Source organism: Castanea sativa, chromosome 8 (genome assembly GCF_040712315.1).
Source record: "Castanea sativa cultivar Marrone di Chiusa Pesio chromosome 8, ASM4071231v1".
NCBI lineage: Eukaryota > Viridiplantae > Streptophyta > Magnoliopsida > Fagales > Fagaceae > Castanea > Castanea sativa.
In genome coordinates, this window is record NC_134020.1 from 2,265,763 (window position 1) to 2,337,851 (window position 72,089).

Below are 72,089 nucleotides of genomic sequence, written 5' to 3' on the forward strand. Positions count from 1 at the left end.
AGATGCTTGCTTAAGTCCATAAATGGGCCTTTTCAACTTGCATACCATATGCTCTTGGTTCTTTGCTATGAAACCTTCTAGTTGCAACATATAGATTTCTTCTTCAAGATTGCCAATAAGAAATGCAGTCTTGACGTCCATTTTCCAAATCTCATAATCGTAATGAGAAGTAATGGATAAGAGAATTCTAATAGATAAAAGCATGGCTACTGGCAAAAAAGTTTCATCATAGTCAATGCCTTCTTTTTGTGTATACCTTTTCGCTACTAGTATTGCTTTAAAGGTTTCAACCTTTCCATCTATCCCTCTCTTCCTTTTGTAAACCCATTTGCAACCAACAGGTTTAATGCCGTTAGGCGCCTCTACAAGATCCCAAACTTGATTGGAATACATCGAATCAAATTCAGATGTCATAGCTTGGACCCAATGGTGTGCATCTATATCATTTATTGCTTCATCATAAGTGTAGGGATCTAATTCAGCCTCTTTTGAGATAGCTTCATAAGTTTCTCCCAAACCTATAAATCTCACAAGAGGCCAAACAATTCTCCCATTATGACGAGGCATCTGTGTACTAGACATCTCATGAGTAGTATCTTGTGGTGTATCTAATACAACCACATCATCCCTAGCCTCATCCATTGGTTGTTTAACTACAGGTTTATTCATTTCAGCTAAGACAACTCTACTTCTAGGAGTAAAATTATTCATATAGTCATTTTCCAAGAATTTGGCATTTGTGCTAACAAACACTTTATTATCCTTATGACTATAGAATAAACCTTCAACTGTTCCTTTTGGATACCCTACAAAGAAAACCACTTCTGTTTTAGACTGTAACTTGTCAAACTTTCCTTTTAACACGTGCTGGACAACCCCAAATATGGAGATGTCTCATACTAGGCTTACGCCCATTCCACAACTCTACAGGTGTTTTAGGAACAGACTTTGAAGGTACTAAATTCAGAAGATATATTGCAGTACTTAAAGCATATCCCTAAAAGGAAATTGGTAGAGTTGAATAACTCATCATGGATCTAACCATATCTAAAAGAGTCTTATTCCTTCTTTCTACTACACCATTTTGTTATGGAGTTCCAAGAGTAGTCAACTGGGATATAATCCCATTTTCAGTCAAGTTATCCTTGAAGTTTCCAAGAAGATATTCGCCACCTCGATCAGATTGAATGGCTTTTATGCGTTTACCCAATTGATTCTCAACTTCAGCCCTAAACTCTTTGAACTTGTCAAAAGCTTTGGACTTCCGTTTCATTAGGTACACATAACCAAATCTAGAGTAATCATCAGTGAAGGTGAGGAAATACTCATAACCACCTCTTGCTTGGATTGACATAGAACCACATACATCTGAATGTACTAGTTCTAGCAAATCTTTAGCTCTTCTACCTTTTGCATTAAAAGGTCGTTTGGTCATTTTACCTTCCAAACAAGATTCACAAACTAGAAATTCATCAAAGTCCATGGGCCCTAAGAGTCCATCTTTAATAAGTCTTTAAATTCTGTTTGAATTAATATGACCCAAATGCAAGTGCCAAAGATATGCTTCACTAGTAGAAGGAAACTTTCTCTTTAATGATTTCACATGTGAATTATTATCTAATTCAGAATTGTATAATTCATGCTTATCAGGAGTTAAAATATAAAGACCATCCACAATATTGCCAGAACAGATAAACATTTTATCCTTCTTTATTACAACATTGTCTTTCAGGATAATACAATACCCATGTTTACCTAAATAAGTTGCAGAAATTAAATTCCTACGAATATTAGGTACAAATAGACAGTCTTCCAATATTAAAACCCTAGAACTAAAACACAAATTAAGCACTGCAACAGATACAACTGGAACTTTACTCCCCTCCCCTAAGGTAAGAAACAATTTTCCTTCATTCAGCTTTCTGGTCTCCTGGAACCCCTGCAAAGAATTGTAGATATGATTAGTACAACCTGAATCCACACACCAGGAATCCGTGGGATTCTGTACCAAACATATTTCAAGAAGAAAAGAACTTTTCATACCCTTGTTCTAGGAAGCTTTAAACTTTGGACAATTCCTCTTCCAATGTCCTTTCTCACCACAATGGAAACACTTTCCTTTTAGCTTCTTTCCTTTGTCAGCAACCCCTAAGGCAATTTGCTTACCTTTTTGCTTAGTAAAGTGCTTCTTATTTTTCTTCTTACCCTTGCCTTTCGACATAGGTTGAGAAGTAGAAGCTTCACCAACATTGGCTTCAACACTAGAAGTACCAAGGATGCCTTCCGCTACCACTAACTCATTCATTAATTCAGACAAAGAATAAACCTTTTTGTTCATATTATAATTCAGTTTAAATTTCTTGAATGATTCCGGTAATGACTGGAGTATCATATTCACTTGGGATTCTCCATCAATGTCGGCACCTAAAACCTCTAATGTATTCAGATTCGAGATTATTGTAAGACAATGCTCTCTCATTGAACTACCTTCAGCCATTTTGGTATTATAAATTTGCCTTATGGTTTCTTGCTTTGCTGAACGACCTTGCTCACCAAACATCTCCTTCAGACTATGCATAATGTCCGAAACTAGTTCTACATCCTACATTTGATGCTATAGAACATTTGAGATAGATGCTAGGATATAGCACTTGACCATTTCATTAGATTTCTGCCAACGATCATATCGCTATTTTTCCTCAAAAGGAGCATCTAATGAAGGAAAGTTAGGATATGGTTGAGTAAGCACATATTTATGCTCTTCAGCTGTTAGAATAATGTCCAAATTTCTTTTCCAGTCAACATAGTTGGATCCAGTCAGTTTGTTTTGATTAAGAATAGAAACAAGTGGGCTAAATGATGCCATGTTCAAATCTGAAAATAATAAACATGAATATAATAAGTAAACTAGACATTATCAATTTAGCATATAAACATATAGTATAGAACTTTAATAAAACCATAACATAATATATGCAACGACAACCTAATCCCATATTCAATATCCCTCAGCATAAAGTGAACATTAAATTCTATGATTGATTGAGAACTATTCTCATTATTAGTGCTATCATGATAACTCTTATCAAACACTAATAATATGTCGTTTTTAAATTTAGCCTCTAAGTAATAATATTAAGAACTTAGCATAGAGGATACTATAATACTTAGTCTAGTGTATACCATTTTCTAGAATCATGTGTAGCCATATTTCATCCCTTTAACAGGCTTATTTTGTAGTACCATGATAAAACACCCTTCGCATGGAATGCAAAGCTCGAAGCTAAGACAAGGTATTTGATCAAACCACTATAAACCAAGAAATCCAATCTTGTAGGACCATGAAATAAATACTCTCCGCATAGAATGCTAAGCTCGAGGCAAAGATAAAGCATATATTTCACACTACTATGAACCAACAATGGAGGCCGTGAGATCCAACCCTTGTATCTCTCTCCCACTAGATGTTTAAGATAAATGTTTTTAAATTTAAAACATGCATGAACTAATTACTCATTGCCTTGCTCTTTATATATATGTAAGAACACTTAGAAAAAAAATTCTGAATCCATAGTCCTCGATCGATCGAGGATGTACCTCGATCAATCGAGAAAAGTTCTGGTTGTTGAATCAATCCTTGACAGATTCTCGATCCATTGAGAAAACGTTCTACGAAGCTCGATCAATTCTTGACAGATCCTCGATCGATCGAGAGAACTTCTGTCAGCTCGATAGATGCTCGACAGATTCTCGATCAATCGAGCGTTGTGAATTTCGAATTTTTCAGAATTTTCCTCAGACAGTTTTTTAATGTTTTCATGTACAAAACAACCAACATACGATCATAATAAACATAAATTGATATCAAAACTGAATTACATTGATGCTATAGCCTTAAAGTTTAGTTTAACATACTTAAATTCAAAATTAAACAACATCATAACATCAATATCAGTTTTTATCAAACCATAATTTCAACAACCATGCAAAAAACTATTTTCTAACAACATGAAACTATTGTCAACAATTCTAAAACTCAAAACATGTTAAACAGATACGAAATGAAGACCGCTCTGATACCATTTGAAGGAAAAAATGCATGTTTAAACCGCATAGAAAACATACGCAGCGGAAAAAATAACGGATCTACTTTATTCATAAATGTTAACATGCACTATGTAAGTTTCAGAATTTAAGAACAAGAGAGTATACCTTGGAGCGGTGAATTTCAAAACCGAAGATCAGAAGTACTTGGGAACACTTTCAATCTTCACTCCAATTCCACTAACGCCCAAGATGTGTGGTGTCTCAATAAGTTCCAAAGGGAGAATGTCAAAGTATCTAACACTTACATACACCACTTCACAATGGTGTTCTTACAAAATTCTCTACAGAAAATTCTGTATGTTTCTCCCTTTGTATCTAACTAATTATCTAATTGGGCTGGCCTTTTGGGCCTTTCCAATTGGGCTTAAGGTGTGGCTTGAAGTGGGACCAAAAGGGACCAATAAGACACTAGCTCTAATGGGCCTTAGGCTATTCTGTCAACTCTTAACAAGTCCAAAGTTACCATTAACTATATTTAATACCACTATATAAATATAGTTGCACTCTAGGCCTTATTTATAATTTATATCTCAAGACTTTATTGTACATGCAACCCCTTCATAAAATATTCGTAGTGACACAAAGTCATGGATGTAGACTGCCACTTTGTAAATTACTACGTCTTATCCTTGAGTACCCGGTTTAATCCTTTAAGTTATTCATCATATATTTATGAAATCCAATTTCATAAATATATACTCTAGCAACAATTTACTAGAGTAGTTAGGCCTAGCATTCTGAATAACAAACCCATTAAACTTATCTCAAGGGAATATTTTGTATCTTCGTTAAGAGACTATGAATTTCATCTTAAGAATATATGTTCCATCAACACTAAATGTGGTTGCCCAACATACTGAGGTTTTGATCATATCTTTAGACCTCACTCCTGATATATCAGAGTAACCTACACCTCATGATCAGGTCCATTATTCTCTCAGGATTAAGAGTTCATGTAAATATAAGTGGTGAGTTTATTATTCATTTGACAGTCGTTAGAAGAATAATAAATCTTACACCGGTCTAGTTTAATATGTTTTAACTCTTAAAACATATCAAGATATCAACTAGAAATCTCCATTTCCATGATCAAGACAAATAATCTTACTTGATATGTTATAGTCTTCGCAGATGAAATGCCCAATTTCATCACCGACTACGAACTACAATTCTGAGTTTACAAAGAACTTGTGATTTATATCTTCTGTGACTTTTCACATAAATCACATACTATGCATCTCATGGACTATATGATAATGTCTCAATATTCATATTACCATTATTTTAGATAATAATAACACAACTTTATTAATCATAACATTAAGTCATATATAATGTCATACATAATAACATACATAGCGTGATACAAAAGAATTTAAGGGCACTAATCCTAACAAGCATCACCATTGCTAATGAATCAGGGGAGTAACGAGGATGCTTTGCTGATTTCTTTGCTGATGACTTATGAGGAGACATCTACAAAAAGAACAAGCACACAAACCATACACAAACATGGCACCAAACTTGATTAGATACAAGTTAGTCCATAAACTCGAACAAATTAAGAAAAATTGCCCTAAAATGGAAATAGACATGCAAACATATACACAAGAACATGTTAATAAGTGCTAAAGGTCTAAAAAGGCTTAACTAGCATAAGTAAATGCAAAACATGTCAAGTGATAGGGTGTGTGCATCAAGTTTGCTTGGGTGCTCATGTGAGATGCATGAGTAATGCATGAACAAGCACTCATGGGGCAAACTGTGTAAAACACACAACCAATGATCAAAACATGTAAATCTTAAAGTTCACACACTACACTTATATGTGAAACAATGCATTAACATATGTAAATCTTGCCTAAATACATGTTAAAATGCCACTAGGGGCCAATACAAACATAACCAAACACAATAGGACTTAGCCCAATAAAAAATTGAAAAGATTTGACAAGAATTGAAATTTTCCCAACCCCTTTCAAAATAATCCCAACCCTATAAAATTAAGAATCTAAGGCTTAATCTAAGGAATCAAAGTGTAAAAGATGTTAAAACATACCTTAGAGAAGTCTTAGAGTTGAAATCCAACGATTTGTGGTTTTGATTTAAGTGAAAAATGTGTTTTGGGTTGAGAGGCACGGAAAAGGCAAAAAGAAGTTTTTGAAAAACTGTCACTGTTTTCCATTTTAAAAATTGGAAAACCGCTTATTTTGCAAAATAGCTACTCGTGAAGTACTCGCGGGTTACTCGTGAAATGCCTCAAATGCACAAGGCAAGTTTCGTGAGAAGCTATTTCTCACAAAGGAGTTACTAGGGAGTTGCGAAACTCTGTGTAAAATTTTGGAAGAAATGAAAATTAGCTTCCTCATTTTCACAACTAAGCTTCAAGATAACTTACTCGTGACTTACTTGCGAAAATGCCTCTAAGGAAGTTTTTCAACCAAACAGATTTGGCTTTTTGGAAAAACTTTCAAAACACAAGTGATACAGAAAAACACTTTCAAAAACAAATAAAACACTCAAAAATCTTTTTGGGTTTGATCATAAGGAAATTGAGTATGCATAAATCACATTTGAACACGTATAATCACACAAATGAAATAGGTATTCATTAAATATTAGTCTTGTGTGTTGTGTATGTGAATCAAGTATGAACTAGTCCACAGTCTAGTATGAAGCTTCAATGATCAATTCAATCAAGTCATACAGAACTAGCATGAAGTCAAGTGATCTATCTCTCTAGTAGAAATGAACATATATGCCCCCCCCCCACCAAAGTGTTTACATTTGATTGAAAGCTTTTCATTTGGCTTTCATTTTTCATACTTTTTGATCTATACAACTCAACTTTTAAGCAGTGATGCCATGAATTTTTTTTTTTTTATATATTTCTTTGAGGAATAAGCCTTTGACTTTGGCATCATACATTTTGAATACAATTTGCTCTACCTTTTCCTAGTCAAACTAGTTTTTGAATCAAAGTTTTTTCAGTTCTTTCTCTTTTTAGAGATTGACGTTTGTAGAGCTTTTTGACAAAAAAATAAAATAAATGTGAGGAGATATATAGGCACAAGTCTACACAAGTATCAAGATTAAACAAGACTATTGACTAATCATCATGACAAGCATGAAGATTTATTTACTACAATCAAATGTATATTTCTAGACATCGCTCACACTTAAAAATATGTCCATACATAACAAGCTAAACTTGTAAATGCACTACACTATTAGTACAAAGGTACTAGGCCAAACTCAACATGTGACATACACAACACAAGCGATCAAACGTTTTGAGATTTTTTATTTTTTATGGGTTTTTTAATTTTTCAACACACTAAAAAATGAAACAATAAAGTAATATCAACAAACAAGGCAAACAAAACAAAGACCTATAAAAGAAATATGCTAGGATGGAAGCAATGACTCTAGAGAAATGCATATGCCATGATGCATGAAACTATGACCTTAAAACATTGGAAGTATTAATGCATGGGCATACTGAGTGATCTTGCATGAGTACCCTTCTTCACCCACACCACATAAGTGTTTTGGGTGAGGTTCTTATAATGAAATGTACGACCGACTTAACTCTCAAACCTCTGGATGAAGCTAGCTAGGCATAATGAAATGTTCTTCAACATCTCTATAATGTCTCCAATGAGTTAACCCTCATTTTCTCCTTTTGCTTGATTTCCCTTTGGCATTCTTCTTGAGTTTTCTTGACTACGTAGAGAACCAACCCTCTTGAGAGCTTGAAGCTTGAGGCAATTTGGCCTTGTATGCCCTCGTGCACCATAATGATGACAAAAATGCTTCACTTGAGGTCCTCTTTGACCCTTAGGCAGTGCCTTCCCTTTTGCCTTTAGTTTTGGACCAATGTCCTTCTTCACAATAGTGGGGATCTTAGCCTTGGGCTTCTCTACATTATTGGTCAACACGAACTTCACCTCATTTTTGGGTTTGCTACTTGAGCTTGCTTCACCGGTGTAGCCCAAATCGGTCTCGTTATTTGAAGGCTTTTGAGAGGAGAACACGCTGTCAAGTTTCTTGGTGGAGATGTGTTCCACTTTGACAGTTGCCTAAATTATTTCAAGCTCGAGAAACTTGATTTTGGAATAAACATTCCCTAAATCTTCCTTTTGCTCTTCAATTTCACACTTGGCATCCTTAAGTTGAACAAGAGTGGATTTGTGCTCTTCTTCAATTTTCTTCATCTTCTTAACAACACTCTTAGCAACCTTAGCATATTTGCCACAATCTTCAAGCAATGCATCATACACTTCTTAAAGATTCTTCCCACCCTCGTTGAGGTATGTATCCTCATCATCCGAAACATCAACTTCTTCGACTTTAGAGTGTAAACCAAGTTCATCAACCAAATCACTCAAATTATCTTTAGAATCAACTGTGGTAATCGCCATGAAAGTTGAATAGTGACCATCACTATCACATTCTCCTTCCACATCGAAGTTTGAGCTCTCCGAGTCACTAAGGGTAGTTGTTCGCACTGTACCTTTTCCTCTCAAATAGTTTGAACATTCTTTCTTTAGATGTCCATGGTCATTACACCCATAGCACACAATTCCTTGAATTGATGATGAGTCTTTCCCATCCTTCTTCTTAAAGTCTTTCTTATCAGTTTTGGAGGATGAGAATTTCCCTTTGCCAAATCACTTCTCATTGTCCTTCACTTTGAGAAAATTTTCAAAGTTCTTTGCAAGAAACGCCACCACTTTTTCAATGTCGTCTTTATCGGAAGAATCACTGGTTCTCTCATTTATGGTTTTGAGAGCAAGTGATTTTCTAGACTTATGAGAGGGTAGTCCAAGCTTATAAGTTTGAAGAGAGCCAACAAGCTCTTGAATCTTGATCTCATCCAAATCTTTGCTCTCCTAAATGGTGGTGACCTCAGCTTGGAAGCTTTCGAGTAAGGATCTCAAGATCTTCCTCACCATTTTGGCATCTTTAAACTTCTTACCAAGACTGAGCTTGGAAATGACCTCCTCGTTGAGTCTCCTATAAAATGAATCAAATAACTCATTGTCACTCATCTTCACTTCCTCAAATCAAGTAGTGAGCATTTGAAGCTTGGTGTCTTCAACCTTCTTGGTTCTGTCGTAGGTTCTCTCAAGAATGGTCCACGCCTCTTTGGCAATCTTCACATGACATATCTTGTGGAATTCATTAGTAGAAACACCACAAAAGATTGCATTAATAGCTTTGCTATTGGCGTTTGCCAAAGTAAGTGCAACCTTATCCCATTCAGCTTGAGCTATTGTGGATCTTACCCACCTATTCTCAACAGAATCCCAAACGGCCTCATCAATAGCACATAGAATAGCACACATACATACTTTCCAAAAAGCATAATTACTCCCATCAAAGTAAGGAGGTGCATTGATGGATTGAGTGATGGAAAAATACATGTTTGTATCGCATTCAAAACATACGTAGCGGAAAAATGACAGATCTACTTCATTCATAAATGTTAACATGCACTATGTAAGTTTCAGAATATAAGAACAAGAGAGTGTACCTCGGAGCAGTGAATTTCAAAATCCGAAGATGAGAAGCACTTGGGAACACTTTTAATCTTCACTCCAATTCCACTAACACCCAAGATGTGTGGTCTCTCAATTAGTTTTCAAGGGGAGAATGTCAAAGTGTCTAACATTTCTTACACACTACTTCACAATCGTGTTCTTACAATTCACTACAAAAAATTCTATATGTTTCTCCCTTTGTATCTAACTGATTATCTAATTAGGCTGGCCTTTTGGGTCTTTCCAATTGGGCTGGCATTTTGGGTCTTTCCAATTGGGCTTAAGTGTGTGGCTTGGAGTGGAACCAAAATGGACCAACAAGACACTAGCTCCAACGGACATTGGGCTTTTCTGTCAACTCTTGACAAGTCCAAAGTTACCATTAATTATATTTAATATCACTATATAAATATAATTGCACTCTAGGGCTTATTTATAAATTATATCCCAAGACTTTATTGTACATGCAACCCCTTCATAGAATATTCGTAGTAATACAAAGTCATAAATGTAGATTGTCACTTTGTAAATTACTACATCTTAATTCCTTGAGTACCCGGTTTAATCCTTTAAATTATTCATCATATATTTATGAAATCCAATTCCTTAAATATATACTTTGGTAACTCCTTACTAAAGTGGTTAGGTCTAACTCTCTGAACAACCAAACTCATTAAACTTATCTCAATGGAATATTTTATATCTCCGTTAAGAGACTATGAATTCCATCTTGAGAATATATGTTCCATCAACACTAAATGTGGCTGCCCAACATACTGAGGTTTTGATCGTTAATTTAGATCTCACTCCTGATATATCAAAGCAACCTACACCTCATGATCAAGTCCATTATTCTCTTAGGATTAAGAGTTCATGCAAACAGAAGTCGTGAGTTTATTATTCATTTGACAGTCGTCAGGAGAATAATAAATATCACAGCGGTCCAGTTCAATATGTCTTAACTCTTAAAACATATCAACATACCAACTAGAAATCTACATTTCCATGATCAAGACAAATCATCTTAGTTGATATGTTATAGTCTTCGCAGATGAAATGCCCAATTTTATCACCGACTAAGAACTAAATTCTGAATTTACAAAGAACTTGTGATTTATATCTTCTATGACTAGTATCTTGTGGTGTACTAGAATAAATCTTTTCATTTATGTTATAATTAAGTCTAAATTCCTTGAATGATTCAGGTAGTGACTGGAGTATCATATCCACTTGGGATTCTCCATCAATGTCGGCACCTAAAACTTCCAATGTATTCAGATTAGAGATCATTGTAAGACAATGCTCTCTCACTGAACTACCTTAAGCCATTTTGGTATTATAAATTTGCCTCATGGTTTCTTACCTTGCTGAACGGCCTTGCTCACCAAACATCTCCTTCGAACTTAGTATAATGTCCGAAGCTAGTTCTACATCTTGCATTTGATGTTGTAGAACATTTGAGATTGATGCTAGGATGTAGCACTTGGCCATCTCATTAGATTTCTGCCAACGATCATATCGCTGTTTTTCCTCAAGAGAAGCATCTAATGAAGCAAAGCTAGGACATGGTGGAGTAAGCACATATTTGTGATCTTCAGTAGTTAAAACAATGTCCAAATTTCTTTTCCAGTCAATATAGTTGGATCCAATCAGTTTTTTTTTTATTAAGAATAGAAACAAATGGGCTAAATGATGCCGTGATAAAATCTGAAAAAAATAAACATGAATATAATAAGGAAACTGGACATTATCAATTTAGCATATAAACATATAATATGGAACCTTAATAAAACCATAAAATAATATATGCAACGACAACCCAATCCCATGTTTAAAATTCCTTGGAAGCAAGTAAATTATAAACACTATGATTGATTGAGAACTATTCTCATTATTAGTGCTATCATGATAACTCTTATTAAACAATAATAATATGTCATTTTTCCTTTAGCCTCTAAGTAATAATGACATAGCTCCGAAGGGAGGTTTACATTAAACTTAGTCTAGTGTACACCATTGACTGAATTCTATGTGAGTCATTAAGTAACTCCACAGTAGCGTGGTCGTTCTTAATGGAAAAACACATATTATCCATCATTAAGAAGTTTAGTCTGTAGTACCATGAATTAAACACCCTCTAAAGGGAGCAAGATATATACGCCAATGCGATGTGCTTAATCACACTGCTATAAACCGACAATGGAGGCCATGAGATCCAACCCTTGTATCTCTCTCCCACTAGATATTTTAAATTAATGGTTTTTAAATATAAAACATGCATAATCTAATTACACACATCCTTGCACTTTATATAGGCAAAAAACACTTAGAGAAAATTCTGGATCCTCAGTCCTTGATCGATCGAGAATATACCTCAATCGATCGAGAAAAGTTTTGACTGCTTGATCGATCTTCAACAGATTCTCAATTGATCAAGAAAAATTCTTTGAAGCTTGATTAATGCTCGACAGATCCTTGATCGGTCGAGAAAACTGCTGCCAACTCGATCGATTCTCAACAGATTCTCGATCGATCAAGCTTCGCGAATTTTGAATTTTCCAAAATTTTTCTAAAACAGTTTTTTAACGTTTTCATAAACAAAACAACCATCATATGAACATAATGGACATAAATTGATATCATAACTGAATTTCATTGATGCTATAGCCTTAAAGTCCAGTTTAACATACTTAAACTCAAAATTAAACAAGATCATAACATCAATATCAGTTTTTATCAAACAATAATTTCAACAACCATGCAGAAAACTAATTTCTAACAACATGAAACTATTGTCTCTAATTCCAAAACTTAGAACATGTTAAATAGATACGAAATGAAGACCACTCTAATACCATTTGATGAAAAAATATATGTTTGTATCGCATACAAAACATACGCAGCGGAAAAATATCAGATCTACTTCATTCATAAATGTTAACATGCACTGTGTAAGTTTCAGAATATAAGAACAAGAGAGTGTACCTTGGAGTAGTGAATTTCAAAACCCGAAGATCAGAAGCACTTGGGAACACTTTCAATTTTCACTCCAATTCCACTAATGCCCAAGATGTGTGGTCTCTCAATCAGTTTTCAAAGGGAGAATGTTGAAGTGTCTAACACTTCACAATCGTGTTCTTACAATTCACTATAGAAAATTCTGTATATTTCTCCCTTTGTATCTAACTGATTATCTAATTGGGCTGGCCTTTTGGGCCTTTCCAATTGAGCTTAAGTGTGTGGCTTGGAGTGGGACCAAAAGGGACATATAAGACACTAGCTCCAATGGGCCTTGGGTTTTTCTCTTAACTCTTGACAAGTCCAAAGTTACCATTAATTATATTTAATATCACTAAATAAATATAATTGCACTCTAGGCCTTATTTATAAATTATATCCCAAGACTTTATTGTACATGCAACCCCTTCATAAAATATTCGTAGTAATACAAAGTCGTAAATGTAGATTGTCACTTTGTAAATTGCTACATCTTAATTCTTTGAGTACCCAGTTTAATCCTTTAAATTATTCATCATATATTTATGAAATCCAATTCTATAAATATATACTTTAGTAACTCCTTACTAAAGTGGTTAGGGCTAACTCTCTGAATAACCAAACCCGTTAAACTTATCTCAATGGAATATTTTGTATCTCCGTTAAGAGACTATGAATTCAATCTTGAGAATATATGTTCCATCAACACTAAATGTGGCTACCTAACATACTGAGGTTTTGATTATTAATTTAGATCTCACTCCTAATATATCAAAGAAACCTACACCTCACGATCAAGTACATTATTCTCTTAGGATTAAGAGTTCATGCAAATAAAAGTCGTAAGTTTATTATTCATTTAATCGTTAGGAGAATAGTAAATATCACAGCGGTCCAGTTTAATATGTCTTAACTCTTAAAATATATTAACATACCAACTAGAAATCTCTATTTCCATGATCAAGATAAATCATCTTAGTTGATATGTTATAGTCTTCACAGATGAAATGCCCAATTTCATCACCGACTAAGAACTAAAATTCTAAGTTTACAAAGAACTTGTGGTTTATATATTCTGTGACTAAATCACATACTATGCATCTTATGGACTATATGATAATGTCCCAATATTCACGTTACCATTATTTTAGATAATAATAAAACAACTTTATTAAACACAACATTAAGTCATACATAATAATATACATAGCGTCATACAATATGATTTAAGGGCACTAATCCGAACATTGAGATCTATCCATCTGAAATGGGGTCTTGGATCACACACGGATATTGAAATCCAACAAGTGTACCTGCTCTTATACCAATTGAAAGCTCAATTTAGTGTGAAAACACTAGAACTTGTTCAAACCCAAAATTAAAAATTGCGGTTAGGTTTCTTTTATTCTAACTTAAACAAAGTGTGAAACAAGAGTAAATATGCGCAATGAACCGATAACACTACTATAATCCATATCCGACCACTATGAACAATAAAAGTAAAGCTTATAGAGTAGGGAAGAGAGATGCAAACACAAGGTAACACCAAGACGTGTTATCGAAGAGGAAACCGAAGAACTCTACGAAAAACCTTTCTATGACCCTCCAAGCCGAAATCAATCCACTAGAGAATAAAGTTGGAGTACGCGAATAACAAAAGACCCTCCAAGCCTTGTCTATCACATGTACTTGAGCCCTCCAAGCTCCTGCTACTAACAAGCTTCTCAGAATCTTGTCTTCTCCAGCTTTTTGGATCCCATAATTCCACCCATTTGCATCCACCACTAAATGGCTCCTTCCAATGCTTTCTAGCAGCACCAAAACCTCACTTAACACTCAAATTAGGTGTGGTAAGTGTTTGGGCTAAGAACCTATTAAGGATCTAGAGATGGAGAGGTAGGTCTAGAGGAAAACTATAAGGAAATGTGTAGATGATTATGGGTATAACAATCTCTAACTCTCAAGTATCTTTTGTGGAGTTTTCTCTTTGAAAAGCACTCCTTACAATTCATGGGTAATGAGGGTATTTATAGTGTGGGTAAAGAATTTGGTAAAGCACGTTATCTTTTTGCCAAATAGAGAGTTTCGTGTGTACCTCACGAGATGGCCTTTCTCCCGAACTACTCGTGAACATGACAGCCTAGCATGATTCTTTAGCATCTAGTCATGTGCTTTACACGTGGTCTTTCATGGGTTACTCTTCTCACGAGTTAGTCATGAACTGCGCTAATTCATCTTTGAAGCTTGATACTTCACCAATCTCTCTCACTCGTCCCTTACAAATAAATCCATATAAATTTAGGAAAATGGTTGAAAAAATTACAATCAAATTTGGCATAAAATTAAAGCCAACACAAGCTAGTTGGAAATCACGACTTTACAGTTTATTTTGAATATTTTTGTTGTTAGTTTAGGTTGTTTATTTTTATATTAGAACCATATTAGGTTGTTAGTTTCCTTAGTTTTCATTTCTATTTTGTTTCTATGTTTTTGAGTTTCTAGGTTAGGGTTTCTGGGGGCATGTTTGCGCATGCAAGCTTGACGTATGTGTAAGCATACAACTAGCCCGCATACGCAGGCTTATGTATGCACACTCATACTTCAGCCCAGAAACCATAATCTGAGTTTTTCTGCTTCTTTTCCTTTATTTCCTTGTGTCATATGCCTCTATTTTGGCTCCTTTTTATGTTTTTGAGTCTCTGTTCCTCTATTTAATTGTTTATTTTCCTTTAACATGCTAGATTAGGGTTCTCTTTTCTTTTCTTTTCTTTCTTTAATACCATGAATATGCATTCACATGTCCATTCATTGATGCATAGGTGCTGAGATGCAGTAAGATAAGTCATGCATCAACATGAACATACATTGGATATATATTTAATTATGAGTTGATCGTACTTGGTTGGATGATGTGTTCTTGATGTATAGAATGCAATCACATGTTTCTTTGATGTTGCCGTGTTTATGTTTCTGCCCTTGTGATATCTTGTTGTTTGCTGCCTTGGATGTGATGGTATGATATGCATGATAGATGTACGCTAGGCTTAATGTGAGTTGCCATGATAAATGTATGTTAGAGTTTTTGGGATGATTGATGCCGTGTTGCTAGATGTATGCTAGTGTATGTGTGAGTATAGATAACAATATTGAATAAGCCTTTAATGAGATTACGACGTAAGACACAATGACTAGAAGTCGACCCTTAATTGGGTAAGGTTGGTGCCTAACACCTTCCCATTCCCATACCTAAACTCCGAACCCATACTCTGGTAGTAAGACTAGTCCATCTATGTAAGGGCGCTATATATATGGTTCCTAGACCTAATCTATGTAGCGACTTCATTAGTCCACAATGTGTGAGAAGTATTGACAGTGTTGCAAGCCAATGAGTTGTATATCAACTTGAAGAAGTGCAGCTTCTTAACTGATAAGTTGTTGTTCTTAGGGTATGTGGCCAATGTGGATGGGATTTATGTTGATGAGGACAAGGTTGGTGCAGTCAGAGAATGTCCAACCCCAAAGACAGTGAGTGGTGTGCGAAGCTTCCATGGGCTAGTAACCTTCTATCAAAGGTTTGTACGAGATTTCAGTAGCATAGTAGCCTCTATCACTGAGTGTCTAAAGAAGGGGAGGTTTTCATGGAGGAAAGGAGGTAGAATAGACCTTTGCTTTGATCAAGGAGAAGTTGAACACTATACCAAAATTTGCATTACCCAACTTCAATAAGGTGTTTCAGGTGGAGTGTGATGCATCTGTGGTCAAGATAGGCGTTGTTCTTTCACAAGACAACAGACTAGTTGCATTCTTTAGTGAGAATGTTTGTGAAGCTCGAAGCAAATGGTCGACCTATGGGCCGGAGTTCTTTGCTATAGTACGAACCCTTAAGCATTGAGAGTATGGACACATGGGAAGGAGTCACCACCTAGTTTTTGCCATGGTTTAGGAACCTTAGGAGTCACCACCTAAGGTTGGCTTCCCATCATTGTGTCTTATATCTTAGTCCTATTAAAGGCACACTCAATTTTTTATTCTAACTCACACACACACACTAGCATGCACCTAACAATTGTTAGGATTAGTGCCCTTAAATCCTATTGTATGATGCTAAGTATGACATTATGTATAACATTATGTATGACTTAATGTTGTATTAATAAAGTTATTTTATTATAATCTAAAATAATGGTAACATGAATATTGGACATTATCATATAGTCCATGAGATTCATAGTATGTAATTTATGTGAAAAGTCACAAAAGATATAAATCACAAGTTCTTTGTAAACTTAGAATTGTAGTTCGTAGTCGGTGATGAAATTGGGCATTTCATCAGCAAAGACTATAACATATCAACTAAGATGATTTGTCTTGATCATGGAAGTGAAGACTTCTAGTTGATATATTGAAATTGATGGGGTATTGATTCTGCCTATCTCCAAGTCATCCATAAAGGTCGTCCGTAGCCCATCTGGAATTGTAAACACCCTTCGGAACCTACCTACAGCTACCTCGTCCAAGCAAAAAGAGCTCTGGACGAGGTAGGCACCACCAGAAAATAGGCACTCGTCCAGAGCGCGGATAACCTCGTCCTGAAGGAGTGTCTGTCAGACGAGGCAGCCTCTGCTCAAGTGCCAAAACATACTCAACTAAGGAATTCTAGGACGAGAGTATCATACTTAGGAAAATCTCCGAATATAATGCGGTAATTCCTTATCCCACGCATAACTGTCGGGTATCCGTTGTGGAACAGAAGCATAACTTCTAAACGGTTATGCAAGTTACGTTTGATTTCTACCTCTCCTTGAATCCAGGAGAAGTTCCAATTTTGATAACCGCCTATAAGAACACTATATAAAGGCTGTTTCAGACAAGGCCAAGGTATGTTCATTTTTTACTCCAAAAAATTTGGAACTCAGATAACATAGAGAGAAAAACTAACTTTGCCATCGGAGGGTTTTTGGCCGGCAGCCCCGGTCGCCTTTGATTCACTTTTCTTTCTTTTTTCAGGCCGCAGAGAGAACCAGTAGTCCTTTCAAGTCTGAAGCATCCAGCCTACTGATCTTCTTTGCATCATCAGTTGGCGCCGTCTGTGGGGAAAAACGCAAGGGCAGAGCATACAAACACTACTCAGTCCTTTTTGCTTCAATCGTGTTTTGTTGTAAAAAGTTATTCTATCCCAGACAAAAGGATGAATGGTTCGAACAAGATCAAGGGCTACTAGCCCAGGCCACCAGGAGAGTAGGGATGCATCCAGCAATCCCCTTCGCGATCGCAGATCAGCACCTGTAATGCAACCGCCTTCTATTCAGCACATACAATCCATGGCTGTCGCTATTGCAGAACTGACACGTCAGAACCAGGAGTTAAATAGGGAGATCAACCTCAGGAGGCAGCGTCAAGAAGGGCACACGGAGGGAAGGGCCCCAAGTCAGGAAGGAGGAGGGGAAAATGTAGAGTCCGAAGATCAAACAAGGGGTACCGTTTCAAGAAGGGTGCCGCACTTGGAAAAAGAGATGGACCAGATGAGAAAAGCCATGGATGAAATGAGGGAAAACATGAGGCGAGTGAACCCAGTGGATGATATGGTTCACCGAACGGACTCCCCCTTCACGGCTTCCATCAACAGTCACCCCCTACCTCCAAAGTTCAAAATGCCTTCTCTGGACTCGTATGATGGAAATCGCGACCCTTACGATCATATTGCAACTTTCAAGACGACCATGCACCTACAGGGAGTCCCGGACGAGATTATGTGCAGAGCTTTTCCTACCACACTTAAGGGACTGGCACGAGTGTGGTTTGGTAAGATACCCCCAAACTCGGTGGGATCCTTTGAAGAGTTGAGTAAGTTGTTTGTCAACAATTTCATTGGAGGACAGCGTCACAAGCGTTCCTCCTCCAAATGCTCGACCATAGAGCAAGGGGAAAATGAGAGTTTGCGATCCTTCATCACCCGTTTTAATAGGGAGGCCCTGACGGTGGACGAGATGGATGACAAGCTATTACTGGCCGCTTTCCACAATGGGGTCAATTCTGACTTGTTCATTCATAAGCTCTACGAGCAGGAACCGTAGACCATGGCCGATCTCGTCCATTCGGCCCAGAATTTTATGAACGCTGAGGACGCTATCATAGCCAAGAAGAGAAAAAGGGCAGAACGTTCAGAAGCGGGTCACCATCGTTATTCGGATCAAGGACCTCGTCCAAAGAAAGCTCGGGTAGACGAGAGGAGAGATAAGGATGGTAAGAAGGCCAGTTCCTCGACGAGGAATCAGTAATACACGCCCCTGACTATGCCACTAGAGCAGGTTCTTATGCAGATCAAGGATAATCCATCCTTGAAGTGGCCAGACAAAATGAAGGGAGACCCCAACAAGCGTAATAGTAGCAAGTACTGCCGTTTTCACAAGGACCATGGGCATGATACAGACGAGTGCTTTGACTTGAAGCAGTAGATAGAAAATCTCATTAGATAGGGAAAATTGAGGAATTTCCTTGGACGAGACCAGAGAGATGAGAAAATGAAGGCCAAGGTGGAAGAATCATCGCGCCCCCCACTAGGAGAGATAAGGGTAATTGTAGGAGGAAACTCGACGGCGCAGTCGTCCAAGTCAAGGAAGACATACCTGAAGGTGGTGCAGAACATCCAACTGTCTGGACGACCTCCTAGGACGAGGGAGGTAGACCAACAAGCTGTTACGTTCACGGACGAAGAGGCAGGACGAATTCACCACCCACACGATGACGCGATAGTCATCACCCTACTCATCTCTGACTACACGACCAGGAGGGTATTTATAGACAATGGCAGCTCTGCAGACATTCTCTACTACCCCGCATTCCAACAAATGAGGCTAGGATGAGATCAGCTTCGACCAGTGAACTCGCCGTTGGTAGGATTCGGAGGAATGAAGGTACAACCTGTGGGCACCATCACGTTGCCAGTGGTCGTCGGAACGTATCCGCAGCAGATAACCAAGGAGGTAAATTTCCTCATTGTTGATTGTGCATCGTCATATAATGCAATTATTGGAAGGCTAACTTTGAATAGCTGGAAAGTGGTAACCTCTACCTACCACCTGTCCATCAAATTCCCAACCAAGCACGGAGTAGGCCAGGTACAAGGAGACCAGTTGGCCGCCAGAGAATGCTACTTAGCTATGCTGGCCATGGACGAGCACATGCAGGCGATGATGGGATATTGATTTTTCCTATCTCCAAGTCGTCCATAAAGGTCGTCCGTAGCCCGTCTGGAATTGTAAACACCCTTCGGAACCTACCTGCAGCTACCTCGTCCAAGCAAAAAGAGCTCTGGACGAGGTAGGCACCACCAGAAAATAGGCACTCGTCCAGAGCGCAGATAACCTCGTCCTGAAGGAGTGTCTGTCAGACAAGGCAGCCTTTGCGCAAGTGCCAAAACATACTCAACTAAGGAATTCTAGGATGAGAGTATCATACTTAGGAAAATCTCCGAATATAATGTGGTAATTTCTTATCCCACGCATAACTGTCGGGTATCCGTTGTGGAACAGAAGCATAACTTCTAAACGGTTATGCAAGTTACGTTTGATTTCTACCTCTCCTTGAATCTAGGAGAAGTTCCAATTTTGATAACCGCCTATAAGAACACTATATAAAGGCTATTTCAGACAAGGCCAAGGTATGTTCATTTTTTACTCCAAAAAAGTTGGAACTCAGATAACATAGAGAGAAAAACTAACTTTGCCATCAGAGGGTTTTTGGCCGGCAGCCCCGGTCGCCTTTGATTCGCTTTTCTTTCTTTTTTCAAGCCGCAGAGAGAACCAGTAGTCCTTTCAAGTCCGAAGCATCCAGCCTACTGATCTTCTTTGCATCATCAGAAATGTTTTAAGATTAAGACATATTGAACTGGATAGCTATGAGATTTATTATTCTCGGAACAACTGTAAATTGAATTATAAATCTCATGACTTATATTTACATGAACTTTTAATCCTAAGAGAATAATGGACCTAATCATGAAGTGTAGGTTGCTTTGATATATCAGGAGTGAGATCTAAAGTTACGGTGAAAACCTCAGTATGTTGGGCAACCACATTTAGTGTTATGGAACATATATTTTCAAGATGGAATTCATAGTTTCTTAATGGAAATACAAAATATTCCCTTGAGATAAGTTTAATGGGTTTGTTATTCAGAATGTTAGGCCTAACTACTTTAGTAAATAGTTACTAAAGTATATATTTATGAAATTGAATTTCATAAATATATGATGAATAACTTAAAGGATTAAAGCGGGTACTCAAGGATTAAGATGTAGTAATCTTCAAAGTGGTAGTCTACATTTATGACTTTGCATTACTACGAATATTTTATAAAGGGGTTGCATGTATAATAAAGTCTTGGGATATAATTTATAAATAAGGCGTAGAGTGCAACTATATTTATATAGTGGTATTAAATATAGTTAATGATAAATTTAGACTTGTCAAGAGTTGACAGAAAAGCCCAAGGTCTATTGGAGCTAGTGTCTTATTGGTCACTTTTGGTCCCACTTCAAGCCACATATTAAAGCCCAATTGGAAAGGCCTAAAAGGCTAACCCAATTAGATAATCAATTATAAGAAAAGAAACATATAGAATTTATATGTATGAAAAAGAGAGACATCATTATGAAATAGTGTGTATGTGAGAGTAAGACATTCTATCATTCTCCTTTGGAAACTAATTGAGAGACCACACTTCTTGGGCGTAAAGTGAAATTGGAGTGATGATTAAAAGTGTTCTCGAGTACTTCTGATTCTTGTTTTGATTTTCACCACACCAAGGTACGCTCTCTTGTTCTTGAATTCTGAAATTTGCATAGTACATGTTAACAATTGCGAATGAAGTAGATCCATTAATTTTCTGCTGCGTATATTTTGTATGCGATACAAACATGTATTTTTCCATCAACAATCAACGTGACAACAATCATCCCAAAAGACCTAATCATACATCTATCATGGCAATCAACCAAAGCCTAACATTCATCGAATCAGGGCACATCATCACATTACAAACCCTAGCATTCCTCTAACACAGCATCTCATATCACCCTAGCATTCTTCTAATCATGGCATAACATATCATCATCAAACAATGCAGCAACAAAGACAAGGCCGTAAAAAGGCATGTTAGTCTAACATAGGTCGTAACATATATTCCAATCTCCTAAGCATAAAATCAAGCATCAAACGACACAGGAATGCATGATTACCTTACTTACTTTGCTGCAACTCGGCACTTATATAATTATGCATGAGCATGTGTGTTAGGGACATATTTTATGTAATTGGCTAATCTTTTGCAAAATGCACTTTACTTGTAATTAGGTAGATCTAGGATGGGTTTAAGATTTCAAGAAACATGTTGTTCAAGTCAAGTGTTAAAGTCATGGAGATTTGACCATGAAACAAGTGAAGAAGAGCTGTTCATTAAAGCTCGATAAAAGTCTCGACAGAATCCTTTCTATCAAGATTTAATGTTGAAGCTCAACAGAAGCTCGATACAAGTTGTTTTTGTCTCGACTAACGAAATCAAAATTTCCAGATTTGATTTTCAACCCATGTTGAAATATTTGTATAGGGTTTCTTTTCTCATAACCTTAGACAAATATAAGGCTTATTTTAAAAGTCATCATACAAGAGAATACATGCAGATAGTGTCCTAGTTCATTATTCTATCTGAAGAAGCTACTGCATCTTTATGCCGAGAGTTTTGTAACCAATGAGCTTCCTGGTCTTCATTGTTGATGAACTGAAGAACTCTACAGCCAACTACCTCTTTAAATTGCTAGAGTTAGTCACGTATTGGGATCCGTGTATCATTGGTTAGTCACGTACCGGGATTCGTGCATTAAATGGAAAGATTGCTGCTATAATACAAGTCCATTAAGGTATTGGGATAAGGGTTCAATTATAGGTTGGTATTTTGGGATAGGCCAAAGGGTATGGTAAGATTGCTTATACTCGTAACTGCTTGTGATTGATAATAGTGGACTCTTAGTAGTGGTGACCTTAAATTCACCCGGTGGGGTTTTGCCTCGGTTATAAACCCTAATTCTAACATGTGAGAGTTAAACCAATAATTAAACATGTGGAATAGAAGCTTTGAAAGCATAAAAACACGGAAAGGATGCTAAACAGAAGTATATATGTGAAACCAGAAGCAAAATTAGATAAAACAAAATTAGGTTTTCTGGGCTAGTTCATGTGCACGAATGAACAACCCTACATGCGCATAATCAAGCCTACGTGCGCAGGCAAGATTATGCCCACGTAGGTGTCTGCCTAGAAACCCTAGGAACACAGTAGATATATAGAACTTCAAAATGAAAATTCTAACAACCTAACATGCTTTTAAAACATACAACTATATAAACCTAAACTAGATAAACCTATTAAAACATATTACAACAAGAAAATAAAGCAAGCAAAAAGATTAAAGCATTAAAAAGAGAAGAAAAGGAACAGAAAAGTTTAGACTAGATACCTCAAACAAAAGCTCTTCAAGCTTATTTTTTACCGTTCCCCTCAGTTAAATCTATTCACAATTCAATAAAAGAGTGATTAGTGATCTTAAACTTAAAGATCAAGGTCACAAAAAGCCCTAATCAAAAGAAAATTGAATTAAGGATGTTTTGTTAAAAACTCCCTCTTTGATTCACTATTTCTAGTGAATCTTAGTGTTTTCTCGTGGAATTTCTGTGTGTTTTGAAAATATACCATGAAAGGCTACTTATAGTGTGAAAATAGGGGTTTGGAACGACTCCTAGATGATGTGGGATTCATTCCAAATCTCATTATTAATGAAGAAAACTTGCCATGTTTAGTTTCTGAAATTCACCATGCGTGTGCAAGATCAAGCTTGTGTGCACAGGCCGATTCTAGTGTGAGCATAGTGAGAGTTTCCTTGGCTTTATTTTGCCAAAAATAGATTTATTTGCTCATTAAAAATTATATTTTTCATTTTAACATTTCTCAAGTCAGTTCAACATCTGATTGGGCCCTAAACCAACCTTGGGTCTTAGAATTCAGCATCATTGGGGAATGGGGGCCCGAGTTATAAGGGGTACAAAATGCGGTGTCTATAGGGAGCACTACCTGATTCAAAGGGAGTTTGTATTATATATAGATCATTAGGCATTGAAGCCTATCAACAGTCAAGCTAGCATTAACCATGGAAGGTATGGATTCTATTTTTATTGTGGTTGATAAGTACTTGAATATGACCCATTTCATAGCATTCAAGAAGACTTCAAATGGTACTCGAGTGGCCAATATATTCTTTAAAAAAGTTGTGCGTTTGCATGGAGTGCCAAAGTCTATCACCTCTAACCAAGATACCAAGTTCATTAGTCAGTTTTGGTGGACCTTGTGGAATCGTTTTGACACGTCCTTAAATTATAGCGGCACTTATCATCCTTAGACTAATGGCTAAACAGAAGTAGTTAATCGTACTTTGGGGAATATGATCTAGTGTATCCCAGGAGTGAAGCCCAAGCAGTGGGATCTTGCACTGTCCCTAGCAAAGTTTGCCTATAATAGCTCAGTCAATAGAAGCACCGGTAAGTCTCCATTTGCCAATGTTTACTGTGTTCCCCAAAACATGCTTTGGACTTGGTACCTCTACCTGAGCTTCTAGGAGTGAGTCAAACTATAGAGAATATGGCTGACCGTATTCAACCTATGTAAAAGGCGGTAAGGCAGAAACTTGATGCTATAAATGCCAAGTACAAGGAAGTTGCTTATAAGAAGTGACGTGAGAAGATTTTCACTGTTCAAGATTTAGAGCTGGTCTACCTTCAAAATGAGAGGTTTCCCACTGGTGCCTACAACAAGTTGAATGAAAAAACATATGGGCCATTCTAGATTACAAAGAAGATAAACAACAATGCTTATATGGTTGCCCTTCCACCAGACATAAATATGTCTTTCACTTTCAATGTTGCTGACTTGTATGAGTACCATCCTCTTTATGACCTAGATAATGCGAACTCGGGGTTGAGTTCTTTTCAAGCTGGGGGGAGGGGGGGCTGATGTACAACAAACAACACATGCCTTCCTAGAGCAACAGGGGTGTCGGAAGTCACAACGCAAGATCAAGAGGGGTGCTAGTAGTGGCCATCGAGGCTACAGTGTCAACATTGCAAGAAATTTGATAGGTTGAAGGAAACAGCATTTTGATCTAGACTCATAACATGAGGGTTGCATAAATTTAGGCAAATCCCTTCATGTCACGCCCCAAACCCAAGTGAGAGCTAGGCACGTGACAACGGCCACACACTTATAAAGTTTACACCCAATAAGTATGTAAGGCCCTCATAACAATTAAAGAGTTATCCTCAAAGAAAATTTCATCAAGTCCATAAATTTGAAAATATCCTCAATAAGCAATTCTCAAAAGATCTTCAAATAATAATCTTCCAACATCAAAATAAAAAAAAATAACTAAACCCTTTAAATTTGAGGGTCCACACAAAATGGTAATCTTAAACATAAAAATAAAAATCTTAGTCCATTGATTTCCTAAACTTCACTCATGCACACATCCCAGCGGAAGCCCCAACATTTGCTACTCTTCCTGATCAAAATCTGAAAGGAGAAAGAGAGGGGGGGGGGGGGTGAGTGACAACTCAATAAGTAACCAAAATCCTATGAAGTTCTATCAAGTAATAGATCCATAAAGTAATAGGTGTAATATGTGTTTTCAAATTAACTGAAGAAGTTTCATAGTCTAAAAATAATAGGTTGCACATAGATCACATACTTTACTCTTACAAGTATATCATAGATGGTTTAGAAAATAGTCAGTTCCTCATATATCCAGAAGCCATAACTTACAATACGTTCCAAAACTCATAGGCAGTGTTTGTGTCTCAAAATAGTTCCAATACTTAAAAATTTCCATAATCATATGTGTAGTTTAAGGACTCAAAATAAATCAAATATTCAATGAAATTCATATTTCTTAATAATCTTATGACTATGGTCACGCTATATCCCCGCGACTGGGCATCAGAGTACCAATGAATAACCCCCATTGGCTGGGTATCAGAGTACCAATGAATAACCCCCATTGGTTTGGGTATCAGAATACCAATGAATAACCCCCATTGGTTTGGGTATCAGAATCAATTCTTGGTCAGACTGTCTATAATCATATATATGAAATCATAATTTCTAACAAAATATATCTTATTCAATTGCATATACACATAATCATATATTCAATATTTTCAATACATTTGTGATATTTCTATATTTCTTACTTTAAATCAATATAGCAAAGAAACACAATTAAATAAAATAAATCTTATATTCAATGCTCATATATATTTGTGGAAATTCTTTATTCTTTACTTTGAATCAGTATGGCTAAAAACAATTAAACAAAACACATCATATATTCAGTAACTAGATATATTTGTGATAATTCTTTACTTTGAAATTAGTGATACAATAGAAATAAAATTGTAACAATTATAAACAAATTTTTTTTTTAGTAGTTAAAAATACATTAACATAAGCAAAATAAAACCCAATTAGGATAAGGTTACTTACCTCAGTTAGCTCACCACAAGAACTTCTCCCTAACACTTTCTCTAAAATCCTTAGATCTCACCTAACAATTTACAAGCACCATTTACGCAATGATCATATAATTCAAACATCTCATAATTGTCTTTTCCTACACAAAAATTTCACCTAATCATAATATTATATATATATATATATATATATATATATGCTGCTACCATCAATGCCTTAAAGATAAAGTAGCACTACTATGTAGGACGTGTACTACACTTGTAGAATTTATGGCATCAATAAATTTTGCTCAAGAATTTTAAAATACAACATGATTAATTTGGTTTGTCTTTAGCATGAATCAGTTGAATATGCCAAAAGCGAAAGTGAGCAAGTTGCTACCCTGACATAAGTCATTCTCTACAGACTATCCTAAGTTCATAATCAAATACATTATGGCTATCAGCAGCAATGACGTGTAATACACTAAGTGCAGCTTTCTTCTTCTTCTTCATATATATATATATATATATATATATTTCTATAACCGGTCAAACCTCAAAACCCATGCTCCTTAGCCTTTTTTGTTTTGTTTTTCTTCTCAATTCCATCAATTCGGCATAGTTTCTTAACAACTCAGCTGTGCAGCAAGTTGACCCATCACACTTAAAATTTACCACTTTCAACCATGCTTATCACAACGTAGCGTGTGTGTATATATATAAAAATACTGAGTACTGAAAAATCTGTAGATAATAGCATCCAACTAACCGAAATATAAATGTAAATTTTTCTTCGTTGCATCAATAAAACTCTTAAATAATTAAATAGCTTCACTACCGGTTAAAACATCCACATAAAAATATACTCTAATTCCAAATAAGCTTAGATTCAACAAGAGAGAAATTCTTGGGCTCTTACCTCAATTGTGCAGTCAAATCTTCTCTACTTGAGTATTTTGGCTAGTCTCCTCCCTCAAAACATCTGTCAGTATACGCTGACTTAAATTAGACTATATAAACTAGGGTTTCAACCTTATTTTCTAAAAAATCCCTTAGTAATTTTAATTATAACAATTGACCCCATAAACAAATTTACTTAAATACCCCTCCTTTTAATTTTTTTTTTCTTCTTTTCGGGTATTACACTTCATTAAGGGCTTAAAAATGGTGTTTTTGCTATTTATAGTAATATTTGTTTTTCCTTAATAACTTTTAGTTTAAAAGTTAGAATAAGGTCCTGTCTGTTTTGGGATGACCCTTAAAGTCAATAGTTTATAATTTTGTATTTAACTCAAAATTGCCATTTCTGGTAAAATTCAAAATTTTGTCACATAATCACGTGATTAGTGTGAATTAGGATTTTGGACATTTCCTAGTCATCCTAGGGTTTTACTTTTCAGTATTTATATGTTTTGTAGCCATTAGAGGCAAATCAGACTACTATCAATAAACACATTTTTTGTCAAAATAGTTCCCTAGTTGATTCCAATTTTCTTCTTGTTGTGGATTTAGAGAAACCCCTTGTGGATTCAAGATTTACAATCAGAAGCTAATAGTTTAGTTTCTATTCTATCAAGAGAGTATCGTGTGTGCTTTCTTCAGGTTTTCGCAACATCAGGTATTTTAAAAAGTGAGTATTTAAAGTAGAAAAAATAAGTTCTTATGTAAAAATAGACCAAAATTTTTGCACAAGTTGATGCGAATGCTCTAAGCCTCTAATCATTCCTTAAAACTTTATGGCTTAAAGTTAAGACGGAGGATAGATGAGAAGAGTAGAAGAGAGGGGTGGCCACATATATCCCATTGAAACACATATACCATTAATTTAACAAAGTGTTGAACTAAAGCAGTGCAAAATAAATATTCATTTGAGACCAGAAATTTATGATCACTGCATCATTTTTTTGGTCGAGTTGATACCTCTCCAAAGTACTAAAATGTTTGGGGGAGAGGGAGATGACGTAAGCATATTTAGTATCTAATGGTTTGGCTAGCACATCTCAATCAGATCAAAGAAAGGATATAGACTATTAAACTTCCATCTATATTATTATTGTTATTAGATATGTTCACATCCCAGAATTCTTAGTACTAAACATCTCCTATATATGTAAGGAGAAGGAAGGAGTGCCAAGGTGTAAGTAGGTAAATTTAGCTCATACATGCGTAGTACATGCAGAAACACTTTTATAATGCTACTTGCTAGATTATTGTTTTAAATAAAAAAAGATAGTTGAGTGTTTCTCCTATCTTCTTCTTCCACCAGAGCCGCTTTCCCTCTGGCAATTGAAATAAACAGCAGCCACTGGCAATCCAAGATTATAAAGTTCAGCAAAGTCCTTGGTATTGAAATTCTGGCGCCACCCTGGTGCATACACTGTTTGCCTACCCAATTGACGGAACAACACGAAAGCAAACCGATGAATCCCCACTGTTGGCCGAGGACTTTCATAGCAGACAACCTCTTGCCCTACAATTACTTCCATGCATTAGATGTTACTCCATTTGAATTGAGAGAACCTAATAGTTACAATAATAAAAGACCGATGATTCAAAACTTGTAGAGGCGAACAGACCTTATAACTGAACTTCAAAATCAAAGCTGTTCATGAGATGGCAATATTTGGGTTTTGGATGAGTAGCACATTAGGTCTAACCAAGTCCAATGTACGTAGATATTAGACAGATGCGTTAAAGGTTGGTGAGGCTGAAGCTAGATTCAATAATTTGTTCAAACTACTGGCAACAAGGTGGCATGGCATGACAATAAAATCATAAACTGATCTATCTCAATATATGTATCGCATAAATGTTTAATTTATGATGTACTAAAATAATGTGTTTATTATTTAATATTAATATAATAATTTTAACTTTAATAAAATGATAATTCATATCAATGTCATACATGAAATCTAAATTGCTTTATTTTTATAAAGAAAACTCCAGTTCAATGCATTTGAAAACGACATGTCATTTTTTAACGCATGTTCAAGTCACGTGCAATCATCTAGAGTATTTGACAGCAAACAAACCCCACATTACACATCTCATTTTAATTTGCATTATTCATGGATATGACTTATCATATCAACTTTTATTAGTGGGTTCGAGTTAATTTAACTAGTAAAATCTCCGATAGTTGAATATAAGATTTAGGATTCAATTCTCGCCAAAAACTGATTGTTGTTTTAGTCTGATGATAAAGAGTTTTCACCAAGACTAGATGCAATAAATTGAAGCTCTTAAAAAAAAAAAAAATCAAACTTGTATGGTATCAATATTTGGACCATCCGTGAATTAGGGAGGCCAACATAGTGAGAGACTGTGCATTGACCATAGTGGGATTTAGATTGAAAAAAAAAAAAAAAAAAAAGTAGGATTCATGGAGCTAGTGGTGCCTTGGACCCAACCTCCCCCACAGTCTCTCTTTTGATGTGACATTTGGCAGCCCATATGCCTTAGTATGAACAGGGATTGAGATCAAGTTAGAATCAAGTGCAGTTGTTATTAGGACTAAAATTAAGACTTAAAAATTATAATTTTTAATCGTAGTTATTAAGTAAAAAAATTTTAAAAAAAAGTTAAAGAAGTACAAAAATTTTATAAGATAAAAGGGAATGATTGCACATAGTATTGCACCGGATTTTTTTTTTTTTTCAAGGAAAGAATTTCACTGGATTCTAATTCTTGTGAACAATATAGACTTACTAGCCATAAATAAATAATTTATATTTAAATAAATTTATTAAAGTTTTTTTTTTTTGAGAAAAAAATTTCTTTGAAGTAAATCACAAATTATGTGGAAATTAGATTTCAAAAATGACACTCCAGAAGAATTCTCGTTAGAAGTATTTAGGTTAAGTCATATATATTTCACAAAAAAAAAAAAATGTTAAGTCATATATGAGGATGAATCCACAACTTTGTAATTAACATTTTATATAGAGTTTTACGACAACAACAATAATAATAATAATAATATTATTATTATTATTATTATTATTATTGATAATCATGATGATGATTTGAACCACGGAAACGTTTGTATTAAGTAAAAATTGGTCATCATAAATTCTAGGAAACTTTAGTCAATTCAACAACCTACATATAGCTAGTGACCATTTCTACAGTATTGGTGACTTCATGCTAATATGCAAGTTAAAAAGAAATGTTTATTTACTTGAAAAGAAAAAAGGAAGAAAGAACTTTATTTTTTGTGTGTCAACAAAGCCTTCCGATGACACAGGCCTCTTTCACCTCCCTTATGTCTGCCTGGGAAAGCGAAATTGTTCACGAAAAAATCGTTTTAGACCTAGATTGAATGAACAGTAAAAGATAGAGATTTAAGGTTTTTAAGGACGGACCGATGCTCAACTAAGGTTGAATTGTGATGATATCATTATTGATTTGATAATAATAAAATAAAAATAAAGGTATTAAATTGGAAAACATAACAAAATTTTACTAAAAATATGTTTTTAAAAAATTAAACAGCTTTCAATTTAATTTTCACAATTTTTATAAGGTTTATGGAAAATAAATAAAGTGTAAAAAAAGTGTAAGAATTTTGTGTTTAGAAATCTTTCAAATAAAAAGAATCTTCTTATCATTTTCAACATTAATTAATAAATTGTATATTCACATATTTAAAGAAATAATTCTTGAACCTCTAATAAAATTATCAAATAATAATATATTGAGGGTGTAACATAATAAATTTAAAAACTAAAATCTAAACTTAAAATAAATAATGTATTGAATCCAAGAATGAACTGTATCTCTTTTTTGAAAACTATAATCTAAACTTAATATAAATAAAATATAAAATATTGGGTTCCCACGTTCCATCCCTCCCCCCTCCATTTATTTAAATATTTTTATATTTAAAATAGAATAATATTGAACTGAATCTCTTAGTTAATGAACCGAATTTTCATCTTGTTCAAGGTTACTCATGTCAGACCAGCCAGTCCAGTCCTGGTTTGACAACCTTCCGAAAGAGATGATGTTGAAAGTGAGACAAGAAAAAGAGAATTAAGAGTAGGATTGAGTTCATTCATTGCAAATTACCTTTGTCCATGTTGAAAACAAGATTTTGTTGGAATTGACTATGCTTAATTTACAACTCTTAAATTATCAACAAAAATAAAAATAAGAATAAAAATGAAGTGCCTTAATTATAAAACCAAAAACAACTAATCACTTATAATTTATTGTGAAAATATTGTGGATATAGCACCTCTCTTACTAATAAATAGCATATGTGTGTGTAGGAAATAATAGTAGTAGTAATACTCACCAAAGCTTGCCCCTGTAGTTGCTGGAATATCAGTCACCAACCTAACAAAGTTCATGTAGAGAGAAAGCTGGTTAACTAGCATAGGTGAATACTACAAGATAAGCCATCAATTAAGCTGGCTTATTATATTTAAAAGAGTAGCAGCTTCCTGAAATGTAGATAATTGATTCGAATATTCCCTTTTGTTTCTTTCTAAAACTACACTCTCATCCCAAAAAAGAATTGCCCATTGCAAATAATTGCGTGGGTGTTTTAAGCTTGTGCCACTTGAAAATGAAAATTTAACTTAATTATTGTCTTAATATAATTATTGTCACCTTCCTTTGAAAGATTTTTTCACATGTTTTCTTTCTCACACACACATACATACATACATACATATATATATATATATATATATATATATATTCTTGGCTGAATAAATGTAGTCCTATATAGACCTAGGAATTGGTGAAACACAGGACTTGAAATTTGGAGTTAAGAGAAGATGGTGGACACTGAATATACACAAATCATCTTGTGAGAATATTCTTGGCTTTCCACCGGTCTTCAGTACTAGAATATACGTTGATTGCTATGTATATATCCTATGGAATAACTTATAGATCCAAAAAACAGAAAGAAAGGAAGGAAAAACCAAAAAAGAAAAAAAAATTCAGGAAAAAATAATAATAAAAGAGAGAGAGAGAGAGAGAGAGAGAGAGTAGGGAAAGAAGATAGGGTAAACTGTCAAGCATGATGTTCACTGTAGGCTTTATCCTAGTACATGTAGGGTCCCATTGTGTTTCCCAGGAACTTAATTTGTAAATTCAAGGAAACTTTAGTAGTGGTCCTCCGTTATACCATGAGACATACATGCCATCAATCAATCATGCAAACAGAAAACAAAACTTTTTATTTTACTTTTTTCCTTTGATACATAACAGAAAACAAAATTAAAAGAAAGAGGGATTTGTCAATTACATGAACAGTACAACAGCTTTAGGCCTTACAGGTACTATATGAGGGTGGTAGAAGATCATAAATTTCCTTATCGTCACCGGACACAACCTCATCTCAATTTCCAAGAGATAAGCTTTTCAGTTATGAAATAACTGTTCATGACAATCATAATTTTCACCAACCCAATTACCTCGAATGCAACCTCCAATAAGACGGTAGTGTATTGACTCAGAGTAAAGATTTGCTTCTATGCACCGGACGCGATATTGATTGATACATGACTACTTAGAACCCGTGTCTTGCCTCTATGTCATGCGGTGCATAGGAGCATCGGAGATAAGTCATACCATTTAGCCTTATAATCCAAACTCCAACCATCACAACTAATCATACATTTTGTAAAGCCTTAGTTGTATGAAACATGTTATGAAAAAAAATTCTTTACAAATGCAAGATGTATAACGTACATTCTCCTAAGTGTTTAAGAGAGGAAAGCAAATAGTATGAGAGAGAGAATCAACTTGGCAAGTATCAACTTCTAGAATGAACATACCCCAATTTCCATATTATGAGTATTCATAGTGCTAGAGAGAGAGAGAGAGAGAGAGAGAGAGAGAGAGAGAGAGAGAGGCTACTCACCAATGCAAGTATTCCCTTAAATTGGGATCACTTGGACTTGGTGCATCAGGATCTACCATTACCTGGTTAGTGAAAGTGATCATAACTCAAACCTTAGTGATTGAGAGCTCAAAGAAATGTGGAAACAACTTGAAACTTAAAAAGAAAAAGTGGAAGAATCCAAAAGAGAGAGAGAGAGAGAGAAGGAAAATAAAATAAAATAAAGGGTTTGTATTTACCAGAGTGTAGAAGGTCCTGAGATCATCACCACCAATATCAACCCTTGGTTGGTTGACAACATGAGAAGGTTTGAGCTCACAACCATTATTGACCTCCCTGTTGTTATAAGTGACCCTTAGAGAAATGGACCTTGTGAAGGGGTCCAAAACATCACCTATAACACGCCCAACAACTAGAGGATCCCTATCCCTGGGCATGATATGAAAAATTATCAAACCCTATACACAATAACAACTTGGAATGTATTCACTAGTAAATATTTTGATAGCTCTGTTTGCCAAAATTCGGGATGCCCATTTATATATTGTTCGGAGGTATCTACCTTTAACTGTTGTACACCAATAGATTCGACCTTTATTTTGCTTTTATTACTATTCCTTTATTATTGGTCAAATTATATTCTTACTGTTCCAATATCAGATGCTACCCAATAAAAATAAAAAACACAGATATCAGTTCCACTTTCTAAGTGGACCAATTTTTTATATTCTCATCATTGATCAAGTTTATCCGTGAGCCTTTTCGGTCCCCCAGCATCCTATATCATCGTACAACAATTCTAGACCTTCTTTTATTATTGAATTTTTAAAATAAAAAAAGCCTCTTTAAAAATCAAAGAATCACGAATGAAAAAAAAAATACAAAACTAGCACCATCCTAAGTTTTATATTCTCATCATTGATCAAGTTTATCCATGAGCCTTTTCGGTCCCCAGCATCCTATATCATCGTACAACAATTCTAGACCTTCTTTTATTATTGAATTTTTAAAATAAAAAAGCCTCTTTAAAAATCAAAGAATCACGAATGAAAAACAAGACAAAACTAGCACCATGCTTTCTAACTTTTGGGGTAGCTAGAACAATATATGATATGACACTGCTTTCTCTCAGGTGCTTATGTGATGTCAACTAGTGCAGTTAGGATTATATAAATTATGTTTTCTAATAAAAATTAAATTAAGTATGTAATGTCATGCTGAAAACACAGGGGAAATATATGGGTTCCAAATTAATAAGAGATGTTAATCTATCTCACATCTTATGTTTGCTGATGATCATCTCCTTTTTTCACAGTAGCTGCCTTAAGAATTTTTTAATAAAAAGAAAACTTAAATACATTGACATTACCAAAAAACACACACAAATACATGAAATTTTGTAATTTTCTTTTTTGATTTTTATATTTTGAAATCATTGTATCATTTTGCATATTTAACTTTCGCATTCAATCATTACATTGATCATGTTCAATTAAGTATTAAGATATCATTTCCGTGCATATACTTATGTGCAAAATACATAACATAAATTCAACTAAAGTACTTATTGCCACACATTTCCACACCCGTTGCCTCCGTCCCTTGTTAAAATATACCCCAAAGCACTAACGAACCAATAGTTAAAATAGTCTAATAGTCTTGATATTTTTATGATATTTTGTCAAAATAATCTTGTTATTTTCTTGATAGTTTGATATTTTCTTGATATTTTATCTAGTTTAAATCTGATTTGTAACCGTGAACTATGATTTTAAAGTGAATTTCATAACATTTAAGATAGATAAAAATTTATCTCAATCAGACAATTAGACAATAAAAATCAACGTTTTGACTATAATTGTAGTTAGGGTTAAGTTTTGTCAAACTTCGCCTAAAATGGTAAGTTTGGGATTTTGAACTGATATTGTAACAGGTTAATTGAGGCTGGACAAAATATGTTATCAACACTAAATCCCCAAATGCTATATGGTATCTTCACTTTTAATTCAGGCTATCTTTTAGCTAAGTCATACAAGCACCAAGACTGACGCCCTCTTTTAAACATGAATAGAGACGTTTATGGAAGTTGAAGATCCCTGAGATTAAATCTTCTGCTCTGAAAAATTTCTTGGGATATTCTTCCAACCAAAGACACCCTTAATAGCTGATGGCCATGAGTTGACTTGTCTTGTCTTTTGTGCGATCAAGCATTGGAATCTGCAACACATCCTAGACTCATGCCCCTACACCTCTATTATTTGGTCAATTTCACCTTGGTCAATTATCACTACTCATCTCGGGTTTAATGACACCATGTGACATTGTAAAATATGTCGTCTATCCCCAACACTACTTGAAGGTTTTTGCCAACGGAGGTTTAGAAACCGGGTTATTATCATTGGAGGGCACATTCCATACCCAAGAAAAGATGCTTGAACAATTAATATGGAATGTCTAGATCACATCTCAACCTAGTCCTTACTAACAACTCCCAATAATCTATCTTCGATTCCTTCTCAGACTGGATGGGTGAAGATCAATTTTGATATTGCCATAATTACTCGTGCCTTCTCCACTTCTCTAGTGTAGCAAAATGAATTGGGTGAAGTAGTGTTTGCTCACTTTTATAACTTCCTTCCATTTGCCCCAGCTCATGGTGAAGCCCAAGCCGCATTCCAAGCAATTAAGCTTGTTTTCCACAAGTTTCACTATGTTATTTTTGGAGGAGACTCAAAAAAGTAATTGAAGCTCTATTGCATCTGCATTAATTCCTCTCCCTGGTTTCTAACTCCTCTCTTTTCAGAATTGAAAAAGGCATCACTTTCGTTCTCTTGTTAGGACCTCATTTATGTTTCTAGAACTAGGTAAATCTTTCGCCTCACAATGTAGCTTATTGGACAGTCTTTTGTGATTGAACTAGCCTCATTTCTATCTTCTTTTTTCCTTTCTTGGATTCTCTCTTCAAGTTGGAGATAGGTTGGACCCTTTTCCTATTTCTTCTTAATATATCATTATTATTCAAAAAAAAAGAAAAGAAAAGAAAAATACAAGTCCATGTTGTTTGGTTACATTTATCAGCCTATCCGAATTGGCCAGCATCCTATATTATCGTACAATGTTTCTAGATTTTCTAATATTATAATTGTTTAATAAAAAAAGTTATTGAAAAATCATTGTCACAATAAAGTTGGGAAAAAAAAAAGACAAAACATTTTAACCTGTGGGGTAGCTAGAACAAAATGACATCGCATGCTTGTTTTAGAGTAAATATCTTTTAAAGAATATATATATTGTGCGGGTCAAAAATGATAAACAACCCTATTAAGGACATAACTAATTTGTATTATGGGGCTTATAATAATCCATAGTGAGAGATGGTGTTATTCAAGCACAAGAAAATAAAACACTTCTCACTCTCAAGAACAGGCTCTTGAAGATATTCCAAGGTTCTTTCTCTCTATAATTTTTTCTCTAAGTTTTTGTCTAATTTTTCTTTGTGTCTCCCTTTGCCATTATCTTTCCTTATACTTGTTGTACTTTCTTCTTAGGGATGTGCTCTTCCTGCACAGTTGGAGAGCTCTGTCCTATCAGGCTCTTGCTTCTCTTTTTCGTGATGAATAGAGACTTTTTGAGGCTCTTTGCATTGTTTAGGCCTGTCATTCATTAATAAATTTAACTATCCAAAGTAGGTGAGCCTCATTAATGACTAGCAAACTGTTGCTTTATCTAGAAGCTTTACAGGCTTCCTCGAACAATTATTCATTTTCTAGAACTCATCCTCAGTAGTTCGAAGAGTGCATCATCCCTAATAGCTCGGAAGTGTCTCCTCCTCGGATTCTGATCCATGATATTCTCATATTCCTAATGAGAAGAGTATCCTAGCTTGGTCTGTGGTTTGAATCTTTCAAAGAGGCCTGTCATCAAAACAAATCAGTTAGTTTGGGCCTATTTTCATCTGAAGCCTAATATTACTTGGATTCAGAAACTGGTTCTCTACACACACACACATTGGTTATTTACTGGTAATTGAGATGGTTGAAAAATTATATGTTGTGCAGTTGCTTTTACATTCTTGTTATAATTTAATTACAAAGGATTTGTAAAGTTGTGATTTACAACTATATTTTATATTGGTTTTATTCCATAACAAAAAGTGTTGTAATTGCATTAATTTTGTTCCTTGTATTTTGTGGGATTTTATTGTATTAGGTTTAGTATTAAGTTGGTGAAGAATTGAGCATGAATTGAAGAACAAGTGGATTTCACGATAAGCTAAACCGCGAAAGAGCCACTTGAGAAGCACATGCTGGAAGCTAAAGAATCATGCCAGCCTAGAGGATTTCGCGAGTGTCTCGCAAGTAAGGCCTTCTCATAAGATACCAGCAAAACTCTCTGCCTAGAGGATTTTTAAGTGTGACTTTCTTATCCTTCACCCATACTATATATATTCTCATTACCCACAAAAATTGCAAGGAGACCATTCATAGAGAAAAACCCAAGATAGGTTATCAGCAACATACACACACTCATCCTTTTAGAGAGAGAGCTACTCATCCTTAGTAAGAAATCATTGTAGTATCTTCTCCTTTCCTCTCCCATTATCATACCTTAAGAGGAGATTTGTACCCAAATACAACCCACATATTTTCAGAGTGTTTTGGAGCTTGGGATGCTTTGGGAATTTGCTAAAAGAAGCCGGTGAGGCTTAGCGAATGCAATCGGGCGTATTGTAGGATCCGAAAAGCTAAATAAGACACGGTTTTGAGAAGTCTTGTTGGAGTAGGAGCTTGGAGGGCTTAGGTGCAATGGGTAGATTAGGCTTGGGGGGTCTCTTGCTATTCGTGTATCCCTACTTATTGTCTAGCGGATCGATTTACCGTTAGGAAGGCAGCGGAGAGATTTTTCATCGAGTTCTTTGGTTTCCTCTTCGATAACACGTCTTAATGTTATCTTGTGGTTGCATTTTTCTTCCCTTACTCTTGTGCTTTATTTTTAATGTTTGTTATTCATGTTTATGCACTAGAGTAGTTATCGGTTTATTGCGCTTCATTTACTCTTGTTCCGCACTTAGATAAGTTAGAATAAAATCAACCAAGCCGTAATTTTTTAATCTAAACAAGCTCTTGTGTTTTCACACAAATCCGAGCTCTCAGGATTATACTTGAAATTTGAACTGAAAATGATTTACTAAATTATATTTATTGGGATAAAAATTGGGTTTACACGATATGTAAGAGTGCAAGTCTATGTGTACATTGATATCCAGTGAGTCCACAGAATCCTATATCATCGCACAATGTCTCTAGACGTTCTCATATTTTTATCTAAAATAAATCTTGAAAAATCATAGTCACAATAGGGTATGTAAAAGAAAGAGATAAAACGGGAACCATGCTTTATAAATTTTGTGATAGCTACTATAAAATGATATAAATTAAGTAAACATTTATTATACGTCATTCGACGTTTTTTTATCGTGGTTATTTATGAGTACATTAATTTTTTTAAAATTACTCTAATTGCAACTTTAATATTTCAGTTCCAGAATATGTAAAATTGTATTTTATTACCAAAAATTTTAAAAGTATCTAAATCAATTGTTGAAATTTATTTTAATCTCCTATTATATGATAAAGATTTGGTCTTTTAGTCGGTATGCTTCTACTAGTAATTTACATACCAATCTATATATATTTATCTATATAAAACCGAAGCCTCTGAAACTCTCACAAATTTTCACTTCAGCACAATATTAAAAAAATAAATAAAACCAAAACAAAAAAAACGTCTTTAACCTGACACTCAAAAAAACGTAAGCTCTGCCTTTCCTTTTCACAATGGTCTGCCATCCCCATCTTCTTCCTTAGTCCTCTACCAGCACGATGGTCTGCCATCCCCATCTTCTTCCTCAGTCCTCTACCAGCTCCTCCTCGATCAGACCCACGACAAAGCAACACCAAATCAAGCATTGCATCGTATCTACAGACCCACCATACGCACAAATCGAAGCCTTGATCTCCTTCCTCAAACTGATTTGCCACAAACCACCCACATCCAACCTCTACAACCCAGAAACGGCCTCCATTTGCTTATTTTTTTACCCCAGCTTATTTTGTATTCTAGAGTTGATTGGATTGTAGTTTTAGCTGTGTTTCTCTTTGTATCTTTGAAAACCCATGTAGCCAACCTTTCTGAAAATTTTTACCCCAACTTCATTGATTTTTGTTTTGTATTTTAGAGTTGATTGAATCGTAGTTTTAGCTGTGTTTCTCTTTGTATCTGTAATTGAGTTTGTGCACACACTTAGATAATCAATTGGAATAAATATTAAAAATGGTGGTAATCAATTTCAATTTTTTTGTGTGGAAACTGAGCTATGGGTTTGAATTTGTTTAGTGGAAACTGAGCGAGGTGGAGTTATCAACTTGCTTCCTGATAATCTTAGCGAAATTGGTGTGGAGTAGGTTGAGGTTAGTTATTCATTACATTGTTCAAATTGAATTATATGTCTCTCTTTGAATTATACGTCTCTCTTCAATGTAGTTTGCTTTGATTAAGTGCACTTTGAGTTAGTCTTTTTAGGAATAGTTCACTTCAAGTCAATTTGTTTTGAATCAAGTTATTTCGAATCAATAGCATTGGAATATGAGTTAGACTGAGAAATTGAAAATTAGTTTCTTGAGGATTGTAGTCACTTTAGTTTCTTATCTATTATTGTACTTGCATTGCAACAAAAAGTCTTCTTAAGTGAGGTATTTTGAACTTCTGCAAAATCAAATTTTAATCTATGAATCTAATGATCATTTAACGCTCTCTTCTAAAAGTTATGTTTGGTATTTGTTTGCTGTTTTAAATCTGCTTTTATTCTTGGAGTTTTAATATCTTATTTTAACCTTATAAATATTTATCTATCTAATAATATAGTATATTTTTTATTTCCCTTGTGTATGGTTAATAGTTACGGAAAATATATGGTTGTTGTTTTAAATATGCTTTTATGCTTGGAGTTTTAATATCATTGAACAATTTCTTATTCTTTGACATGGTTGATGTTTTATGTTTTGACTGTTTTAAGTTCAAACTTAGAATAGTTTGGATTTCTTAGCTTTGTTTGAATTTTAGTTTAGTTAAATGCTTCAATTTGTAAAAAAAAGGTTGTGTTCCTAAACAATGCTATTTTATGCATAATTGTTAAAACCTGAAGAAATCCATTATGATTAATCTATTTCCAAGCAAAAATCAAAAAGAAAAAAAAAGAAGAAGAACTATTGAGGTTTTAAAGATTAGGTTATGCTTGAAATAGCTGGTCTTCTTTCACTCTCAATGGAAAAATATATAGATGACCCCAACAATCTAGCTTTATGGATTTTCCTTTACTTCTTTTGATGTTTCCAATTTGAGTCTAAAACTCATTCTTCCATGGGTGGTTTGAAGGGCCATGAGAATTAGTAATTGAAGAATATCCCATTCCATGAAGCAAAGTGCTTCTAAGTGGACTCACTTTCTTAGCCACCTATATCCATCCCTTTTATACAAACAAACTATGTGTCAAGACCTAGTATTTTTTGAAACACTTTGTCTTTTGCCACTTTCATTATAAATATGATTACGCTAATGGAATTCTTTGTCATAATAATTGCTCCACTTCTTTTCACTCCTTAACAAAAACACCATTATATTAGAAGGCAATAATAACATGTAACTTCAATAGTTTACTGTTGAGTTATTATTTTAATATGTGTTGTTTTAGCTGTGTTTCTTTTGCATCTATAATTGAGTTTGTGCACACATTTAGATAAGTCTTAGGTTTGGAACTTCGTAACTAAGTTTGATAGTGTGTTTTGAAGATAATATTTTTTGAAGTGAGTTACATCTTCAATATTTTAAATAGATATTAAAATGGTGATAATCAATTTTAATTTAATTTTTTTTTTTTTTTGGTCTGGAAATTGAGCTATTTGTTTGAATTTGTTTAGTGGAAACTAAGTGAGGTGGAGTTATCAACTTGCTTTCATCACACAACATTCCTGATAATTTTAGCGAAATTGGTGTGGAGTACGTTGAGGTTAGTTATTCATTACATTGTTCATATTGAATTATATGTCTCTCTTTTTTTTTCTTTTTTTTTTTTCTTTTTTTTTTTCTGTTCTCTAAAAATCGGTTTCAAATGATATACATTGCTGTTTTAAATCTACTTTTATGCTTGGAGTTTTAATATCATAGTATATTGTAGTGTTTTGTTTACATTTAAAGACCTCATGAAACTCAATTTGAATTGTAACTTATTATGTATAAATATTTTATATGTTGAGGATGCTATGCTACCTTAGCAAAATTGGTGTGGGTAGGTTTTTTGTAGCCCATGTGACCTGAGTGTTTAAAACTTTTTCAACACAAACAAAAAATTGTAGAGTGTAGGTTAAAATTGTTAAAATTTTATAAATGCCCTTGAAAAAATTATTGTTTAATTTTTCAGATTTGAATATTGTATTGCTCAACAACATTATTTTTGTCTTCAAACACATGAACGTATGGACATGCAAGGTATGATGCAGCTGACACATTGATTAGATAAGATACATTCAAATACTTGCAAGGCTGCAAGACTGTAATTGAAAGTAATTGCATAAAACAAAATGGAATTCTTAAATCAATTAGAGGATTCAGTTTAGGCTTTTGCTCTTAATATCTGGGTTCCTTTGTTCCTTTGCCTCTATAAGTTACTAGTCACTATGGAAAACATGAGTTAAAGAATCGTAGCAACTATGGTGATGCAGGTGATTGTTTTTTCATTGGATAGAATCATTGAAATTTTTATGCTAATTTATTTAATTCTTGAAGAAAATAACATATATAGGAAGAGTTTTCATTTTTTTTATGAGGGTAACCTGCCTGCTCTCACTATCAAATTGTTTGATGATATGAAGGAGATTAAAAAAAGAAAAATTTGCACTACACTGCACTGTTTCATTAAAATCTGCACTACTTTGCACTGTTTCAAACTTTCTGCACTGCACTATATCTCTTCTATTTATGTTTCTTGGCTGAAAATTGGATTTTTACTATTTTGTAGGTAGGGATTTAGCATTTTGATATCTGGCTTATTTGGTAATTCAACTTCAAGACGACGAAAGTCAGGTATTTAATATGATTGCATATTTAAGTTTCTTGGTTATCTCAAGCTTGGTTTTATGTTTGGTTCAATTGCAGATTTAAAATGATTGTAGATTTCCATTGTTTTAATTACTTCTATGTACAATTTGTATTTGATCAAATAATCATGTTTTTATGTTTTTTTTTTTTTTAATTTTGAAGTTAGTATGTGAATGCTATATTTTTCTTCAATTTTTTCCCCTTTCTATAACATATAACTGTTAATTTAAAATATATTTTTTGCTATATAGTTATATTTATGAATTAAAATTTTGTGAATGCTTTGCTTTTAGTTTATTCCCAAAGCATGGAGTCTGCTTTCTATGCAAGATTGAGACGAAGATTAATTTTATCTCAAAAGAGAAATAGAAGGGGTATGATATTGAGAAATTAAAAAAAAAATTTTTCTTTAAAAAACTCATAATTAGTATTTAACCTAATAATTAGTATGTAACCTAGGCCAAACAAGAACAAGAGATGACAAGCCATTTGAAAGGAGTATTCGATGTAGACAATATAGCACTAATGATGAAAGCAGAAAACAACGTAAGTGCTATATTTTTTAGTTATCCCAAAAAAGTTCTAAAATAAGGAAGAAAAAGTGAATTTTTTGTTTTTGTTGTCATAGGAAAATTTACAAAACAATTGGATTTAGGACCTCTAACAATAGTATGTGAACATTGTGGAGCTCAACTTTGGTAAGAAGAGAGAACTATAAAGTCAAAGACGCCTACAAAACCAAAGTTTAGTTTGTGTTGTTCTGAAGGAAGAGTTGAACTCCCTCTATTGAAAGAACCTCCACCCTTTCTTGGAAGCTTACTCAATATTAGTAGTGATCAGAGATCAATAAACTTTCAACTAGGGATAAGAATCTACAACTCTCTCTTTGCTTTCACTTCTTTGGGGGTAATGTTGATAGATCAGTGAATAATGGTTCTAGTCCATATGTGTGTCGTGTAAATGGTCAAACTCATCATAGAATTGGATCACTTCTTCTTGTTCATGGCCGCAAACCTAAGTATGCACAGCTTTATATTTATGAAACTGATAATGAAGTTAAAAGTAGAATTGATGCAGTTTTACATGAAGATGATAGAAATAATGTGGATCCAAATATTGTTACCGGGTTGATGGAAATGTTAGACCAATGCAACCAATTGGTTAAATATTTTAGAATGGTCAGGGACAGATTTGATGAATCAGATATACATAATGTCAGAATTCGTTTAATTCGATGTCACAATTCTCGTGAAAGGCAATATAACTTACCTGTAACGTCTGAGATAGTTGCTCTTATTGTTGGAGATTTTAATATTGAAAGTTCTGATAGAGATATTATTGTTAAGAATCGAAGTTTAGGATTGCAACGTATAAACGGGACTCATCCAAGCTTTATGGCATTGCAATATCTATTACTTTTTCCTTATGGTGAGGATGGGTATATGCTTGGTATACCTTATAGGAATTTGAATGGGAGCAATTCTAGAAAAAAGGGAATCAATAACAATGAGGGAATACTATGCTTATGGGCTTCAACAACACTTTCATGAGGGCATGATATTGTTGCTTGGTAGAAGGCTTTTTCAACAATTTATAGTGGATGCATACACTTCTATCAAAGAAGAAAGACTACAATGGGTTAGATTCAATCAAAAAAATATTTAGGTCAGAGTTGTACTATGGTTTGAAAGATGTCGTTCTTCGTGGTGATACAAATCCCATTACTGTAGGAAAATGAATAGTCCTACCATCCTCATTTACTGGAAGTCCTATTACTAGTGATATGTAGATGGGCACGTTACCCAAATTTATTTCATACATTTACTTGCAATCCATAATGGCCAGAAATCAATCATTCTTTGGAATTTATAGAAGGCCTAAAATATGAGGATCAACAAATATTGTAGCAAGAGTTGTTAAGATAAAATTGGATGAACTATTATTTGAGGCATAAATCTCATTTTGGAATTGTTATTGCAATTGCGTATACAATTGAATTCCAAAAAAGAGGACTCCCACATGCACATATTCTTCTATTCTTGGATCCAAAGGATAAGTGTTCAAGTCCAATAGACATTGATGGTATCATTATGGCTGAGATACCAGATCCAGATGAAGAACCTGTTGCTAATGAAGCTGTAAAACAATTTATGATGCATAGGCCATATGGATCTACAAAACTGAAGTCACTGTGCATGATAAGTGGTAAATGTACAAAACATTTTCCAAAAAGATTTTATGAAGAAACAATAATTGATGAAGAAGGCTTCCTAGTATATAGAAGGAGAAATGATGGAAAAACAATAGAGAAGAACATAATTCTTTTGGATAACTGATTGTACCTTATAATGTAGATCTTTTGGTGAAGTACCAATCCCATTTGAATGTAGAATGGTGTAACAGATCTCGATCGACCAAATATTTTTTTGAATATATAAACAAAGGATCCGATAAAGCAACAATTTTTGTAAAAGAGAATTTGCCAAATATTGGGAGTGATGGACAAGAGACCAACATTGTTGTTAATGAGACAAAAGCATACTTGGATTGTAGATATATTTTAGCTTTTGAAGCATGTTGGAGAAAGATTTTATTTGAGAATGTTGCTTAACATTGTCAAAGGTCCAGGAAACTTTAAAGAATTAAGGACTATAAACGATGTTACGTAACCAACTTAAAAGGAAGCCTGTTATGCACTTGGACTTCTTGATGATGACAAAGAATGGCATGATTCCCTAATTGAAAGCTTCGAGTTGGGCCAGTGGGCAACAATTGCGTCAACTATTTGTTACAATGCTATTGTTTTGTGAAGTAGCTGACCCATTAAGTCTTTGGGAATCCAACTGGAAACTAATTACAGAAGATATACTCAATAGGCAAAGGAATATCCTTCAATTCCAAGAATTTATCTTATTAGATGACCAATTGAGAAATTATGGATTGTATGAAATTGAACAAATCCTCCAACAATATGGAAGATCACTTAGAGATTATCCACAAATGCCACATCCAGATATGGATCTTATTCAGAATGGGAATAGAATTATTCAAGAAGAAATGTCGTATAATGTATCAAGTTTGAAAAGAGAACATGAGATCCTAATTTCTGGCTTAAACAACGAACAAAGAATAATCTACAATTCTATAATGGAAGCTATTGCTACTGAAAGAAGGGGAATGATTTTTGTCTATGGACTTGGTGGAACGGGTAAAACGTATCTTTACAGAACCATTCTGTCTGGTATAAGATCAAAAGGCAAAATTGCTCTTGCTGTTGCATCTTCAGGAATTGCTGCTTTGTTGCTTTCTGGTGGAAGGACTGCTCACTCAAGATTTCATATCTCAATTAATGTAAATGATGACTCTAACCTATGACATAAAGCAAAGAACACAAGCAACGAAACTTCTCTCAGAAACAAGTATTATACTTTGGGATGAAGCACTGATGGCACATAGGAATTGTTTTGAAGCTGTTGACTGCACGTTATGAGATATACTACAAATTGAAGATCCTCAAAATGCTGAAAAACCTTTTGGTTGTAAAGTTGTAGTTCTAGGTGGTGATTTTCTACAAATACTTCCAATTGTGAGAAAGGGAAGACAAGAAGATATAGTCCAATCCTCAATCATAAAGTCATATCTATGGAATGATTGTCATGTCTTTAAACTCCAAACAAATATGACACTTCTACAAAAAAATATGAGTAGAATAGAAACATCATCTATAAAGGACTTTAGTGAGGGATTCTTAAAATAGGTAATGGTGAATTGGGAGAAGGAGATGGGGATAACAACATTTCAATTCCAAGTGATCTGATTATCCAACCATAAAGAATCCTATGCAAGATATTATTGACAACACATATCCAGGTTTGGAAAATAAATACACAGATCCAAGTTACCTATAGGATAGGGCAATTCTTGCCCCTACTAATGAAGTTGTAGAAGAACTAAATGACTATATTGTGTCATCCTTAAATGGAGAAGTTCATGAATATCTAAGTTCAGATTCTATATGCAAGGCTTCTTCAAATGTTCCTAACCAAGATCTCTTGTATACTGTTGAATTTTTGAACACGTTGAGATTTCCAAGATTGCCAAACCATAAACTAACATTAAAAATACGTTTGCCTGTAATGTTGCTTAGAAACCTGAATCAGAATGAAGTTCTTTGTAATGGAACAAGACTCATTATAACAAGATAGGCTACATGGGTGATAGAAGCAGAAATCATAACTAGCACTAATATAGCCAAATGTGTGTTCATTCCAAGAATAATTTTATCTCCAAGTGATTCAAAATGTCCATTCATTTTAAAGAGACGATAATTTCTAATTTCAGTGTGCTTTGCAATGACTATAAATAAAAGCCAAAGACAATCATTGCAACATGTTGGAGTGTATTTGCCAAAACCTGTTTTTAGTCATGGGTAATTGTACGTTGCAGTGTCTAGAGTTACAAGAAGAAATGGACTAAAATTCCTCATCTTTAACGATGAGATTGAAAAAAAGTCTGAAACAAAAAATATTGTGTATAAAGAACTTTTTACCAATCTTTGACTCAAGAAACCAACTAATAAAGGTAACATAATTTTATATATTATTCATTTTTCTGTTTATCTCCTCCAAATTGATTTAGCCACTTTGTATATGCTTACTGTTTTGTTAAATTTCATGTCTATAAGATAATTGAATACAAGATAATTACTATTTCCTATCTTTAACAAGCTAATTACTTTTTGGTGTCTTTGTTATACTGCTTTGTTTTATGTTACTCTATGAAGTATCTAAATGAAAGATTGAATTTTTATGAACTTTCAAATTTATTAATCTATACAATTAGGGAGCCAAGATAATGCAATATTCTCTCCTTAATCAGCTTTATATAGACAAACACAAAGAAAATTGGAAAGTCAAGATTAGAATATCAAGGATGTGGAATGCAATCAACTCAAAAAATAATGATATTATTAGTTTAGATATGATTTTAATCGATGAGTAGGTTTGTTTTTCTTTTATAGCTTTTAATATTGTTCGATCATTATATAAACCATGAACTCTATCAATATAAAATTGATGTACTTTAATTGCGGAATAATGCAAGACATGCAATCATTCAAAATAATATTGCCAAAAGGTTCAAGCCTCTTCTGCAAGAAGGAAAATTGTATGAACTCTCTTATTTTCAAGTGATTGATGGCAATGGATTGTATAGACCAGTAGACAATGGCTTCAAGATCATGTTCACATTGAAAACTAGCATTAAGGAAATAAAGGAGACTGATGTTGATATACCGCGTCATAAATTCGAATTTGTTGACTACAATAAAATAAATGAACGCTTTAATAAACATGTCCAGCTATCAAGTATCTCTATATATATATTATGCGTTATATTAATTTTTTTTTAATAATTATGCATTATATTATTGTAGTATATGAAAATAATTACATACACATCTTTGTAATGCCTAGATATCATTGCAAATGTGATTGGCGTTGGACCAATTGAACAACCTTGCATCAAAGGATCAAATGTCTCAATGAGAAACATAAATGTCATGACTATAGAGTATGTCTTTTTTTTTTCTTTTTATATATATAAAAGTATATATATATATATATATATATATATTTTTTTTTTTTTCAATACATGAACTTTTATTTTTTATAAGCCAATACATGCACTTATGTTATATGAACTTACACTGTAACATTGGAAAATTTGAATAGAGGAAATGAAATAAAGCTTACACTTTGGGGATCAGTTGCAAATCAAGTTGAGGATAGCTTCTTTACTGAAAATCCAAGCTCTTTTATCATAATAGCTACATGTTTGACTATCAAGAATTTTAAAGGCAAGTTCATTTCTCTTTTCTATTTCTCTTTATAACCATCTTCTGAACTACATGAGAAATCATCCAATTGTTTCAAAATACAAAGTATTTTGGCTCTATTATTATGTAAGCATCCAATTAAGAATTTGTATAACTGGATGGATACTTAGATTTAGTTTATTATTTAACATCAATAGCCCTAAGTATAGGACCCTGGAAAAAAGAAAATTATGTGTACCTAAAAGAGAAGACATTTTTTTGGAGAAGAAGGACGTATGAATTGTATTTATGCCCTGCTTCCCCTAGAACTCCAAGCCTTCTAATATTAAAATTTAACAATGAATCGACTACAATTGACACCAGGGCAAGCCCATAAATAGTCGTTGATAGGGCAATTGTTTGTAAGTTGATAGCCCATAAAGAGAAGTTAATAGCTCTAGACTCTTATTGTGTTAGTCTTGACTGTTTCACTTAGCTTGAATTGTCTATTGTGTTGCTTTAAATACAAATTTTGTATTTGTAGAACCAATTTTATATTGGGTTTTTGTTTTGAAATGTTTTATCACTTTTTGTCAAATTTAACAACAATGAAGACTTGCTTCCTCTAGACTCTTATTGTGTTAGTCTTGACTGTTTCACTTAACTTGAATTGTCTATTGCGTTGCTTTAAATACAAATTTTGTATTTGTAGAACCAAATTTGTATTGGGTTTTTGTTTTTAAATGGTTTATCACATTCTGTTTGCAACTAAACTGTGTATTGTTGTTTTTTGGTTTTACAATTTTTGATATATTCAATGAGTGTTAAGGGATGTCTCAATGAGTGTGATATTCCCCCCATCTAATCCATTCTTCTACTTTCTAGAAAAATGTTTTTTGGAGAAACTTCTGCTTTCTAGAATGGTAGACAACAATGCTGATAAAATGTGTATAGTGAAGAAGTTTTTTGAAAACTATAATGGAAAAGGGGCAATTGAAATATATTGGAAACATGATCTAATTTTAAAAGGAAGAAAAATAAAAACAGCACTACCTAGCAAGCTGGGATACTAAAAGATGTTAATCTACCCTCAAATTACATGGGAGATATATACAACATCATTTGAATGTGTAGAATTTGTCTTATAAAAAAGGAGTCAGAACCACGATCTAAAAAATTTCATAGCAAACATCAACTGCCATTTAAAACAACTGATAAATATTCAATATGATCTTAAACATATAGGAAATTTTCTAAACTATGCGTCAAACTTACAATCTGCAGATTCTCTTAACCACTTTTTAAACATGAGTTACCTCTGAATCTTTGTTATTTTTTTTTTACTTAAGTTTTCAAAACTTCCAACTTTTTTATAAAGGTGAAACTGTGGAAACTTCAAAGTTGAACCATCCAACCTGCAGAGCTGTCTGATAGTATATATGCTTCTTTTGGGAGTTAATAAAAGAGCTTGCCTATTAGCTGCATTGTTTAGACAAGTAACTAATAGGCCCAGGCAAGCCTGATAAGAACTGTGAAAATAATTCTTTACTATCAGTTATAATGGTTGTGTGTTAAGGGATGTGTCAATGAGTGTAAAGATTAAAATTTTTAATATATTCATTAGGTTTTGTAAAGATAGTTGACCTTCGAGTGAGGGATGGACTCACTAAGAAGCTGGAATAACCTACTGTAGATGGGTGGGATATCATTTCAAATTATAAGGCATTTTGATTTTTCTTCCCAATTACTTTATTGCTTTTTTTTTCCTGGCTTTGAGAGACCACATTCCTTCCCTTTCCTTTACTCAAATGTCATTATCTTTAGCATCTATATCTAGCACAACAAAGTTGGATTATTTACCTCTATATTGTACATGTATACAAGATACTATGCCCTATAATGTAGACCTCTCTCTATTACTATGATGATTCCATTGAAACTTCAATACTCAATAGTGTGCCAATAATGAGCCTGAATGGATGGCCTTTTTACCACAAAGATAAGTTTATATATAGATAATTGTACTTTTTTTTTCTATAAATCCCTTGCGTTGCAAGAGAGTATAACTTATCGTCAACAAGTGGAACAAGAGTTTATATTGATTTGGACATTCTTTTCTCACTCTTTCTCTAGCTTCCAAGAAAAAACCAACCACCATAATCTGTCTGCCCTCACTTCTTTATATAATCTTCCCTTAGTGGAATTCAAATCATTACATTTCACCAGTTCTCATACAATCCCACTTTCACCCATTATCCCTAGAAAAATTATGTCTTCTAAAAATTCTCTCAAAACTTGTTCTTGTCCCCAAACTGTGCTCGGCAACGAACTCTCTAAAGGCATTACTAGCACTCGGGGCCGATCTGAATTTATTTATCTCCTCATTGCTTTCCCATCGTCATATTCGTCAGTAATGGGCCAAGATCAGTCTGAACACTTAGTGAATTCCCGAAAAATGCTCTCTAGATCCTGATACACTTATTGTTGGGCCGAGCCCATTTCCATAGGGTTCGGGCCAGCTTTAATCCCCCGGTTTTGCCTTGGCTACTCAAACCATTCTAGAGTCTAAGTTTGGTGGGCCGATCCTGATCAACCGAGCCCTATTCCCCTACAAATCTATATATCTGTATGCAAGGAAAAATTAATTTTAACTCAAGTTATATAGATGGTTAATATATGACGGCCCAATAAAATTAAGGGTAAATTGCAATTTACACCCCTAAGTTTAGGGGTAATTAGATTTTACACCCTAAAGTTTCAGAGTTTGGATTTTACCCCCTAAAGTTTTGGGTGTTTGGATTTTACACCCTGACATTTCAGAACTTGGATTTTACCCCGCTAAAGTTTAGGGTTGTTTGGATTTTACACCCCCAAATTCTGACACTTTAGGGTGTAAAATTCAAACATCTCAAAACTTTAGGGAGTAAAATTCAAACACTCCTAAAATATAGGGGGTAAAATCCAAATTCTGAAACATTAGGGTGTAAAAATCCAAACATCACCAAACTTCAAAAGGTAAAATCCAAATTCTGAATCTTCAGGGTGTAAAATCCTATCACCCCTAAACTTTAGGGGTGTAATTTGCAATTTATCCTAAAATTAATTTGTCGAGAATGGGTTTCTGAGATCAACCTTACTATGCCTATATGCCTCCTTGTAGGTGTCTTAGTCCCTTAAGATAACAAGTTTATCTTTAAGGTTTTGTGGGTTAGGGAAACACTTATCACTTTTAGCTATGGCGAATTTGATAAACCACTACAATGGATTGTCGATTACTGATAGGGATAGACCAACTTTCTATCTAGAGGAAGAGATGGCCACGTCGAAGTTCATCATTGCCGCTAAGTTTTTTACAAGGCAGGCTCTGAACATTGATGCTATTGCAGCAAATTTTACATCATTATGAAGATCGGAAAATGGTTTTAAAGTAAAAAACATGGGCAACCATATCGTTCCTTTTACATTTGATAACAAACTCGAAGTGGTTAACATCTAATGGTGCTGCAGTGATACCATACAGACATGTCACTAGATGATTTGCCTTTCAATCTAGCATCTTTTTGGGTGCAAGTTTACGGAATACCAGTAAGATTAATGAAGCAAAGGGTGGAAAAAGGAATATGTGGTACTATTGGGCAAGTGATACAACCATCTGAGACAGAAGAAGAGGTTAGGAACTTTTTGAGGGTACGTATTAAATTGGATGTCACTCAACCACTGAGTCGAGGACGTAATGTATTTATGGGACCAAACAAAGAACAATGGGTGTCCTTTAAGTATGAGCAGTTCCCTAATCTCTGTTATTGGTGTGGCTATCTCACACATGACGATAGGAATTATGAAAGCTGGCTTGATAGTGAAGGCACTCTCATTACTATAGAGCAAAAATTTTGCCCTTGGTTACAGGCTACACCTTATAGTTGCTCACTTAAGTGAGTGATTATAGTGTCGGGCTTTCATAAGATAAACAAGGAGAGTTCTTCTCGGCCAACAGTCGCTGAACTCAAGGCCAATTCTGACTAGGGGCATGGCGGCTCCACCCATCAAGGACAACTACTAACGCAGCTATCTTCCACTAGGAAAAAATATTGAAAAAAATGTTACATTGCAACACTGAAATGGTTACAGTTAGCCGAAATAACTCGACTCCTAATGATGATGCCGAAAAATCACCAATAAGCTACACACACTCCCAAATCGAAACAACACCTACAAAAAGAAAAGCAAAGACCTAACAGAGAGCACCGGTGTGGTGCCGACCAAAAACCCTCTGAAGGTCAAGTTAAAACTTTTTGCAACCCTAGAGTGCCAGAGTTGAGTAAATAATGCGTACCTTGATTTATAAGGGTTTTTGGGTATTTATAATAGTGTAGGGTTAACATCCATGCCTTGCCCCGGAAACCCTTTCCTTCTAGGATAGAACCTCTTCGATTTTGCATACCTTATAGAGTTCTTTTCCTTATAGGAGTCTTTTGATTATGGTTAAACGTGTGACACAAGAACTCTTCTTATTCACGCTTGCATGGAGATCAAGCAAAGTCATATCAGACTTTTCGTGAGACACAACTTGATTCTGGTTAGGAATCCTTAGAGCCTAATCAACACAAATGGAGGCCAGATGTTACAACCGTCCACTATGTGTCCTTGTAACATTGACCCATCAACCATCCACACGTCAAAACTATACCGTCATGTTCCAATAAGTTATTCGTCTCCTATTTTTTCCTCTTTAGTTGCCCCCTCACTCCTTGAGTCCATCACTACAAACTGGACGAACCCATAGAGTAATAGTCTTCCTTTCCCATGATAACCTATCATGACAGGTTGGCTAGGGTTATTTGTGATAAGGGACACGTGGCTTTCATCTATTAGCTGTTAACCTTAAACGAGGCATTCATTCGTATTTTGTGCCCTTTGCTCTATAAAAACTTGCCTTCTCTTCCTTCATTCTCAACTTCTTATAGAAATTTTGCAATTGGAGCGCAACCGCCATTCACTTTGCGCGCTTGTACCATCTTGCTAATCTATTCGTTGTCTCATACTGCTCAATTTCAATCTGATATGTACTCCTTTCACTAAACTTTTTCTTTTTCGAATCCCTGCACTTTCTATAGATCTGCCAGTGTTTTAGGTTTTACCGTCACATGTAGGTAATGTCTAGTGCGTCAAGATATCATTCGTTTGTCCGCGACGGGGTGGGCTACGATAAAGGATTCCCGTCAGGTCAAAAAAACCCTGACGCTTCAAGTAAAGAAAGGAATTCATCCGCCACTTCTCCTTCCTTAGATGACGAAGGTTTGGAGTCGGATAGTTCAAAGAAGGCTTCAAGTGTTGGTCTAGACGGCATTGATCCTCTCGTCCAATCTGTAATTGGTCCTGACAGCTTTAGGAAGTTCGTAATGCTACCCCTGTGGATAGTTAATGACTTCAAGTCCTCGGTCAAAGAATCTCATTTCAAAACTATTAGGGCCAAGTACCAAATTCCTAACAACATCCGTCTCCGTCTCCCCTATAAATCTGAGAAATGTTACTATAAGGGTGTTGAAGGTGTTGGGGTTTATGAGCAAATGCTAGAGGTAGGGCTCAGATTTCCCCTAAGCTCTCTCTATTATCGACTCCTTCAGTATCTTGGTTTATCTGTCACACAAATCTCCCTAAACGCCTAAAGGGTTTTCATAGGCGTAGAGGTCTTGTACGGGGCCATGTCTGATGATGCACGAAGGCTGACGGTGGAAGAATTCTTTCACTGTTACTGTCCCACTGAGATTACAAAGTCAAAAGGTATGTATAGTTTCGTGGCTAGGAGCCCGTTGTTAAGGCTCGTGCGTGATACACCTTACTCTAATAGAGACTAAAAGAGTAGGTATTTTTTCGTGGAAGGGGATGAGTGGATTTATCATACAGATGATAACAAATATATACCCATTGACACAACATGGGGCAAAATGCCTCCGTCGGGTATGCACTTAGTTTAATTTTCCCGTGTGTGCTCAAACCTTGCTTTTATCTTTTGTAAGTTACTTTAAACGTCTTCTTTTGTAGTTCGAGACAGTCCACAAGTTTCACTGGAGTAGTGGAGCTTTTTGGAGAGGATTTTTAATAAGACCAAGCTCGAAGAGAGGACGTAGGCTAAATTAGTTACCCTTGACACACTCTACTGGTATTGTGAAGGTCCCGAACCTACTTCAGCTACCCGTCGTTACGATACTAGAGTTCGTAAATGTAAGCCTATCATTAAAGTCTTTTAATTTCTTTTGTTCATACTTTTCTAATGCTGCACATCTGTTTTTTCTTTGTAGAAATGGACGATGCTAAAAGAAGAGCCTTCATCAAACAGCAAGCAGCTAAGAAAAAACAGGAGGCCAGCCAACAGATTAAGGGGACAGGTTCATCCATTCCGTTCAAACGAAAGCAACCAGAGAAAATTGACTGTCATTAAAAGAAACAGAAAACAACCCTTGAGCTCTCTGTAGCGTTAGAAGCTAAGACCAAAAGAACGGTCACTCCTATGGGGCTAAGAAAGGGTAAAGGTCTGATGAAAGGTCTAACTCCTGTTAGTGAGAAACTACTTGTCCTCTTACGAGAAGATTCTGAGTATGCCTTGGAAAAGCTCTTGTCTATCATGATTGTTGACGATTATGAGGATCTTGGTAACCATGCTATAAAGGCGATGGGAGAGACAGGTCTTTTTACCATTGCTTAAGTATTTTACACCCATCCTTTCTTATTCATCATTTTTGCCGTATTCATACTGACTTTGCTTTCAGGCCATGTTGATGATGAAGGGGCTAATGGGTCATTGTCTAAATCATGAGACAACCTTGGACCGTCTTAGGAAGAAAAATAAGTTGATGGAAGACAAGCTTCATGATCTAAAGGCCTGGAAGATCAACATGGAGAAAAAGCTTACCTACTCTGAGTAGGTCAGAGGAAAGCTAGAGAAGTAGACAAAGTAGCTGACACAAATCTTAAAGGATAAAGAAAAGGAAGTTACGGACGCCAAGAATCAGCTCCGTGAAGCCAAAGAGGAGGCAATACGGGAGTATCGTGACTCTGACCTTCTTATAGCAGAACTTGGGAGCTCCTTTGCTGAAGGATTTGATGATGCCCTCTGTCAGGTTAAGGCCTCGTATCCAGATCTAGACGTGTCCCACGTCTCTATAGACGTCCAAGGGCAGACGTTAGCCCACTCTGTATGTTCAGAGAGTACAGAAGACTTATTTGCTGTTAATGCTCCTCTTGTGGACGAAGGCCAGACTCCTACTCAAAATTAAGAAGAGCCTGTGGACGATATCGTCCATCAACCAGATAACAAATAGAAGCTTGAAAGCACTCTTAATTTATGGCTCATGCAATAGGTATTCTAATCAAGTCGCAGGGGTTCGTCCAAATGTGGACTTATATGTACAATTGAGTTATCGTTCACTTATGAGGTCCGTCCGCCTCACAATTTGACTAATACATTTCATCCTTGAGAGGATGATCCATCCACTTTTTGGACTCACATATTCATCCTTGAGAGGATGATCCGTCCATTTTGTGGACTTGTACATTTCGTCCTTGAGAGGATGACCCGTCCACTGCGAGGACTTGGTAGGTTTTCATCCCTCTTGGGATGACCCATCCAAATCATGGACTTGGTAGGTTTTTATCTCTCTTGGATGAGTCGTCCATTGTGTGGACTTGATAAATTTTTATCCTTTCTGGGATGATCCATCCACATCATGGACATTGTAAACTTTCATCCTTCTTGGATGTTCCGTCAACTGTGTGGACTTGATAATTTTCATCCTTCTTGGATGATCCGTCCAGTGTGTGGACTGTAGATTTTCATCCTTCTTGGATGATCCGTCCACTGTGTGGACAGTAGATTTTCATCTTTCTTGGATGATCTGTCCACTGTGTGGACAGTAGATTTTCATCCTTCTTGGATGATCCGTCCACTGTGTGGACTTGTTAGATTTTCATCTTTCTTGGATGATCCGTCCACTGTATGGACAGTAGATTTTCATCCTTCTTGGATGATCCGTCCACTGTGTGGACTTGTTAAACTTTCATCCTTCTTGGATGATCCGTCCACTGTGTGGACTTGTTAAACTTTCATCCTTCTTGGATGATCCGTCCACTGTGTGGACTTGTTAGATTTTCATCCTTCTCGGATGATCCGTCCACTGTGTGGACTTTGTAGATTTTCATCCTTCTTGGATGATCCGTCCACTGTGTGGACTTGTTAGATTTTCATCCTTCTCGGATGATCCGTCCACTGTGTGGACTTGTTAGATTTTCATCATTCTTGGATGATCCATCCACTGTGTGGAATGTAGATTTTCATCCTTCTCAGATGATCTGTCCACTGTGTGGACTTGATAAACTTTCATCCTTCTCGGATGATCAGTCCACTGTGTGGACTTGATAGATTTTCATCCTTCTTGGATGATCCATCCACTGTGTGGACTTCGTAGATTTTCATCATTCTCGAATGATCCGTCCACTGTGTGAACTTGGTAAATTTTGAGCAAAATATATTCCATATGCTCTAAATAAACTCCTCTTATTATAATGGATTGGTAGAATATTGTTCATAAAAAAAAAAAATGCCATTTGGCTCTAAAAGTACTTGTAGGAAATAAAAACTAAAAGATAAACTGGAAATGAGGAGGTAAATGATGTTGTCGTCTTTGTCCTTTGCCTACTGGAAGTATTTCTTCAGGAGCTCCATGTTCCATGGGTGACTCAGCTTTTTTCCATCTAGTGTCTCTAAGTAGTACGTTCCCTTCATATGCCATGAAATGATCCTGTATGGTCCTTCCCAGTTAGGTCCTAGCTTCCCTTGGGAGGCATCTTTTGTAGCGCCGAGTACCCTTCTTAAGACTAGATCTCCCACCTAGAAGTCCCTGTGCCTGATCTTGGAGTTGTAATGCTTTGCCATCAGGTCTTGGTCTTGTGCTAGTCTCTGCTCCGCTGTGGCCCTGACTTCATCCATAAGATCGAGCTGCAAATGCATGGCTTCGTCATTTTTGTTCTCGTCGTAGCTTTCCACCCGATAACTTGTTAGCCCCACTTCTGCCGATATGACGGCCTCACTACCATACGCCAATCGAAACGGCGTTTCCCCTGTCGGTGTTCTCGCCGTTGTCCTGTACGCCCATAAAACGCTTGGTAATTCGTTCGGCCATATGCCCTTTACCCCCTCGAGCCGGGCCTTGATAATCTTGAGCAAGGACCGATTCGTGACTTCAACCTGTCCATTGGCTTGCGGGTGGACAGGTGACGAGTAGTGATTCTTGATCCCAAGCTGGGAATAAAAGTCTCTGAATGCGTCGTTGTCGAATTGTTTTCTGTTGTCCGAAACCAGTACTCTCGGAATACCATACCTGCAAATAATATTCCTCCATACAAAACTTCAGATATTCTTCTCTGTGATAGTGGCCAAAGCCTCTGCTTTCACCCATTTAGTGAAGTAATCAATGCCAACTACTAAGAACTTCAATTGTCTTACCGTTGTTGGGAACGAGCCCATGATGTCTAATCCCCATTGTGCGAATGGCCATGGAGCCGTCATAGGGGTGAGTTCTTCCGTTGGTTGCCTTATGAGATTGCCAAATCGTTGGCACTTGTCGCAGGCCCTGATGTATGTGTTGGCATCCTTCTGCATTGTTAGCCAGTAGTATCCTGCATGGAGTAGCTTGTGCACCAAAGACCTAGATCCAGAATGGTTGCCGCAAACTCCTTCATGGACCTCCCTCATGACGTAGTCTGCTTCGTTGTGGCCGAGGCATCTTAGGTATGGTTGAGAGAATCCTCTTCTGTATAAGACATCCTTAATCAAAACGAACGGGCAGCTTTAACCTTCAACTTTCTTGCGACCTCTTTGTTGTCTGGTAGTTTGTAATCCTTGAGATACGTCGTTATCGGAGCCATCCAACAATGCTCACTAGTTACCTCCTGCATGCTAGTGCCATCTAATAATGATGATAGTTGGATGAAGGATAATACCTGGTCGGGGATGATCATAGGTTCTGCTGAAGCTGCTTTTGCGAGTCGGTCGGCATCTTGGTTCTCTTCTCTTGAGATTTGAACCAACTTGATTTAGAGATTGTTTGCTTGACCCTTCACTTCATCGAGATACCTCTTCATTCTCCCATTCTTGCACTCGTATCTCTCATTAACCTGATTGATCACAACTTAAGAATCGGAGTATATGATCATACTCTTAGCTCCTATGGCTATCGCGAAGTCCAGTCCTGCTATTAAGGCTTCGTATTTTGCCTTGTTATTGGGGGTAGAGAAATCCAAACGGATCATACATTCGATCTTATTTCCTTCCTAGGTGTGGAGTATCACTCCGGCCCCCTCAACATGTCTATTGGAAGATTCGCCCATATAGATTCTCCATATGGGAGTCTCATTTGCCCCTTGGTCTTTTATGATGGTGAACTCAACGAAGAAATCTGCTAATACCTGTCCCTTCACAACTGCTCATGGTTGATGCCGAATATTGAACTCACTCAGCTCGATCGCCCACAATGCCATCCATTCGGCAGCTTCGAGGCTATTTATTGCTCTTTGTAAGGGTTTTTCTGTCATGACATTTATGGTATGTGCTTGAAAGTATGGTTTGAGCTTTCGTGTCACGGTTACTAATGTGAAGGTGAGTTTCTCCATCTAACGGTACCTATCTTCTGCTCCTCTCAGTGCCCGGCTTATGAAATATACGGGCCTTTGTATCTTATCTTCTTCTCTGATAAGAGTTGCACTGATGACTGCTGAAGAGACGGCAAGGTATAGGAACAATTCTTCCACCAGCATAGATGGGCTGAGCAACGGTGGAGCGGAGAGATACCCTTTTAAATCTTCAAATGCCTTTTGGCACTCGTCTATCCATTCAAATGATCTTCTCAGCGTGCGAAAGAAGGGGAGGCATTTATTCATCGCCCTTGATATGAATTTATTCAGGGCTTCTATCTTGCCGTTCAAACTTTGTACTTCCTTTACCGTCCTTGGAGGAGCCAGTTCCATTTTCGCCTTCACCCTCTCTGGATTGACCTTAATGCCCCTTTGGGATACCATGAATCCTAAGAATTTTCCTGCGGTTACTCCGAATGCGCATTTGCTCGGATTCAGCTTCATTTTGTATGACCGAAGAGTGTCGAAAGTCTCCTGGAGGTCCCTCATGTGATCGGACTCTCGCACGCTTTTTACCAACATATCATCTACGTAAACCTGCACGTTTCTACCATTTTCGGTGAGGAACCTGTCAAAGATGCTTTGAACCATCCGCAAATAGGTTTTTCTGGCCTTTTTGGATGACCCTGCAGAAGTAGTGCCCCCTATAATCATCCGTATGTCTCCTACAGGTGATTTGGGATGCTCGTTCTCCCGTTGAGGATTTTGTTCCTAGAGTTGATTCGTTCTCTCCTTCCTCACAAACCTCTGCAATTTCCTTGCCTAATGAGGGCTTCAATTTGCTATTTTAATTCATAACAATCCGTCGTATCGTGGCCATGATCGCCATGAAAATGACAGTATCTGTCTTTTGGCCTCTTGTTCGGATCTCCTTTCAGCTTACCAGGAAACATCAGGGTTCCTTCATCTTTGATCTGCATTAACACTTGGTCGATTGGGGCTGTGAGAGGAGTGAAGTTCGTGAATCTTCCCGCGGGTGGTTTGGGTCGTCGATCTTCCCGTCGCTCTCTGGTTCTAGCCATCTTCCATCCTTTATCTGATCGTGTATCTTCCTGCCTTTCCCTTTTTCTAGGCTTTTCCTCTCGGGCTAGCAAGGCATCCTTTGCGTTCATGTACTTCGTTGCCCTGTAAAACATTTCGAACATAGTCTTTGGGTGATTCTTATATAGAGAAAACAGAAACTTACCCTTCTGCAGCCCGTTTGTGAACGCTGCTACAAGTATCTTGTCATCCGCCTCGTCTATTGAGAGGGATTCCTTGTTAAAGCAAGCTATGTATGATCTTAGAGTCTTGTCTTCTTGTTGTCTAATGTTAATCGGACACACGGTAGACTTCTTATGCCGGTGACTCCCGATAAAGTGTGATATGAACTGTGCGCCTAATTCCTTAAAAGTGCCGATGGAATTAGGCGTCAGCCTACTGTACCAGTCCCTCGTAGGTCCTTTCAATGTGGTGGGAAAAGCCCTACACATGATTTCATCTGGTACACCCTGAAGATGCATTAGGGTCTTGAAAGAATCCAAGTGATCCAATGGGTCCTTGGATCCGTCGTAATTCTCCACCTGAGGCATGCAAAATTTTGGGGGAAGGGGGCATGAACTTACGAACGCTATGAAAGGTGAATCAGTTCTATGAACTAGGTCATCCAGGTCACTAGAGATTCGACCTCTTAGGGTGTTCATCATCACATCCATTCGTTCTTTCATCTCTTACATCTCAACTACTATATGAGGTGGTAGGGTGTTTAAGATGGATGGCCGGTTAGTGTCTTGCTGCTCCAGTCTACTTAGAGTTTTGCTACCCTCAGGCCCTTCCGGGTTCCTCCCATCCGCACTTGCACCTTCTTGGTCTTCCTCTGGTGCGCTTGGGTGTGCATTCCTTTGCCGCAGTTGCTCTTCTAGATCATGATTTTTCTTGGTTAGGCGCTCAACCGCCACCGCAAGCGTTTGGACTTGCCTCTCTAAAGCTGTGGCGTGTGGTTCATCGCTTTGATTGTTGGTTGTTGCCATCGATCGAGTGAGTACCATGAAACTTTTTGTCTCAAGGATAGAGCAAAGGCTGATTACCCTCCAGTGCTGATGCTTCCCCACAGATGGCGCCAACTAATGATGCCAAAAAATCACCAATAAGTTACACGCACTCCCAAATTGAAACAACACCTATAAAATGAAAAGCGAAGACCTAACAAAGAGCACTGGTGTGGTGCCGGCCAAAAACCCTTCGAAGGTCAAGTTAGAACTTTTCACAACCCTAAAGTGCCAAAGTTTAGTCAATAATGCGTACCTTGATTTATGAGGGTTTTGGGATATTTATATTAGTGTAGGGTTAACATCCATGCCTTGGCTGGGAAGCCCTTTCCTTTTAGGATAGCACCTCTTCGATTCTGCATACCTTATAGAGTTCTTTTCCTTATAGGAGTCTTTTGATTATGGTTAAGCGTGTGACGCAAGAACTCTCCTTATTCACGTTTGCATGGAGATTAAGTAAAGCCATATCAGACTTATCGTGAGATGCATGTTGATTCCAGTTAGGAATCCTTAAGGCCTAATCAACACAAATGGAGGCCAGATATTACAACCATCCACTATGTGTCCTTGTAACATCGACCCGTTGACCATCCACATGTCAATATCATACCGTCATGTTTCAAGAAGTGATCCGTCTCCTATTTTATCCTCTTCACCTAATATCGTGCAAAGTGATAATGGGGAAGAGCCGTTTGAGAAACAACTAGAGGATTTAGATCGTGAGTTAAGATAGTTTGATTTGCCAATTATTCCACCAACGGGTAAGAACTTTAATGATGAGCCATCCCAATCAAGTCTCTTCAATAAGGAAAACTCTTCATAACCAGCCTTGAATATGACTCCTTGACCCAACAAAATTCTATTAAATCCTCACAATTACGACACTTACCTAAAACAGCCAACCTACCCAAGACTTTACACCCCTTTACCGTACCAATCTCAAAAACCCTAAACCATCTTAGAAATAGCTCTTCAGGTCTAACATAGTGTCATCCTTGGATGGAAACGCATTAGTAGGACAAAAACGTGCACCCCTTGTTACGGCTCACCTTGAGCTACCAAACATAAAACCTATGGCTCATAGCCCTGCTAGGAGTAATTAGTCTCTTAGTATGGAACTTTTGGGGGCTTGGGAACCAACGTACAGAAAATCACCTTGCCGATTTGGTGTGGGCAAAAGATCCCTCTACTGTGTTTATAGCCAAAACATGGGCAGACAAAGCAAGTTTAGAACTAGTTCAGAATCGTTTAAATTTTAGACACAAATTTGAAGTTCCAAGGAAAGATAAGGGGGGTGGCTTGGTGATTTTTGGAAGGAAGATTTTGATTTATCGATTGAAACTTTCTCCAAAAACTATATTGACACTACGATTAATAAAAATAAAGAGGATGAGTGGTGGTTCACGGGCTTTAATGGTGAACCTGATCTACAGAAGCGATATGAAGGGTGGGCAAGATTACGTAGTTTGAAAAATAGAAGCAATGCATAGTGACTATATGTAGATGACTTTAATGAGATCACATGGCAATCAAAAAAGAAGAGGAGGCAGAATTCGGTCCCATAACCAAATTTAACCATTCAAGGATGTCCTTGATCAGTGTGGCTTCATGGATTTAGGGTTCCTTGTATTTCAATTCACATGGCACAAGCATTATGTAGACTACACGGTTTAGGAGACATTGGATAGAGCAGTAGCAACAAATGAGTGGCTATCAATTTTTCTAGGAACAAAAATCCATCATATTGATGTAACTTGCTTTGATCATAAGCCATTATGGATTGTTCCAGATGGTATGGATTGCAGTTTTCAGAAACCCTTCCGTTTCGAGCAAATGTGGATGTTAGACAAGGGATGCAATGATACAATTGAGGTGGAATGGAAGGAAAGAATTAATGAACTGAGTACTACACAAGTACTCCAAAAGGTGGACAGATGTGGGGAAGAACTCACCTGATGGAGTAATTTTGGGAGTGTTTGTTGAGGCCTAGAACGAAAGAAAAAGCAATTGCAACAGGCAAAAAAAATTGCAAGCCAGGGAGGAGACACTGGCCGAATGAGACAACTTGAGCAATAAATTAATTTGATTTTGGACAAAGAATCAAAGATGTAGATCCAAAGGTCTGGAATCATGTGTCTTAAAGATGGGGATCGAAATACTAATTTTTTTCATGGCAAGGCAACCTAACGAAGAAGAAGAAATTACATATAAAAAGCTTAGATATGCTTTGGGTAGATGGTGTACACAACAAAATTAGGTGGTTGACAAAATTGTCAATTTTTATTAAGATCTCTTCACTACATCCAATCCATCCAATTTTGAGGAGGTTACTGATAACAATCCACAACTTGTTACACATGAGATGAATGACATGTTGCTGGCCGAATTCAAGGTGGAGGTGGTGGAGAATGCTTTGTGACAAATGGAGAATGCTTTGCGACAAATGCTGGCCGAATTCAAGGTGGAGGTCTTGGACCCGATGGTATGGCCCCACTTTTTTATCAAAGCTATTGGTATCTATTGGGCAGTGATGTTACACAATCTATCCTACTGTTTTTGAATTCAGGATCCATACCAAAGGATTTGGGTCACTCCTCCATCACACTAATCCCCAAGGTAAAAAAACTAGAATTTATTTCGAAGTTTAGGCCAATAAGCTTAAGTAATATGCTGTATAGAGTTTTTGCAAAGGTTTTGGCAATCAACCAAAATTTATTATGCCTCATCTTATTTCTGAACAACAAAGTGCATTCATGTCAGATCATTTAAGCTCAAATAATATCTTAGTAGCCTTTGAGACCTTACACTATATGAGAAACCATGGGATGGGAAACTCTGGTTACATGGCTCTAAAATTAGACATGAGCAAGGCTTATGATTGTGTGGGGTGGAAATATATGGAGAAATTTTTGGAAAATTTGGGTTTTTATGAAGGGTGGAGACAATTGATGATGGAATGCATCACCAATGCATCCTATTTAGTGCTAATAAATGATGAACCTCGTAGGAACATTATCCCCACAAGAGGAATTCGTCAAAGGGTCCCTCTTTCACCATACTTGTTCTTGATGTGCATTGAGGGGCTGAATGGGCTAATTAAGAAGGCAGCCATGTGTGGAGATTTTAGGGGGAGTGGCCATATGCAAAATAGGGCTCGACTAACCCATTTGCTTTATGCAAATGACAGTTTGATTTTTTGGAGGGCTTCGTAGAATGAATGTCAAGCTTTGTTGGAGGTGCTAGGCAAAAATGAAAGGGCCTCGAGTAAAATGATTAATAGGACCAAGACTACCCTATTTTTTAGCAAATAAACTAACCATGATATGCAGCTTTTGATCAAGGATGCTCTTGGGGTTCCTGTGGTACAACATTATGAAAAGTACCTAGGACTTCCCTCTTTCATTGGCAGGAAGAAGAAGGACAGCTTTACAAATATTAAACAGTGGAATTTGAAGACTTTACAAGGATGGGAAGCTAAACTCTTGACCCAGGCAGGAAGATAAATCCTGATTAAATCTGTTGCTCAAGCCCTCCCCACATATACAATGTCTTGTTTCAAGCTCCTGGTCACTTTTTTCCATGAAATTGAAGCACTTATTTGAAAAATATTTTGGGGGCAGCGAGGATAAAATAGAAAAATTCATTGGTTGAAATGGGAGACAATGTGCAAGCCCAAGTCATAGGGAGGATTGGGTTTTAAAGACTTGACTATGTATAATGATGCTTTCTTGGCAAAGCAGACATGGCACCTCCTTCATGATACCCAATCTTTACTTTAACGGGTCTTCAAACCTAAATTCTTCCTCAATTATTTGGTGATGAAGGCAACAAACCCCAAAAAATTCTTCTTATGCTGGGAAAAGCATCATCAAAGGAAGGGAAATCATTGAACGTAGAGCCACATGGAGAATTGGAATAGGTGCTATAGTGGATATTGGGGTAGCAATTGGCTTCCAACAAAAAATAATCCAAGGATTATTTCTCTAGTCATGCCAGGTCTACCATCACACAAGGTTAGCTTCTTAATCGACCCGGTGCAATGAGTTTGGAAAAAGCACATCCTTGATAACTATTTCTTTGAGTTTAAGGCAGAAACAATCAAGCGAATCCCTCTCTGTCAATCAATCCAAGAAGATGTTCTGATCTAGCCATGGAATCCTGATGGTGAGTATTCGGTGAAATCCAGGTACCAGTTTTTATAACGAGCCTCTCAAGCCTAACAACCTAGCAACTCTATGGTGGACAACATGAGACCATTATGGAATAAAATCTAGGGACTGAACATTCCAGTAAAAGTAAAAAACTTCGTGTGGCATGCTTGTCAAACTCCCTACCTACGAAGACCAATCTGATGAAGAGGATGGTGGTACTCGATGGTTTTTGTGTCATTTGCAAGGTCCAAAACAAAGATACTACCCATGCCATGTATCATTGTTCAAAGCTAGAAGGCTTCTACAATTCAACACCAATTTGGAATCACTCCATGTTAAAATAGAGTTCAAGTTTCATTGGCGTGCTTGACTTTGTTTTTACAGAAGATAGGAACCTGAAGATGTCTATCTCGGTGACTTGGGCAGTTTGGAATCATCAAAACAATCTGAGATTATGGTTCCATTGAACCAGCTGCTGCAATTAGCCAAGGAATGCCTGCAAGAATGTGAGATTCTTATGGCAAATCCACTACAATGTTTCCCTTAGCTCTCACAAGTGGCTTGGACACCTCCTTCGACCTTATGCTTCAAAGTTAATTTCGATGGTGCCATGTTTAAGAAGGAAGGCAGTGTTGGTTTAGGCATGGTAATCTAAAATGGTGATGGACAGGTTATGGCATCACTCTCTCAGCTAGTACCATTGCCTCACTTTGTCATCGAGGTAGAAGCTTTGTTTGCACGATGTGGAGTGGAACTTGCACTTGAATTGGGCTTCTATAATATCGAGCATGAGGGGAAACTCGACTGGCTTAATTAGTTCTCTTAATGATGGTCACAGGTCTCTAGCTCAATATGGTCACATTGTAATAGATGTTCATTACCTTGCCTCACAGTTTCTGTTTTCAATTTATCCCATGTACATAGGCACTATAACAAGGTGGCTCACTCTCTGGTGAGAAGAGCACTCATTTTATCGCCCTTGTCCATCTGGATGGAAGATGTACCTCCAGATGTCACTCACGTACTACATGTTGATTTAAGCACACTTTCTTAATAAAATGTTTATCCGGACTCTAAAAAAAAAAGTTAATGAAAACATAGCAAATAACTCATACGGGAGAGGTAGATTTTGATATTAAATCTTCCTCGGGTTAGTTTGAGGAGCGCTAGTTCATATAATGTTCAAATCTTGGTTACAGGGTAATGTTACACAAAGGATGTTCCCTTGTCTAATTTGTTTTGTTGTCCCCGCCGTCTAGAAAAGTTTCCTTTCTTTATATAGCTATTTGAATTACGTCCCAACCCTCCACTTGTATAGCCACTAATCTTCCATTGGATGCTTTTCCCATCAGGGTTTGCTGGAGGTGATAGAATGTGCTACAAGCTGTGAACGTACTATTCAAGAGTCATTCTACCATTAATGCAACCAACTGAGTTGGTGTAGTGCATTGCATATAGAGGTGATGGGTACTTTTCCTAGATATTTCCCTTCTTCTCTGCTTGCGCGTCTCTACTTTCTTCCCTAGTATTTTGTCTTTTGGTCCAAGTGGCCTGCTTAATTCCTCCCGAGGAACGCTCGCTCTTCGAACTCCTTTGGTAGTCGGCCTTTTCAGCCTTTATTCTTGGGCTCTCATCTATGTATTGGGTCAAAACTAATGAGGGAATGGACCCTTACACCTCCTCGAGCTGGACCTAGAAAGCTCTATTCTATACTGGGATCTCACCCCTCCCACAATAGTACCTCAAAACTTCACTTCTTCTGCTACTCTAGAGAATGTAGTTTTGACAAAGGGTTGGAGGGTTGCTCATTCTAGACACGTTCTCACGTAGGAGTGTCTTTTCACCTGTCCTATACACACTCCTGACGGTTTGGAATCCACAACATTGTAGTTAACGTAGTAGGTGGTTGTATGTCCCCCACATTCTATGGTACGATGAAGATCCAACGGTTGAAGTTTTTCAGAGTTATTAGGCGGGAAAATCACCACTCCTTTTTCACCCCTATACAAAGGGGGAGGGGAATCACTTTCCCCCATTTCAACAATCTTTACCTTACCATTAGAAAGTCTGTCCGAGGAACCCCACTTCCTAGATTTGTAAGTGTCCAAAGTCCTTACTTAGCATAGATTTCTTCTTTTGTTTAGTCATTGGGATGGGTAGATTCGCTAGTCTAGTAATCACTCTTGAGGCGAGTTAGGCCTTTAAAGCTAAGTATAACATTCCTACTGGGGTAGAGATAGAGCACTACCATTTAGGGGAATGGTACACCAAGAGACCCACCAATGCCGTGGTCATTCCTATTATTGCCTTTATTAAAGGTGGAATGCAAATTCCCATGGGTAGAGTAACAAGGGACTTCTTGATTTTCTATAGGCTTAGCCCCACCCAGTGCTTTCCAAACCTCTTTAGGATATTAGGCAGTGTAGCTTTGCTAAACCGTAATATGGGTGTCAACCTGACCCATCATGATGTTAACTGGGTTTACAGTTGTCAAAATAGCATAGACACGGGATATTACCTTGGAACTAGGGTGCCCGCAATTAGATTAATCTCTTGCATTCCTAAAACCAACAAATGCATGGATGAGGACTATTTGATCATTTCAGGTGACTGGCATGATGGGTTGCACTATCCTACATAGGATGGGATGCCAAGTGTGGTGATTATAGGCCCGAAAAACCATTTACCCTTAGTTTATAGAAAATTCCTTCGCTTACTTCCAGCCTTCTTTGCATTTATTTGTTTTTTATTATCTTTTTTGTACCAATAAATTTTGTTTGAAAATACCTAACCTCAAACTTTTTCTTCTTAAACTACCTACAAATAAAGATTTCACCATTGAAAATCTTAATTTTGTAAATCATGAGGATCTTAACAGGATTTTAAAGTCTGAGGTCTTCCTTTACAAAAATGGTCAGCTTCGCCCTCTCCACGCCATTCTTGGGTGTTAGGAAATATGTGGAAATTTTTGTGAACATATGTCATTTAGAATTTGCTAATCCTTTGACAAAATGCACTTTACTTGTAATTGGGTAGATCTAGGATGGTTTAAGTCTTCAAGCAAAATAGTGTTCAAGTCAAGAGTTAAAGCCACGCAAATTTGTTCAAGAAAGAAGTGAAGAAGTGTTGTATTTTAAAGCTCGACAGATTGTATCTATTGAGATTTAAAAGGGAATTTTAGCTCGATGTTCAATAGCTGCTCGATAGATAACATATCTATTGAGATTTACGAAAGTCAAATTTCCAAATCTATTTTTCACCCATATCCAAGCTATTTGTGTAGAGTTTCTTTTCTCACAACCCTAGACCTATATAAGGATTATTTTAAGGGCCATCAAAGGTGATGCAACTTGATGCAAAGTGATTATTCACTCAAATTGTGACTGGAGACAATTTGCCATAGTTCATCTTTCTCTTGAAGAAGCTGTTGTGTTTGTACGCCGTAGGGTTTTGTAACCAAGGAGCTTCTTTATCTTCATCATGTGGATGAACTGAAGAACTTTGTAATTAACATCTTTCTCAAGTTGGTGTGTTAGTCACGTGCTAAGATTCGAGCAAAGGAGTAAGCCGCGTATTGGGATCTGCGCATCGATTGGTTAGTCAAGTACTAGGAGCCATGCATTGAAAGGAGAGATTGTCACTACATTACAAGTCCAATTATGTATTGGGGTAAGGGTTCAACTGTAAGTTAATATAAGGAACTAGGATTCCTTTACTTGTAACTGCTTGTTTTGATAATAGTGGATTATCAGGAGTGGTGACCACAAATTCACCCGGTGGGGTTTTGCTTTGGTGATTTTCCATATTCGTAAACAAATCACCCATGTCAAATTTAATTTCCACTACATTTATTTATTTGGTGATTTGTTTGTGCTGCCATGCGTATTGCATGTTAAATTGACTTAATTAATTCACTTGACTAATTAATCAGTTAATTTAGCTAAAGGGTCAATACATCCTTGGCCTATCAAGTCCTATCAGAGCGAGCACATTCTGATTAGGGTTAATCTTTTTTATGTGATTTATTGACCCCTGTTTGTCATGGATAGAGGACAATCATTAATTATCCCTTCTTTATTTGATGGCACTGACTATGCATATTGGAAAGTACGCATGAAAACTTTCTTGATGTCTTTAGATGAAAAGGTGTGGCAAGTTGTGGAGATAGGCTGGACCAAGCCAAAGGAAGCGCTGGTTGATTGGGATGATGCGAAGATCAAAGCAGCAAACTTCAATAGTAGAGCATTGAATGCTTTATTTAGTGCAGTAGCAAATAAGGAGTTGAAGAAGATATCCTCCACTGAAATTGCTAAGGAAGTATAGACCATCATCCAGACAACCTATGAAGGAACTAAGGCTATCAAGGATTCAAGGCTTCAAAGGCTTACGACGAGCTTTGAAGAGATTAAGATGGAAGAGGATGAGTCATTTGATGAGTTCTATGTCAAGCTAAAGGACATAGTGAACTTTGCATTTAATCTTAGGGAAACCATTCCAGAACCCAAGATTGTTAGAAAGGTACTCAAATCTCTTCCAGAGCGATTCCATACCAAGATCACCGCCATTGAGGAATCAAAGGACATTGACCAAATTCCTTGGACAAAGTTGGTTGGAAACTTGCAAACCTATGAACTGGGTTTGTCTAGGATCGGGAAATCAAGCAAGAGCAAGAGCACAGCATTGAAAGCCAAAAGTAGTGATACTGATGAATCTTATGATGATGAAGATTCCATGATGAAGTCCTACATCATAAGAAAATTCAAGAAGTTCATGAAGAGTGCCAATGTGAAATGATTTGACAAGGACCGTAGGCAATCTAGTTCCTCTCAATTCAAGAGTCAAGATAGAGGAAAGAAGGATGCTAAAGATGGTGGTCAGTATATTGTTCCCTCCAGACCAAAGTGCTTCAGATGTCAAGGCTTTGGACACATGAAACAACAATGTCCAACTTATCTCGAGACCATTGGGAAAAGTGAAGCCCTTGCTACTACCTTGAGTGACACCGAGCTTGAGGATGATTTAGATAATGATGACGATGGAATCTTGAATGCCTTCATTACCACAGTAAATCCTACTGAGGGGATTGTTGAAGAGGTGGATGAAGAAGAGGACTTGGTGGAATCTAACTTTGAGAAAATGGATGAGCAAGATGACATCTATACAGCCTATGCTAAGTTGTACTAGGTTGGCCACCAAGAAGCTCAATGATGTGGAACTAGACCAAGAAGAGCTCTCTATGAAGGTTGATGAAGCAAATCAAACCATTGGAGCACTGCGTTTTGGGACTAACTTCTTGGTTGAAAGGACCAAAAATCTTGAAGAGGAGTTGTTCCAGGTTAGAGCTCGATTGGAGAGAACTTCTAGTGCAAAGCTTGATGAGATGCTTAGCTTTAAGAAATCTGCTTCTGATAGAACTGGTTTGGGGTATGATTTCTCTTCTCATAATATTGCTTCTTCTAGTACTACCGTGTTTGTTCCACCTACTAATAATGTTGATTTATGAGAACAATGATGTTAAAACTATTTTAGCTAGTGAGAACATAGAAAAGGGTAAATCTATCTTAGGAGCACCCCCTAAGCTTGAAAAGAAAGAGACTAAAAACCCTAGGACTAAGAAGGGTAATAACCAAAAGTCTAAACAAAAGAAGTAGCATCTCTATCATCACTGTGACGTTACAGGACATACTCGACCTAATTGTTACAAGTGGTTAGCCACTTAACAAAACAACCATATGATCTCATCTGGAAACTAGAATTAGTTTCCATCCTCTTTTGCTTCTCTTGGAGATCTTCTTAAGGCTCTTATGTTCATTTCAAACTTGAACGGTTTCAATTCTTCTCCCCCACCGCCGAATCAAGGGTTCACCAAAGGGAAAGGTTCTTCTAAAGTGTGGAAGGAAAAAGGCTCAAAGTGATTTAGTCACTTTTTCTCTCCCCCTCTTTTTTTTTTGTTTATGCATTACTTGTGTGTCTCGCTTTCTTGTTTTTGAGTTAGTCTAGTTTTATGCTATGATTTCTTTTGACATGTTTTTGTTTGTTTGTTTTCATTTTTTGCCTTATTTTTCTTTATATAAAAATAAAAAAGAATTGAAAAATCAGAAAAATACAAAACCAGTGTGTGTTTTGTGTACATTGGTACTTGTGTACCTCAGATGGCCATTGAAACAAAGTTTTCTAAACTTTGTGTCTTTTGTAGCTTAGATAAACATCTCTATGCACAACTGAACAAGTGAGCTTTGTGGCTCGTGTTTGTGATGAGTAAGATTAAGTAATCTCTTGTACTTAACACTTATATCACTCTTTTTGACGGGAAGGACTAAAAGATCCTAAGAGAAAGACATAAATAACCATCTCACCACTAAAGACCTCTTATCATGTATAACATCTGTATGCTTTGGCATAGCAAAATTGTGATGTTGTTGACTTAACATAATTGAGTATTTCTTCTCTCTCTTATATGTCAATTAGAATTATGGAACTTGTTGTGAACATATGTCATTTAGAATTGGCTAATCCTTTGACAAAATGCACTTTACTTGTAATTGGGTAGATCTAAGATGATTGAAGTCTTCAAGCAACATAGTGTTTAAGTCAAGAGTTAAAATCATGTAAATCTGTTCAAGAAACAAGTGAAGAAGTGTTGGATTTTAAAGCTTGACAAATAGTATCTATCAAGGTTTAAAAGGGAACTTTAGCCCGATGCACGACAGCAGCTCGACAGACAACCTATCTATCGAGATTTACGAAACTCAGATTTTCAGATCTGTTTTTCACGCATATCCAAGCTATTTGTATGGGGTTTCTTTTCTCACAACCCTAGACATATATAAATATTATTCTAAAGGCCGTTAAAGATAGTGCAACTTGATGCAAAGTGATTATTCACTCAAATTGTGACCGGAGATAATTTGCCCTAGTTCATCTTTCTCTTGAAGAAGCTACTGTGTTTGTATGTCGTAGAGTTTTGTAACCAAGGAGCTTCTTGATCTTCATCGTGTAGATGAAGTGAAGAACTTTGCAACCAACATCTTTCTCAAGTTGGTGTGTTAGTCACGTACTGGGATTAGTGCAAAGGAGTAAGCCGCAGACTGGGATCCGTGCATCGATTGTTTAGTCACGTACTAGGAGCCATGCATTGAAAGGAAAGATTGTCACTACATTTCAAGTCCAATTGTGTATTAGGGTAAGGGTAC

At 36.2% G+C, this 72,089-nt stretch overlaps 2 protein-coding genes across 2 annotated transcripts; one reads left to right on the forward strand and one right to left on the reverse strand.

Annotated features, from left to right (window-relative positions):
- Window positions 1–28,247: 28,247 nt before the first annotated feature.
- Window positions 28,248–33,547, reverse strand: LOC142608113 (protein VERNALIZATION 3). The gene is made up of 4 exons (XM_075779824.1): window positions 33,304–33,547; window positions 33,086–33,147; window positions 31,505–31,545; window positions 28,248–28,672 (listed from the first exon to the last, which is right to left on the reverse strand). Exons 1-4 carry the CDS (start codon window positions 33,499–33,501, stop codon window positions 28,449–28,451), a joined length of 525 nt encoding a protein of 174 aa, XP_075635939.1. The 5' UTR covers window positions 33,502–33,547; the 3' UTR covers window positions 28,248–28,448.
- Window positions 33,548–41,595: 8,048 nt separating this feature from the next.
- On the forward strand, window positions 41,596–43,767 carry LOC142605745 (uncharacterized). Its single transcript, XM_075777188.1, has 2 exons — window positions 41,596–41,608; window positions 43,142–43,767. The coding sequence occupies exons 1-2, from the start codon at window positions 41,596–41,598 to the stop codon at window positions 43,765–43,767; spliced, it is 639 nt and encodes a 212-aa protein (XP_075633303.1).
- Window positions 43,768–72,089: the final 28,322 nt, after the last annotated feature.

What these genes read in the sequence shown, in the direction of transcription:
- LOC142608113 (XM_075779824.1), bottom strand. Translation starts at nt 33,501, where the DNA reads ATGCCCAGGGATAGGGATCCTCTAGTTGTTGGGCGTGTTATAGGTGAT. An exon ending in TTAAGGGAATACTTGCATTG is followed by an intron (nt 31,546 to 33,085) that starts GTGAGTAGCCTC and finishes GAACTTTGTTAG; the next exon opens with GTTGGTGACTGATATTCCAG. An exon ending in AACTACAGGGGCAAGCTTTG is followed by an intron (nt 28,673 to 31,504) that starts GTGAGTATTACT and finishes AAGTAATTGTAG; the next exon opens with GGCAAGAGGTTGTCTGCTAT.